Source organism: Lethenteron reissneri, chromosome 36 (assembly GCF_015708825.2).
Source record: "Lethenteron reissneri isolate LAM-NWPU_2019-01 chromosome 36, ASM1570882v1, whole genome shotgun sequence".
NCBI classification, from domain to species: Eukaryota; Metazoa; Chordata; class Hyperoartia; order Petromyzontiformes; family Petromyzontidae; genus Lethenteron; species Lethenteron reissneri.
The window spans coordinates 3,514,476-3,586,564 of NC_083814.1; the positions used below are offsets into that span (position 1 = coordinate 3,514,476).

At 41.6% G+C, this 72,089-nt stretch overlaps 1 protein-coding gene across 1 annotated transcript; it reads right to left on the reverse strand.

Moving 5' to 3' along the window:
- Positions 1-5,625: 5,625 nt before the first annotated feature.
- Positions 5,626-44,693, reverse strand: LOC133351249 (serine-rich adhesin for platelets-like). The gene is made up of 14 exons (XM_061566344.1): positions 43,873-44,693; positions 42,579-42,664; positions 41,288-41,503; positions 30,698-40,531; positions 29,598-29,717; positions 27,129-27,244; positions 25,359-25,417; positions 22,657-22,811; positions 19,963-20,031; positions 18,892-19,057; positions 17,935-18,111; positions 14,697-14,809; positions 10,812-10,873; positions 5,626-8,249 (listed from the first exon to the last, which is right to left on the reverse strand). Exons 1-14 carry the CDS (start codon positions 44,691-44,693, stop codon positions 8,205-8,207), a joined length of 12,039 nt encoding a protein of 4,012 aa, XP_061422328.1. The 3' UTR covers positions 5,626-8,204.
- Positions 44,694-72,089: the final 27,396 nt, after the last annotated feature.

Below are 72,089 nucleotides of genomic sequence, written 5' to 3' on the forward strand. Positions count from 1 at the left end.
ACAAATTATTATTGTTGCGCGTAGTGAAAATGATTTCGTTGGACGCATTGATGTTTACGCTAATTGTAATTGCGGTGCCGCTTAAAATAATAGTACTACACTCTGAATGACGACCATGGGTCGAATTTTGTTGATCATGGAACTGAATGACGACGAGAAAGATAATGTGTCTATGAATTACAAAGATGATTTCATAGAGATAGCATGGCACAGTGAAGCCTTTAACAACACCTCAACTTCACCCCAAGTAGGGTCACAGTGGAGTCCCAGTACCTTCAGAAAAACATCATTATCAGACTTCAACATGGTGGCATTCCTGATGGGTCTCCAAGGCGGTTTCACCAAATTTTATTCTTAGGTGTTTTCGGTAAAGTCACGTAGGTAAAACATCAAAATTAATAAAAATAAAAATAAAGATCACGACGTTTCGGAGGCAACACAAGTCTCCGTCATCAGGTGGGACAGTCACAGCCAGATCAGCTGCATCAAGTGAGGCAATGATTCAAGATGTAATCCCTTAAAAGCGAGTTGAAGGGGGAAGGAGAGGGGGGGGGGGGGGCTCATCAGAATGTGGTAGCCAATGAATGGAAAGTATCGGGAGAGAAGGGCCCTTCTCTCCCGATACTTTCCATTCATTGGCTACCACATTCTGATGAGCCCCTCCCCCCCCCTCTCCTCCCCCCCTCAACTCGCTTTTAAGGGATTACATCTTGAATCATTGCCTCACTTGATGCAGCTGATCTGGCTGTGACTGTCCCACCTGATGACGGAGACTTGTGTTGCCTCCGAAACGTCGTGATCTTTATTTTTATTTTTATTAATTTTGATGTTTTACCTACGTGACTTTACCGAAAACACCTAAGAATATGATTCCTTGCAGTCACGAAAGCTTCAAGTCTAGAATTCACCAAATTTCCCTGCTATCTTTGCCTTTGGGACAGCAGGGACACCATGGTGCACTACCACAGGCGGGACTGGCCACAGCGGACCGAGTTCTGTGTGGGGAGGAACACCGTCAAGTGGGACCCACTGGTGGACCCCCGGAAGGTGCTGATGCCACCACTGCTCATCAAATTGGGCCTCATCAAACAATTTGTCAATCTCTGGCCCCGACCCTCTCGCCCGATGCGGCGCCCCCCCACCCTCCCCCTCCCGGATCTATTTAATGCCTCGTTGCTGCCTGTTTGTTTCTTTCTCTAACCTGAAGACGATTGCTTGTTTTGTTGCGATTGAAACGTCGTGATTTTTCCCAATACAATGGCTACCTTCAGAGCCTCAGCGCGTCCTCCGTTCTCACAATACATTGACATGCTAATCTCTCTCATTACAATGGCCACCCCCACAGCCTCAGGGTGCCCTCCGATCTTACATTTACATGCAAATACCATCTCTAACCCCGCCCACTTACCCTTGGGCTGCACCCATCTCAGGCCTATATAACATCCTGTTTCAGCAGCTCTCTCGCTGTATTTTTTCATCTGAAGACGATTGCGTGTGTTGCGATCGAAACGTCGTGATATATTATTTTTTCTATCTACGTGACTTTACCGAAATAACCAAAGAGTATGTAGATAAGGAGTCGACAGTCTTCTTCCCTAATCTGTCTGAGGCAAAGGTCAAAGCCGGTGTCTTCATCGGACCACAGATAAAGAAAATCCTGGAGTGCAATGAATTACCCAAGAAGCTCAAAGGTAACGAGAAAGCGGCTTGGAATAGCTTTGTCGCAGTGGTTCGTGGCTTCCTGGGCAATCACAAGGTCGAAAACTATGTGGAGCTGGTTGAGACTCTGATGAAGAACTATGGCACAATGGGCTGTAGGATGTCCTTCAAAGTCCATATCCTTGATGCTCATCTTGATAAATTCAAGGAGAACATGGGAGCGTACTTGGAGGAGCAAGGCGAGCGCTTCCACCAGATAAAATACTGGACTTTAAACGCCACTACCAAGGACAGTATAACGAGAACATGATGGGAGACTACATTTGGGGGCTGATTCGTGAAAGTGATTTACAGTATAATCGTAAATCTCGAAAAACTATTCACCTCTAAATCTTTTGTAGCGATTTTTGTATAACTTTAGTATAAATACATGTTTATTTTGATTCATATGTTGTTTTTTTCTGACTTTATGTGAACGAAAAGACACAAATTCGCCCGTTTTCTCATTGAAAATAGGTACATTTCAAATATCACTGTCCTGGTCACAAAAGCAAAGTTTGTGGGGAATAATAGCCATTTTCTATACTTTTTAGGCATAAGCAATTGAGAAATAACACTTACTACCCAGGAACAGAAATTGTGTTACATCAGGAGATATCTCATCATCGCCGTTCCCATCATCATTAGACCCATGGTTTTCATCTTGATCATCAGTGCCAACATCAATACACCCAACAAAATAATTTTCATCTATCCACACAATAATTAATCCCATCATTATTTGTTCCCTCATTATCATAATTCGACTCATTAATTAGACCCAAAATCGTAAATTATATCATTAACCTGTCTCATATTTTACCTTGAGTAATGCAGAGAGCAATATCGTACACAAATGTATTATTTTTGTATTTGTTGATATGCTTTTTATAGTCAGGAAATCCCCATTGAGTCTCAAGATTATTTTTCAGGAGGGTCCTTGCTAAGTTTTCGCAGTCGGGACGATGTTTCTGCCGTATGTAATCCCAATCAAATAATTGGCAGGGTTTTTCAGCATTGGAATGTTTTGGCCAATACCAGTTACTTTGTTTTTCAGCTATCGGAGAAAACCGGAGAACCCTGAGAGGAAACCCATGCAGAAACGGGGGGAGAACACAAACTCACCACAGAAAGGCTCCATGTAGGAAATCGGGCCCAGGAGCTTCTTGCAGTGAGGTACCAGTGAGGTACAAGTGTTACCACTGTGCCGCCCTGCCATGCCCCCCCTCCCCAAATAATTATTACCAGAAACTGCCTCTGTTAATGAGACCCATGAGGACCAGAGTTTCCTTGCTTAATTAAACAACTGCTGCTTGATAATATTTATATTTACACGGACGAACCTAGTAAACCTCTGTTCTAGGTTTGAAGTTTTCGTGACTGCAAGGGTCCATACTCTTTGGTTTTTTCGGTAAAGTCACGTAGGTAAAAAATAAAATAAAAATTAATTAAATCACCTGAAGAAGGAAGCTTGTGTTGCCTCCGAAACGTCGTGATTGAATTTATTTTTATTTTATTTTTTACCTACGTGACTTTACCGAAAAAACCAAAGAGTATAAACCTCTATTGTTTATAATATTGTTCTTGAAATCCAATTGGCCGATGGACTAAAACTTGTTAATTGTCATCTCGCCATGGTGGTGAGATGTTAACTACCTTGCTGAATATGGAGAATGTCGTGGGTTAGATCCCAACCTGATGCCTGTATATTTGGAGTTTGCATGTTCTCCCCGTGGTCGCGTGGATTTTTCTCCGGGACCTCCGGTTTTTACTTCCACATTAAAAAACATGCTTTTAGATTATTTGGTTGCCATAACTTTGTGGCCAGGTCAATTCTAAAAAAAAACTATATACTGTAGCTCATTGGGCCTTACCTTGTAAAACAAAAATTGTTCAGTGTTTTGAGTGCCTACATATGATGTGATAGAAGTTCAATATACTGTACATACATATGTAGAGAAACAACTGAGTGTTTGCCGACTGAAAATGTGTTCAAATGTGTGCGATATAAGAAATAATTGTTTTCAAGTCATATTATCCACAATGAGTTGTTTTTAAAGTGTGTTATGGTGCAGTGGGTGGAGCAGTGGCACGGTGATTCTCACACTCTACTATGATCTCAGCGACCCAATTTGGATTCCTGGCCATAGCTAACATCACATTTCAAGTTTAATTTGACAAACCAGGTAAGAAATCGATAGACAAGGATAGTCTCACTTGCAAGAGTGACTTGGAGCCTTAGTCTGCAAATCGGGGGGTCGATGATTGCTGTGCATGATCCCAATTTGAGTAATTTGTGGGTCATTTTCGAACTGGGAAAATGTGGACCCTCATGCTTGCACACAATGGTCTGCTTTGTAAATGACAGCACGCAATGTTACGACGATTACATCCTCGGTAATAATCAGGACAGCCACTGGATTCAAACTGTGAGCCTCTGCAACAAGCGGCGAATGCGCGACCGCTAGTCCATGTCACCCGTTCATGGCGAGTGAAATCTAGTGGCATACCATCGATGGCGAGTGGCATCTTAACCAGTCCATTTTCACGAACCTATACTGACCAGCTTTGGGAAGTATCATTCAACAGCCCCCATGACGTCTGGAAAAAACATTACCAAGCTGCAACGTGTACAAAACTCTCTGGCACGTGGTCGTGACGGGTACTTTAAGATCCGGCCATGTCCGTCCAGTGCTCGCCGAGCTGCATTGGCTCCCGGTTGCCAAAAAATACATTACGAGGTCGCACTCGTTACACACAAAGTGCTTGCCACAAATGAACCACAGGACTTTACTGATGTCGTCAAGGAGCATAAACGACCACGCGAACTCCGGTCATCCTCGCAGTGACTTTTGGCTAGCCATCGAACAAAGACGGTCACCGCATCACGCGCTTTCAGATGCATTTCTGCAACCATCTAGAAAACTCTACCTTCCGTTATTAGGAAGCCATTGGAGATACATTGAAAACTCATTTATTTCGAACTGCCTTTTATATTTAGTTCGTTGTCCTTCTGCCGCACCTCTGATGAGCACGGTTTGATACACATGATGTGAACGAAATGCAACATACCTACAGTACATACATTACCAACACGGTGTGAAGAGACTTTCATCCAATAGTGCAATGACAAAGGAGTGACATGCAGTAATAGTGTATTGCACTCTATTTCATAATGATTACAACCCACCACAGTTATTTTACTGGCTGACTACACTTAAGTGGTAACAATGGACCTATTCACCACCGGGTAAGAATGGGCATTAGATTGTATAGTTGGCTCTTTTACTACTTTTACTGAAAATAAGATGTTTCTCGCACCTTTACAAGGCAACTAAACCTAGGTTAGGCAACATCAAGTTGGAGCCATTGAAAGTAAGTACCTTTTATATGTCCGTACTGTTAGATTGTAATTGGCAACTTACCGTTACTGTCACGTGTTATTTTTGGTTATCATTATTATTTGTCCCAATTCTCTTACGCGAGTGCTTTGTACCCAGCCTTTATTTTATCTGGAAACCCTATGTGATCTGCACACACCTTCATATTATCTGTGCGCTAGATTTTTACGATTAGCCCAGCCATTGCATCGATAAGAGAGGTGGCCCTAGAAGTGTTGGCAAATCCTTTCTCGTGCCGTATGTTGAACTTATTTCGCACCGTACGTAGCCAACTGTGCTAATCAGAGGCGGTTTCTGCAGGCTTACCCGCCTGCATAATCCATATTCAAAGTGATGGGTTAGTTTGGTTTAATCTTTGGTGAAAAGGCCTAGACGATGAACTCGCTACACTTAAGAAGCCCTTTAAATACAAATCCAGGGTCTCTTGCAGTGCCAGACAAGCGGTTTGACCTTTGTAGCCACCTGGCCACATCTCCAAAGGAATGTCATTGATAATGCATGAGACCACGATGCGTGGATACCTCAACTCACAATGCATGCCTTCAAGTGAAAACCAACACCATTTCACTGCTTCCAAAAGTAAACAAAAAAAACATGGACGTCCCACACACGTGTTTTTTAATTCATATTTTTGTTTATTTATCGTGGTTACAATATTAACGCATTTTATGAAAATAAAAGTTGTATGCTTTTGCGAATGAAATGTAATTTAAGCCAGTATGAAAGGGATCATACTACACATATCACACTAAGATGTACTTTGAATACAGGGTACACACAATATGCTCTCTGATAATATATTTGATATATTTGCATCGGTTTAGACTGCTGGCAGAATTCTTGACGTTACCCCAGTCGTGGATTTACACAGTTCATCATCGCTGTCCATGAATAAATGAAATGAATACTACTCGTAGGTATATCACTATGGAGAAATGGATCCTTTCCATGTTAATAATTACCATATGAATGAGAAATTGTCACCATTGGTTCGTTTTACGTATTGTACACAGTATTGTGTATATATAAAGATGAACCAGCCGGGGAAAGGAATGTTTGCACACGTCTGACGTAATAGCTCAAGTGGGGAATGTGTGAGGGGGTCAATCGGCCATTGAGATGGAATGATCAAATAATGCATCGATTCACGTGGGTTTTTGTTTTTATTAATAAAGTTTCTGAGCAGAGGGCTCAAAGGCCCAAAATGTCAAGTGGTCAGCAACGAGTAGCAAGAACACGGTGTGGGAGCCCTGTATATCTTCGTTCGTAAGGCGATGAGTTGATCAGCATTGTCAATGTTCATGGCAATTGTTTACACGTGACTGGGGCATTGCCACCATGGTTGGTGAGTGAGCCAGTAGATGGCTTCACGAGCAGCCTGTAAATATCTCAATTGCTGCCGGTGAATTATAGAAATGGGCAGTGGTGTGATGTGTGCCATTTGAGAGGCTTGACGTAAAACCTTGTACATGTTTGTTTTAATGTTTCCTAACAACGTCAGCCTTGTCTGTTTACGTCTGATCAGATTCTGTGCATTTTTATCCATTGCCTCTACTTTATAAAACTAGTCACTTTAATTTCCAAAAGTTACGTTTTTAAGTTAAATTGCAAAAAAGTCAAATACCTATTTACTTGCCTTTATTTATATTGTACTGTATTCATTTATTGTCAAAAGGAGTCTAAATTTGTTCGAGCAAATGTTTTATAAATATTGTGTTCTTAAATTGTATCGTGATGCAACAGGCCACCCTTGCAAAATAGGTAATGCTGTTATTTAATCGCCTGGTTAAGTAAAGGTCACACACATTAGGTCTCCTTGGTCAAATATGTTTCTAAATTGACTTAATTTGTTCTCAGTGAAAGAATAATGATAAGTTACTGCACGTACACGAAGCAGCCAATATCAACATTACAGTCCCATACTGGTCATGGACAATGTAATTTATAGTGCACTTTTGAATGCATTCTAAAGTACATTTACATCTGATGGATTCAAAAGACATCCGTACTCTACTGTTTGCAATCGTCTATGTTGATAGTATACCCAATTGTATGTTTTATGCAATACATCAATCGAGATTGGTATTGATAGAAATTGTCATTGCAGTTGCATGAACATTCATTTAATTGTAGAGCACTGAAGAGGAATATTGTACAACTTTCGTTTGATTCGTGTTTTGTGTAGAGAGCTGGACGAGCTCGCAATGGAATGTTCTGCTCGAGACCCAGCGAGAGTTGACTCGACATAACTTTCATCATTTCTTCTCGTCCATATGGCAACTGCCAAGTGTTGCTGTCCCGTGAAATTGCTGGCCTCTCTCGGTCAGCACAGGCGGCAAATTGAAACGCCTCGCTCATGCTGCTGCTGGTGGAAGGGACCTCCACTGGGGAGTATTTTGTTCTGAGAGAGCTTCCTCTCGATGTGGTTTTGGCCTACTTTCCCACACTCGCTGGGCACCTTGGAAAATGTGGGAATACACACACTCCCTCCAATGGACGACTAATTGTGGTGTACCCATTTATCGTTGGATTTAAGAAACACACATCCCATTGTTTTAACTACTGCACCCAGGAGATGAAACCAGCGACCTCTGTATAGCATCCCAAAGCAATATCGGAAATGGGTTTAAAATATAGTATAGGTGGGGGGGGGGGGGGGGGAGTGCTGAAATACATTTTTTTTTACAATTAAGAGTCTCCTTTTTAAATAAAAATAAGAGTAATGTTCCAAAACGAGAGCGCAAACATGCCAAGACGAGCAGCAGGCTTGGTAGACTGAAAGGTCCACGGACCACTTTGTCACCACTCTCAGCTGTACTAAGTGCTGGCTTCAAGAGGGGGTTCCCTTCTGAGTAGGACATGTTTGAAAGAAACCTGGTAGATAGATCTCATAAGGGGGGCTAAGGCACTTTATTTTTCTTAACTCTAGACCCCCCCCCCCGCCAATGATTAGCAATAATTTTAGTAAATGTCAGTGAAGTTTAACAATGGGGGTGGGGCGACAGGGGATGAAGGTAAAATGTATCCTGTAAATCAATGTTGCATGCATATATTTGTATTATTTCCTGTGCAGGCAATACGTGATTGCAGTTAGTTGGTGGAGTGTTAAATTAGGCTTTCAGACAGAATTTTTGGCCTCTGGAATACAACCTGAAAGAAAAAAAAAGAAACAGCAAATATGGTGACATTAATACATCATGTCAATAAGCAACAAACGGTATCTCATTAAAAGCCTGAGATCTTAGCTTATTCACATAAACATACCGCACTCAAAATCCGTCCATATAAACCGCTAAGTACTACTACAACATGCACAGTCCATTGTGTTACGGGGTTAGTTCTTTGCAGGATGGATATCAGACACAATGAGCAGCAACATCACTTTAAACTTTAGTTGACACTGACGCTACACAAACACATGGATTACAACTATTGACTGTGATCTCTCTTTCCCAGAACAAAAGGAAAATGTGTGACATGTTTGAAAACTAAAATTGAATATGAAAATAGGATTTTGGTATGCCTTAGCTAAATATACTTTGCATGCGTTGTTCCATACTATTGTCAAATGCCTTGGATTTACATGTCTAAGTGAAGGCAACATACAATGACAGGTAGGGATAGAACGATCCACACACTTGACGATTTAATGAATCGTCACTATTCAGGCTTGGAATTAAATTCAATAAACAATTTATTTTATTTTACATTGTGGTGAATGGTAGTGCCTCGAGTGGCTGCAGGGGTGACGTGAGCCCATTACAACAGGTACGAATTAAAAAAACACACATTGATTCTTTACACTACGCTTGTGTTGAACTTAACGGTACAATTGAAGAAAGGATGCATCATTCCGTCCCGGGTGACAGGAACAGTTTTACGATTGTGTGGAAGGCACGTTGCAGAACTATGAATGCAGTGGATGTGTAGTGACATCAGGGATGTCACTTTATGGTGCCCGCCCGGAAGGATCGTGCCGTTCGATGTTTTACATCGTGGACATCACCGTGTGGGTGGCTGTGTGTAGCACCAGCCCTAGCGGGGCTTGGCGAGCACTGGGATAGTGCGGGCACCACGCACAACATGTGGTGGGGGCTCCCACGAGGGGGAGTGGGTGAGCGTCAGCCCAGGGGCAGGGTTGCCCCGGGCCATGGCACTCTGGTTGACCCCGTAGAAACGTGATCCGGAATATCCATACAGGTGGGCCCAGGTGGGGGGACTAGGGGGTGATCACGTGTCCGGAGAGAGCTCTTGAGAAGGATCGAGAGGGAACGTGAATGTTCGGGAAGGCGGGCGGGGCCGAGGGCGGAGCGGTCCCGACAGGGGTCGCTGCATTCTACAAGCGGGAAGCCCAACATCTACAAGCGGGAATCTCTACGTCTCAAGCTGAAGCTCTTGGTCTTACGAGGCAACCACGTGGTCGGAGACCCGAGTGAGGGATCGACCCTTCGTAGCAGTAAAGGGGCAGTTACCCTTTTGTGTTACGGAGTTACGGTGTTACAAATAAAAGTGTTGCCTCTAAAAGGAACAACAGATGGACCCACTACAGATGTATCAACCATTTTGGCCTGGTAGTCACTGAAAAAAAGAGCTTCTCATCTCAATGGGCCTGACCCGCAATGAACTTACTGTGTTCACACTGAGTCTCATCGCGTTTCCTTGCATGTTCTGCCCCATATAAACTTTACCACTCGCGGGTACTGACAGGCAAATAAGGATAGGCATATTATTCTCCGCATTTAAGATGGGTTGTTCAATCTTATCAGACCACTTGCGTCATTTCCAGTTATTTTCCTTTGTCCTGGGTACATTTACAAGCGAGTGTAAAAAAAAGTTAAAGCTTTAGGTGTGTGTGTTTTTTAAATAGCCGTCATTCCCTTTTAATGCCCTTAAAGGGTATATTCCCTTGGAAACCAAACAACTTGGGGGACAGCATAACATTGAGTGTTCATCTAAATGGGGTTCCCTTTAATATCAGTCAACAATTTTTTTTAAGTCATTCAGTTTGATAAAAAAATCATCAAGTGCAATCTTGCAACTTGAGTAAACACATTTGTGCAAAGGAATGGAAAAACAAGAACCTTGCTATCCATAGAAACACAAGATAAAGGTCCTATCATTCGTTCTAAAGTGATTGTGTCAACGGCGATGGTACGGCCAGTCACCACAGTCACAAACCAACGCCCCAGGACATTGAGTAAGTGGCATAATGTTCGATTCACTTGGCACAGCAATATGGGTAGGCAAGGAGTACCATAGTACCATCATCACCTATTATCAGTCCACTGTTCGAGGAAGGCATCTCAAAAATCCCACCATCTCTCATGACCCCACAATGCAACCATCTACCTAGAACCTAAACAGGAGCTGATTTCATTGATCCATCTCCTCATTGGACGTACTCTCAAGACGCGTTCCATACCTTGACCATAGGCCCCATCATCACTTCCAGTGACGGGTCCTGCCCAAGCCAATGTATGTTCTCTAATCTGCGTGTTCTTCTTTATGTCCTCTCAATGTTCTTCCAAGCTCTACCCCACTCAACGAATCGTATCTTTCATCAGTCACACAATGTAATTAATACTTTGCAATGTGATTTGTTGTCAAGGTTTCTGCATTTCCATTAAAATGGACTTGCGTGTTAGAGGTCGTGTTTATTTATAGTAATATAAATAGAACTGATGTTGTTTAAATTGCACGCAAAGCACTCACCACTTTTTGGCTAATATTTTCAAGGGTAGGGTTGAATACTCCAGGAGGTATAGTGAAATTAGCTGTGGAAAACAAAGCATGAAAAACATGAGATATATATAACGTAAATACAGCTGCAACCCCTACAGAGACAGTCCCATTCTGCGTGCGTATCTTGATCTCCATTTTACCCCACTTGTACAACGGCGATTTTACCAAATCAATCAGACATGTTTCGATTTAAAGCTTTCGTGACTGCAGGGATTCATCTTCTTGGTTCTTTCGGCAAAGTCACGTAGAAGGGAAATAATAAAATAATAAAAACCAAAATAAAATAATGTTTTATAAAATAAAACATGTGTCCGACCTCATCCGATGTCGCAAGCTAAGCGGGATTTTTAGCCTGGGTAGTGCTTGGATGGGCCACCACCGTGCACGACAGGTTCCAAGTAAACATGGAAAGTTGCGCCAACGTTGAGCCAACGTTAGTCCAACGGTTTCAAACACATGCTATCGTCGTACCAACGTCGTGCGTTCACTGTGTTGTTACAGGCGCAGAGCTATGCTGTAGGGCAGCAGCTGACGGCTCAGCAAGTTCAAGTTCAAGTTAATTTATTAGGTATAGCCCTGTGAGCCATTCGGCTCTTGAATCGGGTGCAACCGCAATAAACAAAAAACAAAAACATGAACAAGAAAACATCTTAAAGTGACTATGTGACTATTTGCAAACTGAAAATCCAGGAAAAAAACCAGCAAAGATTCCCAAAAAAAAGCACCGTACACCAACGCTGTGCAAAAATCCCAGTGGGATGCAAGTCAAACAACAACAACAACAACCACAAGACAACTTAGATTAAGGCCATCATTCTAACTCCGTACTACAACAAACAAACATGGCCAAACCAAAACACTTTTCGAAATCACCAAAATAAAGCCATAAAAGCAATGTATCAGTGATCATAGGAACTGTGACCGAATTTTCACAATAAACGACATAAACAACAATCATTGTTGTACTGTACTACTTTGCTCACACTCGTCTATGTTCCCAAGCTTCAATCTCCACGAATGAATTTGGTGAAGTATGGCTAATTAACCCTCATGACCCTCACCGTGTAGGTAATCGTCGTAAAACTAGCTACAGCGTCAGGGTGTGTCTGGACGCTATGCAGTATGAATAATACATATGTCAATGATAATAGCATGTCCAACAGCACATAGCACAATACAGTTAAAGCCTCTCCTTAATAGAGGTTTTGTGGGTGAGATCGCGTGAATAAAAATGTTGTCGTGAAACCCGCCACCACCCGACACAAGGTTTGTCACGTAAATGAAAACATGCCAATGAGTTACCAGTTCAGTTACTAGCCCTCACGTGAATCAAACAGAACAACCGCGTAAGACGATGAAGAATTACTGACTCCCGATGCAAGAGAGGGGTCATCGTCCTTGACGGACTGCATGATTGATGACGACGATGAGTTCAGCACACCGGTTGTGTGTCGGAGAGTAACAGCATCGGCCGCCAATTACCAAGCTCTGTGTCTGCAACAGCTTGTGTAAATGCTATGCACTGTGTTGCATAAATACAACAGCTGATAAAAGCACTGCACATTGTCAACAAAACTCGGTTATTACGGCAGGTTTCACCTCAAAGATGAAAGGCGAATGTGAGAGCCTTATGGGTTTCGCAATGTGATAGTGTGTGAAATGAGATAATATTGTCATATGTAAAGACACCAAATGTCGATGTCAGAACAATTATTTTGTCGTACATTAAACAGTACAGTAGTTGTTTCGGATGCTCATTGGCTGGAGAATAACTTGAGTGTATGTGTGTTAATAGGGATTGTGTCTCTTCCGTTATGATCTAGGGCAGAGCAGCAGCAGTGGTTGTGCTGTGTTATGAACCTGGTGGCCAACTGAGTTCCATTGACTACCAATATTCTGTGGTTGAGTAATATTTGACTGTCCCAGGGGGCCCACCCTATCACCAACTACAACACCACCGGCATGGTTAGGCAAGATCAAACAAACACCTGTGACTGAATAGCACGGGGAGTTGGTTTGACAGAGGGCTGAGGTTATTGCAAACCGTGACGAGTCGTACAAGACGTGGAAGTTTGTTTTGAATGAATTGGGATAAAAACAACAACTGGGCAGGGACACGCGATTGTACGTCAACATGTTGGTCAACGCGAGTTTACTCCCCAGCTCAAACTATCACACTGACAATCACATAAACATTTATTTCCCTTTTATGATGTGTCCAGACAACCGTTACCAGATACTGAATGTATTACAATTTGTTTACAGTCTGTCATATGTTTTTATTATGTACGCTTGGGCTTACGCGAACGTCATACTTTTAGCTTAAAAAAAAAACATATTCGTTGTATTGTGTGAAGCATGCGGACCCCATATATTGTGAATTAAACATTTAAAGGGTTTTTAAACACCGGAAAGGTACAGACCATCGGCCTAGGGGAGGCCCAGGACCAGTTAAAATATTCGTCATTCTTATTGAAAATGCCCATTAAATGATAAACAAAGACAGCATACATACATGTACATAATTACATATGCTACGTTGAAATTTTAATGCAGTTTATTAATGATTTCCACCTTTCTGTCATATGAACAATCTTACGACGACGAATTGGGATTGAACCGCCCTTCCATTTAACAATAGAGATACCTCAACTACAGCAAGGAGATCTTCTGCGGAAAGCGGTGGGTCCCTGGATCAGATTGCGCATTGAGACTGTGCACAACACCGTCCATCCCATTACCCTCCTTCTCCTCGATAGTTTCTGTGCCCACTCAGGCCTACAGAGGACGCTGACTAAACGCCAGACTAATGATGACGATCTTGCTCTCCTTGCTGTTTTTTAAACGTCTTGCTTAAAGAACAAAACAAAACTCGCGCGCCCAAAGCTGTCAGGGGTATAGTAGAATCTGAATACAAGCACACCCATTGCGAACAAGATCGGGTGTGCTTATATCCGAAGTAGTGTGCGTCAGAAGTTGCCCTTTATCCTTTCCCCACAAGTGCAATGTAAGGATGTGTTGTGTATATAAAAAAATATGCTCATATTAGGCGAGCTTATATCAAGGCCGTAATTATAATATATATATTGGGGGGGGGGACACATCCCCCCCCCCCAATATTCAAATATGCTCAAAATGTCTCCCCTCAATATATCGCTATAAAATAGATTTCTGTTTATATGATCGTGGTTATGGTTGTACTTTATTAATCCCTAATCTCTGCCATTACATACAATGAAACAAGAAAAGGTAAAAAAGAAAAACAGAGCAATGTAATACAACACACTATTAGACATTATTGTAAAAAAGAAATAAAAAGTCCATCCCATGGGTTAGTGATTTTTAAAAATATTTTTTAGGCATGAAATGTCAGGAAATTAGTTTTCAAATTTAGATTTTTTTTTCTGGGGGGGGGGGGGACTCCCAGACCCCCTGGAAGATTTGCCCCCCCCCCCAATGTTGACTCCATGGCTACGGCCTTGGCTTATATCCAGCTTCTACTGTGGTCGTATCCCTGCTACCATGCGTGCATTGGGTGGCAAGGGTGGGGCAACACTTGTGCCTCACAACAAGAAGCACCAGGGTTCAATTCCCGATATATATAATACAATGTAACTGGTATTGGCCAAAGTATCCCAATACTGAAACATTACACTCAATATTACTCAATTAGGACGCCACACAGCAGTATTGCATCCGCCTACTGCAAAAATAAATCTTGGCAGGACCCCTGCTAAAAAAAAGTCTTGAGACTCAGTGAGGCTTTCCTAGCTAAAATTAATAAATATAATAAAAGAGATACATTTCACTCTGTCAGTGTCCACAAACAATTGCAGCTCGCCATGTGCGATGTACCTTCTTCATGAACATCCTCGATGTGACCATCATAGTTCGGGTTGTCTTGCCATTCAGGCAAGGTCTTAAAGCTTCCAAAACTTAAGTTTGAGTTTCTACTGAAGGAAGAACAGCTGAAAATATACAAATCATATGTTAATACATTGTATTTCGGTATACATGACGCCCATGTTATTGCTTATGTTCTAATAATCTTTCCGGAAAACAAAGATGGTAAGTTTGCTGCTGGAAAGTTGTGAGTAAAATTTAGTGCCAACAAGATAACCTGGTGGCACCATTGCAATAAAGCAGAACCTGTGATTAACAGACCATAGAAACATATACATAACGTCGAAGAAAGTCTTCTATTGCAGCCCCATGCTTAACTCTATATCAGTGTTAAATATTCAATGTTAAATATACATATACTGTATCTACTAAACTCACTGAAATAATTCGTTTTGGCATTGGGGCTCATACGTCACGTGGCATTTATGGCTTTCATGACTCGCCATAACTATAAAATGTAACACCCTTTTTATGATCAGCGACTTGAATTGTGTGATCATAAATAACATACCGCTGAAGCAGAGCGACGTAAGCCAACAGTATTATCACTTTCAGAGGCATTCTTTTATTTTATTATGCATGGATTTATATTGCTTGTACAAGCTCATGGCAACATGCGCACCGAGTCGTCATTGGGAAGAAGCAGTGTTTTTAATCCGTATACGTTGCACGTAAATGGGTTCACAATGACCACTGGCCGCAATACTCGCGGCCGCTACTTTTCACCACAATAAGAATTCGTCTCATCTTGACTGAATCGTGACGATCCATTGAATCGCCATCATATAAACCACGGAATTATGACCGACAGTGCATCCATGACAATGAACATATTTCGAACAAAGTAATGTACTTTCTTTTAAAATGTACATTACTACTCAAAACAGTTCCTATCTCTACTCTTTGGTTCTTTCGGTAAAGTCACGTAGGTAGAAATAAAATAAAATAAATCACGACGTTTCGATCGCAACACAAGCGTCCGCCATCAGTTGTCCTGCTGTATCGGTTCCGCCTAATGACGGTCGCTTGTGTTGCGATCGAAACGTCGTGATTTATTTTATTTCTACCTACGTGACTTTACCGAAAGAACCAAAGAAAGTTAAAATCAAGATTAGTTCCTATTTCGTTTGGCAGTTTGCCTTTTTTATGTGAAACAGCACCTTTCTTGGCAGTACACGTGTGTGGTAAAAACTGCAGTGGATGAAGAGCATTTTTATTTCCAGAAGCATATGAGAGTTATTGGCAAATTATTGTCTTAAATGACTTTGTACTGACACCTACGAGTAGCGTTCACCGGTTTAGTCAAATCTAATTTGAGCCCTACTGTGTTAAAATAAGCAGCCCTAAACGATGAACATTGATATTTAGAGAGTGATATTATTCATGAAGCTGATAGTACCCTTTTAAATATTTGTACTTAAAATATATCAATGAGCATCAATGTTTAACAATTTGAAACAATATGCAGTTAGCAGCAGAAGAATCCAACAGGATGGGATGTCGTACGTAGCCTGTAGTTTCTCTAAAAGTGATGCCGACTCGTACCAAAGTTGCAAGTGGGAGTGTTCCATCATCGATTCAGTTTCAATTGAAAATGTTTATATACAAAAGCCAGTTTGCTTTGCTTGTAGCTTACATTCCAATGCCAAGGTTTATTCCAATACCAAGATAAATCAATGCCATTCGCTTCATAAAATATACTCATGTCAAAAGTAGCCACAAAAACACCCACGCACATTTTTCTCGTATTTTTATCACTCCAATGCCTTTTATAATCACCACCACTACCGGATGCGGTTTATTACAATCGCTATCTTTTAACAGTCGAACGTCCGAAAGAGTCTGAAAGTAATTATTGTCTCCAGTGTGCAACAGTTAATGCATTTTATGATGGCGTGTGGTCAAAACGGTGAAGGGTGATTGCAGGGCTGGGTGTGTAAGAAGAAGTGAGACCAGTCGTTGGTACAGAGTTCCTTTTGTTTTACACATAAATGAAATACTTCAATCGTGGAATGATGTCTTACTCATTTTATTTTGATTATTATTTAAAGAGGCCAATAAGACTGACTTGGTGTGTAGGGGGTGTACAAGTACTGTATACCTCGACTTGCGAAAGGGAATTGGTCCTCAAAAAACATGCATAGAACGAAATTTTAGTAAATCAGAATGGCTTAATTTAATACATAAACAAATTTTGGAATGTTTTTCAGAGAGTCATTCCAACTCTACTCCTAACCTAAGAATATATACCCCCTATATCCCTTTCACACAAACATTAAAGAGCATAATTACTAAAGTGATTGAATAGTAATTGATAATAAAAAAATGCAATGAACTCAATCAAAAGATCTTGCTGCATTTTAGAATGACTGGTAAGGTGATGTGAAGGCGTTACTGTTGCACTGCAGGGTCACGTGACACTGCCAAGGGTGGATGATGCAACCTCCGATAGTTGTTCTTGTTTGATATCGCGGTGCGTGTCGAAATAAAATTGATCGTTGTCGTGGAAATTCGATTTTGTAAGTCGAAAAGTGTAAACTTTTCATCATTAGACCTCCTTTGCCAGTACCAAAATATAATAAAAGGGGTTTTCCCCTGTTGGCAACAAAACTGATTCCTTGTAAAAAGGTTTCAGTTTTGTTACCAGAAAAAAGGGGAAAAACCCTATTATTGTACACTTTTCGTCAAATGCGTCAACGCGACATTTCGTGAAAAAAACGAACGTTCGCAAATTGAGAGACAACTGCGCTACAAATTTGTACCGTATTTTAGATCGGTGCTAACTTTAGCAGTATTCACTATCTTCTCTTTCTGATTGAAGAGACGTATTGCCAAATCGTAACCTTTACTTCGTGGTTTTATTACATGCATCACGTGACATCAACGGAAAAAGGTGTGAGAATCGGGTGTGCTTTTACAGTTTTGCAGTTCCAGCAATTCAAGTGACGATTGCCTCCAGTGTCTCATTTGGAATGCTTGTTATTGATTCTCAATGTGGCGTGATCTTTCAACGTGGACATTAAATACGGTATGGATGTGATGAAACAACCAATCAGAGGAATGAATCGGTGAAGTTCGCAGGAACGAAACCACGGTGTTATCTGTAGACGAGAGTGAGATCAGGAGGTGACTATTGGTGAGCCAGTGGACTGATGTGAAACCGGTGAGTGAATGGGTGCAACCCTCCTACCTGGATTCGACTGAAAACGTTTTCGTGCTCGCTCGCCTCATGAGCACCAAGACCACAACAATGACGATGACGATAGGCAGTAAGACGAGCGGTACCGTGAGTCCTGCAATTGCCACTGCATTGGCGAGCAAGTTGCACTGACTATCTCTGTGCCAGAAAATCGAGGTCGGCAGGCAACTGCAAACAAATTGACGAGTGACAAAAATGCAAAACATATGATTGTTTAAGCAAATTGATCGAAACACAAAATAATGGACAAACCTTAATTACGAAATCACTTTTGATTTAAAGCTTTCGTGACTGCAGGGATTCATATTCTTGGTTCTTTCGGTAAAGTCACGTAGAAGGGAAACAATAAAATAATTAAATACAAATTTATCACGGCGTTTCGACTTTACCGAAAGAACCAAGAATACAAAATAACTTTTAAGAATGTTGCTAACATCTACACAGTATTACGAATTTATATGAAAAATAAATGATGTGGCAACTAACTAGGCCTATTCTATGGATTATCAAGATGGGCGTCACAATTGCATTCAACAATTATTATTTTCATGAAATTTTTTTAAGCATTGTGTGTATCTATAAGTGTTTTTTTTGTAAAAAACACGTAGTTTTTCATTTAAAAAAGGTGTGTATACATGCAGGCATTCCCTTCATTAGCCTAAGTGCAACATTGGCGTGTCGTTTCACTAAAATAATTATAAAATCTGAAATACTTCTGTGACCATTTACAGAATTGAGCAAATACCAAGACTGATGACATTAGTCCCAAACCTATATTCTAGTATAATGACTTTATCTCAGCCACATAACGATGTCTACTGATGCCAGAGAGATGCACATAGCCTCAGCATGTTGGGTAAAGGGAAGTGGAAACAAGTGACACACATTTGCAGTGGACGCCGACGGACTTTCTGCCCGCGGAGTTTGATGAAGATGAAGTTTACTTACACACACTCCGGGGTTACAACAGTTGCGTTACATTTCCCACCGTTGGCGCAATAAGGTTTTGTAGAGTCGGCATCGCACCTATGTATGCAGGAAATTTGCGAATCATTTATAATCGATATTGTGTAATACTCAGATATTTCAGAGTCGGAGCAGAAGTCATTCAAATCTGGAAAAAAAGGATAAATATTAGAAGCTGCAACATGAGTAATTGTCATAAAAAAAATCAACTGCATCGATAGGTAATCGCACAATGCAGCTTTATATTTACACGAGGAATGCTCCGGGGACGTTACAGTCGTACCTGTGTAATAATACTGTACAGTACATATATACAAAATTCAATCTTTTTCCGTTCAAATAAGCATTGAGGTGGTGGTCATCCCCTGTTCTCAGCCCTGGGTGGTGGGATTTTCCACACCTTCTACGGTGAGGGCGCATCTACCCATACGACAACCAGCTGTTAATTTCCCCGATAAATTGGTCTCTATTTTATTGACCCCAACATGATAATGGGCTGAGTCAAGCCCCCGACTCGGATTTTAACTCTCAACCTTCCAAATGCAAGCAGCTCACTCTACCGACCGCAAAGCCACCTGACAGATTTCCTCCACATTTAAAAACACGCATTTAGATTATTTCAATTATTTTGCTGATATAAATGTCCACATGATAAGCCACTTTGTTGAGCTATCATATGTAGCCTAGTCGCTTGTGTAAACGAAGTGAATAGCTCAGTGGACTTTACATGGTAAGATAAATAGTTTAGTTTTATTTGTATATATATAAAGTCATTTTTTACCTTTCCTATTCTTAGCATTTTTATCGTTTTTTTGTTTGTTTGTTGTTATAACGTTCACACTCGCCCTGACTGGACATTTGTGAAAAATAGCTTTATAGCTCATCGGATTTCTCCAGCAATAAATCAATATTCTGATTCTTTACATATCATCAATAATGGAGTGATATTAAACGCATCATTAATACGTTTTAAGTAGTGGAGAAATGTTTTACACGTTTAATTGTCTCTTGTATTATGTCATTGAAGATACCGAATCTGTTTTCAATACGTACCGTTGATTGTTGTATTATCGGCAACCACTGTAACGTTTTCTACGTCCAATAGGAAACCTGTACAATTGTCTGTTACACACGTTCAGGATGGAGACGAAACATGGTGTTATCATCGTGATTTTTTTACGTCTAATTCGACAATGGTGAACTCTATCGTTGCGTACAAAAACAATGAAAGTTTTATAATCCCAGACACTTTTTTATCCCTTATACTAAAATAGTAAGGTGCGCATTGCATTGTATACCAATTGAATCGATGTAGGTATGGTACAAATAATTCATTTAATAGATGAAAACCAATTCGTATGCTCGCAATACGTGCACAGATGCATGGTAATGTATGCACATTGTTCATCTGCAAGAAGGAATGAAACAGGCGAAGCCCGACAGCACAGCCAACACAGCACAAACGAGACAGACAAAGATACTGGAGTATAACCCAATATGGTATAAATGAGAAGGGCAGTACAGATGGGACAGCACTGATGAGATCAATAATTGATTCTTGAATGCAGTCATGACCCCCGGAACGGTGCAAATGTATTTAATTGCGAAGGTGCGGGTGGGAAGGAGGGGAGTGGGATTTTTTTTTTTTAATGATAAAAATGTGTCAACATGATAACGTAATCCTATTGTGATGCTGCATAGCAGGTACTATACCTGCAATGCACTGTGGTGTGACTGATGTTTTACTGAACCCCATGACCTTCGTGCCATTTATAATACGTTACCCCTAACTAGCTTAACACGTAGGCTTTCGCAACCAATTTGAACCATAATAGAGGTGTTTCGGGTTAGGTCGCGTGAATATAAATGTATTGTTAAACCCATCACCACCTGACACAGCCAATTATTACTGGCAAAACGTCGTACTCAAATTGGAAATGTTGTGGGTTTACTCTCCAACACACCGGTGTGCTGAAATAGAAATGAATTGGCATGTTTTGTTTACATGACAAACCGTACTAATTGGCTGTGTCGGGTGGTGATGGGTTTAACGACACATTTATACTGGTAGGAACCACCTGGTTCCACCAGCCCACAGGAGATTATTGTGTCCGTCCGTCCGTCGTGCATCCAAAAATGGGAGGGGTGGGGCTGGGTGGAGAGGGGAGGGTGGGGAGGGGCTAGGTGGGGAGGGTGAAGCTGGGTGGGGGGTGGGAGGGGTGGGGCTGGGTGGGGAGGGGCTGGTCACTCCGTGGTGCCCTTATAAAATTCAACGTTTAACCTACTCACGCCGGCTTGTGCCCGCCCTCACAGTCAGCCATATTTGTGGAATACACCATGCCGCCGTTGACCCTGGCCATTGACCGAGCAACCCAACGTTCCTACCAGCTCCCTCCGCAGGAATGTGTTATTTATGCAATCTAACCCAAAAAATTCTTATAGATCCTAACTAGATATTTTTAATCTTCGTCCAAAAGTAGCCGTTTTACATCACAACGACGAAGTGATTGTTGCCAAGAATTCTGCTCTGCTCTCACTATATAAACTGGGAAGCTCGCAAAAACACCTTTGCTGGCGTGTGGATGTGCCATTCCTCTTCGTGCGTAGTGTTGCCGATATTTCAAAAGAGGTGTGACTTTTCTGTGATAACTGTGATGACCAATCTGTGATTTCTTGTGTAACAAACTAGGGCCCATTGCTTAAATAAAGGGCCCTTGCTTATAAACGTCATGCATTGATTGGTTCAAGACTCTGCTGATGAGAGACAATGACTGTCAAACTGCTCTAGAGCTTGCTTTTATTGAACCAATGCTGCTGATAAGATGCACTCCCAGAAGGATGTGTGGCTTATGAGTTGTTTAAAACTATACAAAAAAACAAAAAAAATGTATTTTAGCAGGTAAGGCTCACTGAGCTTTATATAGCTATTTTTCAGAAGCAACCTGGCCACAAATGATAGCTCAACCAAGTAGCTTATCATGTGGAAATGTATGGCAGCCAAATAGTGTAAACTCACATTTATAAATGTAGAGGGAAAAAGCGGAGGACCCTGAGGAAAATCCACGCAACCACGAGGAGAGAGAGACATGGAAACTCCAAACATACAGCAGGCGTCAGGGTCGGGATCAAGCCCACGACCTCCTACGTACCAGGCGAGGGAGTTGACATCTCGGCAAATATGGGGAAAAAATGATGATTATTGTGTTACATTCAGCCTAATGGCCTTCTTCCAGCCATTGTTCATTCTACCTTGATACCATCTCACAACAAGTTATTAGTGATCTTTCTGTAGTGGCCTGACACTCCTCTATGTTTAATTGAGGCACGTTGAGAGACATCTTAGACATCTCGAGTGAAGCTTTGGTTTTGAAGGTTCAACGGACCTTGTCTCCAAACTTTTTTGTGGTTACACTGCTGTTAGCTTTAGGAATGTATAATTTCGTATCGGTGTGTACTGAAACAAATACCAATAGGACTGACTGTCTCTAGAGTTTGCATGACCTCAACAATGAACTATTTCCAATTAAATACTGAACGGCAACATAAATATGTAACCTTAAAATAAACACATGAAATCTTACCATAATGTTGTTAGTGCATTCAAGTTGTGCCCAAGTAGGTAAATGTACTTCAGCAATATATATAATGTCTATTTTAGGGCAATAAAGTCTTTTTTCAATAGTTCTGACCACACAGCGGTTACAGACGCATTGACCCATAATGCTTAGGGGTTGCTGATGCTCTTACCTGCTGTAAGTCTCTCGTTGGTGTTGTTATTCACACATTCACTGTCCATCAAAAGGCCTTGAAGTTGTTGTTGCAAATCGTTAAGTATGTCAATTACTGTCTGATTAGTGCTGTATGTGTACGTGACAATATGATCCACTATTATACTTCCTTCCCTGTAAATAATGAAAAAAACATATTTGCGTATGCATTGCACCCATACAATTGCAACAATAATAACTCGATACACTTTATTAATAACAGTCACACCATTATGGTAATTAGAATCATACTGCTCTCTCAACGAGTGGCTACAGTCGTCGCTGTTCCGTTTTTGCCAATTAATAAGAAAAACCTAGCAAACATATACCGCAGTCAAAAAAGTTACAATTACTTCCTGCTCATATGAGAATCATCTCCTGTGTATAATCATGAGCCATTTAGTGGAAATTCCACATTCCTATGGAGAAGGTGACTATCCATAACATAACCACTTTTATTTTCCCTATGAAATAGTACTTATTTTCATCGACCCCAGGGACATGATGGGCTGAATCAACTCCCAACCACGACTTGAACTTACAACTTTCCAATGGCGAGCCACTCGCTCTGCAGCTGAGACACCTGGCAGGTCAATGAAGGTTATTGTGCAATCCTGATATTCCGTGCTCATGTCACTTCTGGCTGAAGGGCCTAAACTTGTAGGAACTCTAGGCAAGCCATCTTGAGGGTATTTTGGCCTATTCCTCCACGCTGGCCAAACACCTTGGCAGAAGTTTGAGTACCCAGAATCAGAATCTTTATTATCCTGGAGGAATCTGATGAGCAATGAAGCTCTTTTTCACATATTTTTTAAAGCTATGTTTTATTTTACCAAGTGAGGCCCGCTGAGCTATACAACACTTTTTCAGAAGTGACCTGGCCACACACGATAGCTCAACAGTGTGGATTATCGTGTGTAAATTTATAACAGCCAAATACTCTAAACGCATGTTTCTAAATGTGGAGCGAAAAACCGGAAGACCTGGAGAAAAATTCACGTACCCACAGGGAGAACATGCAAATTCCAAATATACAGGCGTCAGGGTGGGGATAGAACCCACAACCTCTTGTATACGAAGCGAGGTAGCTAACATCTCACGACTCTTGCACCCTCTATCAGGGGCGGGTCAGAAAGTTATACCAACAAAGAATGCAAAAAACGATAAGGAGTGCAAAGTAGAAAAGAGGTAAGCTAGTCACTGAAATAAATAAATATTAAGTGCGTGAGAACAAATTGCGTAAGGACACTTCACCTAAACACACACCACATGCCTTTTGACTGACTTTGGTGCACTCATTTATGCTGCCGGGTGGATAGAGGTTGCGGATATTTATCTGGCGACCTTTGGATTGCAAAGTCATACGCACAGGCAATTGAGGAGAGCTTCCCATTCTAAGGACGCTGTTATCTCAGTGGACTGTCGCATGCTTCTAAAGGTTAAACAGATCATCCCAAAGGTGTTCTTGTTCGACTGTAATTACCCTACCATTGGCAGCAACTCAGTAATATGCGGTATGTATTACACTGTATCCTGTAATATTGCGGGAAGCAGTAGTGTGGAGGTTAGCGCTCTGTTCTACAAACCCAGGCACCGGAGTTCAGTTCCCGCTCACGGCCAACACCAGTAACGATGATATGAACCGGTCCTGGGCCTCCCTCTAGGTCGACTCAAACACAAATGAGTACCTGGTACGGTGTCTAAAAACATCGCCATTAGGGGAGACAAAGGCGGCCGGGCGTGGTTCTGGCCAGCCACCCCCTCATGTGCCGTGCCGGCCTTCATAGGTGCTCGCTAACAGCACTTGCCCCAACAGTATGTTAAGGCTACATGGGGGATCTTTGTCTTTGCTGTAATATTAACAAACTGCTGTGAATGCACACATGCATGGTGTTGTCTGCTGTGTCTTCAGATGAAAATTAATACATTCCCATTGTTTATTTTCATTGCTTATTGTTTTCTTAAAATAAAAATTTTGCAATAAAATTAATATTTTAACAATCGATATTGGATGTTTACTTCTTCAAATAAAAGTGTACATTATTACATAATACATGTGAATTTTATATTTATTTAAAAAATGAAAGACATTTTTAATCAAAGATTTTATTGTAACAATGTAAATATACAGAAATGTTGGCATTCCACTGCTGGATATGGGTCTCTCCATGTGGTCGGTGCGGGTTAGTGTAGGTTTGAGAGCGAAAGCACGGGAGCATAGAAGTACAGTGCAATAATGGATTTTGCTGCCCTGTCCTCTGCTGACCACCACGTAGAAGAGCTCTGACAAAATTGATGTGCATAGTGGTGATTCAATCTTAGTACTATCCAGGCTCATTCCTGCGTAGCTTCTGAGTTCTGATGAGATTGATATATTATGATGTACTGTCATGTATTGTCTATCAAACAATAAATCTTCACATTTCATTGAATAACCTATGATATGCATTTAAATTATATCTGAATAAGCAATGAAGCATTTCATCACGTACTGAATGATACCTTTATAAGTTATTTATTTTGCATAACCACAAATACAACACAACAATGTTTAGATGTATTACCCTGTAGTTAGTCTAGCATAAAATGTAATCCATAGATATCGCATTTCTGGGTAATTGTAGAATTGTATAAACATAACTAGCTGTATTGTGGTAAATGAAAGCAAAAACAAGACCTTACCTTATAGATAAAATACGTATATCTTTAAACCCAGGGATTTGTTCATAAGTGGGCTTCATCTGAAAGTGAATGACACGAAATTAGGAATGAGCATTTCTCTCACACACATTTGAAACACACAGTACCGTAACTTGAAAAAGTGCTAACGGACACTAATGTTGAAACTAACAACCTGTATTGCGAGAGATTAAACCATATATGACGCTTATGATCTCTACCTATTTATAAATCTAGATGCAGGACCCCTGGCTGTTAATTTAACCAAGGTTACGTTGTTTCCATGTTGTTTCTCGTCACGGTACATTTTAATGGCACTTTATATGGCAGCCGTGTTCCATTAAAACCTCTGAGGTAAACCAAAAGATTTTAGTGGCATGTCATTACCCTGCCAACCTCTCACCTCGTTGTGTAAAATTTACAGTCCAGTAGTTTGTATTATTCAAGAACAACATATACGCACACAGAATGGGAGCTACACCCATTTTATTGCCAAAGTCATAGCAGTTATATTGTTTCAAAGATTTCTGAAGGATGTATGTGTAAGGTGATTCTTTTTTGTCTTGTGCGAATACGTACCTATCTGACTAAATGGTCACAGTTATCTTGCAAAAGTGTCGTATGGGTGGACAAAGTGGGAAAGATGCAAACACACGATTGGTTGATGGAGTGCATTTTTATGTTAGTAATATTTTAACATTTGGCCATTATAATGAACAATTCAATCCCCAAGACAATCATTTTGGCAAATTTTACATTCTTTGACAAGATTGTGGATGAAAATTCCACTTGCCTAAAGTAGATTTGAAGCGTTCGTGACTGCAGAAATCCATACTCTTTGGTTCTTTCGGTAAAGTCACGTAGGTATAAGATAAAAAAAATCACGACGTTTCGGGCGCAACACAAGCGTCCTGATGCCTTTACTGAAGGAACCAAAGAGTATTTTTGCCTAAAGTTATTGAATTTCGGCCCTGAAACATTACAGATTTGATTTATTTCTTTGCAAAGCTAAAGTTAAGTGCGAAGTCACATCAGAACTTTTTTTAAACGACTGCATTTGTTTCTTCTCTGCAACAAAAATAACAGCTCACTGTGTGCATTTTAAGAAAACCATCTCAGTGTCCTCACAGCCAGACACAGACACGAGTAAGGAGTTTTTCATTATGCGTTGTCTACGCAACTCCTTCAATTTGCTCAAATGATAGGTCACGCCTTTGCGCTGATCTACTGAAAAGCCCACAATGTCAAATGTATGTTTGTACGTTGAACTTCTTTCGCACCATACGTAGCCAAACGTGCTAATCAGATGTGTGGAAATGGCTATATACCACACGTAAGGCATGCTACATCGTAATTTACATGAGTCTGAGTAAAACGTGAGTCATACAAATTCCGCCACCCAACACAGTGAATTAATAAAATTGGCACATGCCAACGTATTGCTGCTTCATTACGCCGGTATGCTGGACAGAAATACACAGCATTTAAACAATTGGGTTCGATTGTGAAGTGCTCTCCAACACCCCGGTGTGCTGATGCAGTCATAAACTGGCACGTTTGTTAATCACGTAACAATTTTATTAATTGGCTGGGCCATGTGGAGGAAGGGTTGTACAACACACATTTTATCCACGCGGTCTGACCCAAACATCTATTGTGTATCATTATATTGATCACGAAAGCCTATATGCTAAAAAGGCATACTACTGTTTGTTGGTGGAATGCCGTGCGATAAACATGGCTAAAATGATGACACCAAAGTTGAATACTTACAGTGCCTTGAAATCTTTTCTCAAAGTCTTTGAATTTTGATGACAAATTATTGGCATAGTCTCTGTCATAAAGTTCATTTAATATCCGAATTTTAACTTCAGCTGCCTTTGCGGCATCTGGAGTATGACAAAAACAACAAAACATACCGTAGTTATTTCATGCAAACTCTTATGTTATTTAACAAAATGCAGTTAAATAAGTTTTACTGTAATGCCTCAAATGTATACAGTACAGTATCGTATGATGTACTGTAATTATAGTAACACATTTACACATACAGTACTCTTCACCATATTCCATACCACAGTATTAAATAACGATGCATAATTACTGTATCTAAGCAGAATTAACTGACAGAGACAGAAATGTAAAACAATACTCAGTAAACCAGTAAAAAATACCAATGTTGGGCCAACGTTTCCATGTGGTTGGAACCGTAAGACCAACTTTGGCTCAATGTCGGCCCAAAGTGCCATGTTTACCTGGAATGTATCTATGTGTAGTGGGATTTACGGAGGCACACTTGAACTCGGAGGCAACACGTTTATTCTAACACCCCAACAGGGTAACTGCATAAATGTACTGGATAACGACATAGGTGGTGACTACCACGAGTAACTCAGATTACAATGGGTAACTACATCACCGGGCCAGTCAGTAACGCACTGCCTGACCCACGAAGCCGAGCGTAACGACCGAATACCGAAGAGCAAAGACCGAAGAGACGTAGCACGGCAGGTTGATTCCAGAAGATAGCCACGATTGCTCTCGGGAACTCCCTTTTATGCTCCCGAGCGTGACCTCGCTCTGCCTTCGGTCACGCCCCCTTCTGGATCTCACCAGAAGGTTCTCGACTGAGCATCACGTGTCCCTCAAGCCACCCTTTGGGCCCCCTCGCTACCCTGTCCCGGTCATGTGCCCTCTCGGGTTCATCCAGACTGTTACGTCCTTACTTGCCCTCTCTCTGACCGTCACCAGAACCATGCCCCCTAGGGCCCGCTTCCATGCCATAGCTACTCTGGTGCCAGAGAGAGGCTCAAGACGCATAGTTCCACTCTTGTAACAGTAGCTGGTGCTAAACCCCATTGTGACTCCATTTACGTCACTACATATGTATAAGATTACAGGTGTCCAGAGTGATAGTAACACATATTGCAATTATAGAACATATATATCTTGTCATGGGCATCAACAATGCATGCAGGGATTAAGCTGCATTAACACTGCAATGCTCCACATGCACACAGAAACAAAATTTGATATTTAGATAAAGGATAATCACCTCCGAGGGACAAAAAACTGAGACGTATTATGGGAATAAGAATGGAGAACTATGTGTACATGCATTGTCTTGCGTGGGGTATTACAGTGTCTGGCAATTGACAAAAACTATTTCTAGGCCTCAAAAAGAGAATAATCCTGGACAAACCAGGGCAGGCGGCGGACCCTATTTAGACATACGATATGTCTCACCATTTTTGTTTCACCAGACACCGTAATCACTGTCCATCGTTGAGATTAATCGACACAGGTTCAGCTTTGTCTGTACCATGTGAGCAATACCCAAGCTATGGTAAAACAATATACACGATAAATGACAATGAAAATCGAATTGGGTAGTGACACGGCCCAGAGGTAGCAGGTTCACCACTTCTTGCATAGGTTCCAATCCAGCAGCTGCCCTGATTATCACTGTGAGTGTAATAAACATATTCATACTACACGCCATCTGCCTTACAGTTGGCGTTAAAGATCTTGAACTCTATAAAACGTTTATTTTATTTTAAAAAGGTAAGGTCCACTGAGCTATACAGGTCTTTTTAAAAAGCGGCCTGGCCACAAATGATACCTCAACGAAATAGCCTATCACGTGGACATTTCTAGTAGCCAATTACTCTAAATGCATATTGATTCTAAATGTGGGGGGAAAAACCGGAGGATCCAGAGAAAAATGCACGCGACCACGGGGAGAGAGACACACAAACTCCAAATATACAGCAGGGCCGGGGATCGGGATCAAATCCGTGTCCTCTTGTATACCAGGTGAGGTAGTTAACATCTCGTCACCACGGCGCCCCTGATGCCATTTACAAGAGTAGGCCATTGTGTGCTGGCGTCTGGGTCCCATTTTACCGGACATCTGTGAAAAAGAGCTTTATAGCTCATCAGATTCCTTTAGTATAAATAACGATTCTGATTATGATAATTAGCTACATTTTAATAGTAGGATTTTACTGTACATATCAATCATCACACCTACTGGCAGACTAATGCCCAAGGTCACTCTTGTAAATGTGACTTTACTGATCTCTTGAGTTGTTACCTCGTTAAAAAAAACGAAATCTAATTTGAAATACCGTATATACATTATTGCACGTAAAGAAATGCTGTTGTATCAACATCTCCTTGAGAAGTGTAACTGTATGTTATGCATTTCCGACAAGAATCCATGTGCAATACTGTACTTACTGTTTGGGATGAACACAGGTTGAATCGACTCACAATGCATTCCGGTAAAGGGGAGATTGCATGTGCACATATTAGAATTGCAATTTGGTTTTCCTCCATTTTGACAAACGATGCATGACGCTGAAGAAAAAAAATCATGAAAACATTATGTGGTGAATACATATCTAATGCTGGTGTTTTTTGTCACTATACGATTGGACATCAGCGCAGATTCTTATAGTGATTTGCAATTTATACTTATGGCTATTAAAATAACATAACTAATATCCCATTGAGCAGCAGTTCTCAACGTTTCTGTAAACTAAAAATTATAAACTATTTTAAATTTTACCAGGTAAGACCCACTGAGCTTTCTAGCTATTTTTTAGAAGCGACCTGGACACAAGTGATAGATGAACAATGTGGCTGATCTTGTGGAAATTTATATCAGCCAAATACTCTAAACGCATGTTTCCAAATGTGGAGGGAAAAGCCGGAGGACCCGGAGAAAAATCCACTTCACCACGGGGAGAACATGCAAATTCCAAATATACATCAGAACCGACAACCTCCTGCATACCAGGCGAGGTTGTTAACATTTCGCCACCGTGACACCCACTGTACCCAGGGAATCACTGTACAACCCTCACATGTTTTTTCCTTCGTAATCTGAAACAGTTCTGTGGACAACTTCCCAACAGCATTGCAGACCGCTGCCATAAGACTATCCACAATGATGCAATGATAAAATGGTATTTTCTTTTCAGGAAGCGGGCAATTTTGGAATCGAGTGGACAATTGTTGGGGTTTCATGTGTGCAGTTATTGGCTGGTTTTGGCCAAAACATAAAAAGAATCAACTTAATGTCTGTCGGTAACTTACTGCATTTTCGCATGAAAGCCAAATGTAACCCAAGTGAGTTATACCAAAATAGGCCTTTCCCATACAAAGGTGGATTGATGCTGTGGGATTTGTAATGCGTGACACAGGGGATGATGTTGTATCTTCTGTGCAATTATGATGAACGTTGAAGCTATAAATATGGCTAATAAACAATGTTGTCTCTTAACATTGTGTGGGCTATTGGGATAGAATTGGAGTGGGTGAGATTATTACTGTACCTGGTAAAGTGGTTGTTGTAATTTTGGGAGTTGACCTTAAAGTAGATGTTGATGTAGTAAGTGTAGAACTTTGGGACTCAGAAACAGCCGTAGTTGAAGTAGCTTGAGATCCAGTGGATAAGGTAGTGATCGTACCATTCGATGATGTCGATGTTAAGGAAGAAGATAGTCCTGATATTGTTGTTGATGAAGTAGACATTGGTTGTGATGTTGATACTGATGATGGAGATGATGTGCTGTGTGAAACGGTTGATGCTGTTGATGGTCCAAGTGCAATAGATGTTGTATGGGATATTGGTGATATCGTTGAGGTTGTTGCTGTTACACCATGTGAAGCTGTTGATGACACCACTGTTGAGGATGTAGACATAGTAAGCGTGGTTCCTTGGGAGCCTGTGAATGCGGTTGAAGTATTTGATGATACTGTTGAGCCTGTTGATGTTACACCATGTGATGCTGTTGGTGACACCTCTGTTGAGGATGTCGACAGAGTAAGCGTGGTTCCTTGGGAGCCTGTGAATGCGGTTGTAGTATCTGATGATACTGTTGAGCCTGTTGATGTTACACCATGTGATGCTGTTGGTGACACCTCTGTTGAGGATGTCGACAGAGTAAGCGTAGTTCCTTGGGAACCTGTGAATGCGGTTGTGGTGTCTGTTGAGTCTGTCGATCCGGTTGTGGTTGTACCTTGTGATAAAGTTGTCAAGGATGAAAGAGTTGACGTTGACTCATTTGGAACTGTTGTTAAAGTCTCTTGTGGCAATGTCAAAGGCAATGATGATGACGCTTGTGAAGATGTCGATGCTGTCCACGGTGATGTTGATGGTCTGGTTGCACTTGATGTTTGGGATATTGGTGATACTGTTGAGCCTGTTGATGTTACACCCTGTGATGCTGTTGGTGACACTTCTGTGGAGGATGTCGACAGAGTAAGCGTGGTTCCTTGGGAGCCTGTGAATGCGGTTGTGGTGGATGGTGATTCTGTCGATCCGGTTGTTGTCGTACCTTGCGATAAAGTTGTCAAGGATGAAAGAGTTGGCGTTGACTCATATGGAACTGACGTTGTTAAACTCTCTTGTGGCAACGTGAAAGGCAATGATGATGACGCTTGTGAAGATGTGAATGCTGTCAACGGTGATGTTGATGGTCTGGTTGCACTTGATGTTTGGGATATTGCTGATATTGTTGAGGTTGTTGCTGTTACACCATGTGAAGCTGTTGGTGATACTTCTGTTGAAGATGTCGACAGAGTAACTGTGGTTCCTTGGGAGCCTGTGAATGCGGTTGTAGTATCTGATGATACTGTTGAGCCTGTTGATGTTACACCATGTGATGCTGTTGGTGACACCTCTGTTGAGGATGTCGACAGAGTAAGCGTGGTTCCTTGGGAACCTGTGAATGCGGTTGTGGTGTCTGTTGATTCTGTCGATCCGGTTGTGGTTGTACCTTGTGATAAAGTTGTCAAGGATGAAAGAGTTGACGTTGACTCATTGGGAACTGTTGTTAAAGTCTCTTGTGGCAATGTCAAAGGCAATGATGATGACGCTTGTGAAGATGTCGATGCTGTCCACGGTGATGTTGATGGTCTGGTTGCACTTGATGTTTGGGATATTGGTGATACTGTTGAGCCTGTTGATGTTACACCCTGTGATGCTGTTGGTGACACCTCTGTTGAGGATGTTGACAGAGTAAGCGTGGTTCCTTGGGAACCTGTGAATGCGGTTGTGGTGTCTGTTGATTCTGTCGATCCGGTTGTGGTTGTACCTTGTGATAAAGTTGTCAAGGATGAAAGAGTTGACGTTGACTCATTTGGAACTGTTGTTAAAGTCTCTTGTGGCAATGTCAAAGGCAATGATGATGACGCTTGTGAAGATGTCGATGCTGTCCACGGTGATGTTGATGGTCTGGTTGCACTTGATGTTTGGGATATTGGTGATACTGTTGCACCTGTTGATGTTACACCCTGTGATGCTGTTGGTGACACCTCTGTTGAGGATGTATACAGAGTAAGCGTGGTTCCTTGGGAACCGGTGAATGGGGTTGAAGTATCTGATGATACGGTTGAGCCTGTCGATGTTACACCTTGTGATGCTGTTGGTGACACTTCTGTTGAGAATGTCGACAGAGTAAATGTGGTTCCTTGGGAGCCTGTGAATGCGGTTGTGGTATCTAATGATAATGTTGAGCCTGTTGATGTTACACCCTGTGATGCTGTTGGTGACACTTCTGTGGAGGATGTCGACAGAGTAAGCATGGTTCCTTGGGAGCCTGTGAATGCGGTTGTGGTGGATGGTGATTCTGTCGATCCGGTTGTTGTCGTACCTTGCGATAAAGTTGTCAAGGATGAAAGAGTTGGCGTTGACTCATATGGAACTGACGTTGTTAAACTCTCTTGTGGCAACGTGAAAGGCAATGATGATGACGCTTGTGAAGATGTGAATGCTGTCAACGGTGATGTTGATGGTCTGGTTGCACTTGATGTTTGGGATATTGCTGATATTGTTGAGGTTGTTGCTGTTACACCATGTGAAGCTGTTGGTGATACTTCTGTTGAAGATGTCGACAGAGTAACTGTGGTTCCTTGGGAGCCTGTGAATGCGGTTGTAGTATCTGATGATACTGTTGAGCCTGTTGATGTTACACCATGTGATGCTGTTGGTGACACCTCTGTTGAGGATGTCGACAGAGTAAGCGTGGTTCCTTGGGAACCTGTGAATGCGGTTGTGGTGTCTGTTGATTCTGTCGATCCGGTTGTGGTTGTACCTTGTGATAAAGTTGTCAATAATGAAAGAGTTGACGTTGACTCAGTGGGAACTGTTGTTAAAGTCTCTTGTGGCAATGTCAAAGGCAATGATGATGACGCTTGTGAAGATGTCGATGCTGTCCACGGTGATGTTGATGGTCTTGTTGCACTTGATGTTTGAGATATTGGTGATACTGTTGCGCCTGTTGATGTTACACCCTGTGATGTTGTTGGTGACACTTCTGTTGAGAATGTCGACAGAGTAAGCGTGGTTCCTTGGGAGCCTGTGAATGCGGTTGTGGTATCTGATGATACTGTTGAGCCTGTTGATGTTACACCCTGTGATGCTGTTGGTGACACTTCTGTGGAGTATGTCGACAGAGTAAGCGTGGTTCCTTGGGAGCCTGTGAATACGGTTGTGGTGGATTGTGATTCTGTCGATCCGGTTGTTGTTGTATCTTGCGATAAAGTTGTCAAGGATGAAAGAGTTGACGTTGACTCATTTGGAACTGTTGTTAAAGTCTCTTGTGGCAATGTCAAAGGCAATGATGATGACGCTTGTGAAGATGTCGATGCTGTCCACGGTGATGTTGATGGTCTGGTTGCACTTGATGTTTGGGATATTGGTGATACTGTTGAGCCTGTTGATGTTACACCCTGTGATGCTGTTGGTGACACCTCTGTTGAGGATGTTGACAGAGTAAGCGTGGTTCCTTGGGAACCTGTGAATGCGGTTGTGGTGTCTGTTGATTCTGTCGATCCGGTTGTGGTTGTACCTTGTGATAAAGTTGTCAAGGATGAAAAAGTTGACGTTGACTCATTTGGAACTGTTGTTAAAGTCTCTTGTGGCAATGTCAAAGGCAATGATGATGACGCTTGTGAAGATGTCGATGCTGTCCACGGTGATGTTGATGGTCTTGTTGCACTTGATGTTTGAGATATTGGTGATACTGTTGCGCCTGTTGATGTTACACCCTGTGATGCTGTTGGTGACACTTCTGTTGAGAATGTCGACAGAGTAAGCGTGGTTCCTTGGGAGCCTGTGAATGCGGTTGTGGTATCTGATGATACTGTTGAGCCTGTTGATGTTACACCCTGTGATGCTGTTGGTGACACTTCTGTGGAGGATGTCGACAGAGTAAGCGTGGTTCCTTGGGAGCCTGTGAATGCGGTTGTGGTGTCTGTTGATTCTGTCGATCCGGTTGTGGTTGTACCTTGTGATAAAGTTGTCAAGGATGAAAGAGTTGACGTTGACTCATTGGGAACTGTTGTTAAAGTCTCTTGTGGCAATGTCAAAGGCAATGATGATGACGCTAGTGAAGATGTCGATGCTGTCCACGGTGATGTTGATGGTCTGGTTGCACTTGATGTTTGGGATATTGGTGATACTGTTGAGCCTGTTGATGTTACACCCTGTGATGCTGTTGGTGACACCTCTGTTGAGGATGTTGACAGAGTAAGCGTGGTTCCTTGGGAGCCTGTGAATGCAGTTTTGGTGTCTGTTGATTCTGTCGATCCGGTTGTTGTTGTACCTTGTGTTAAAGTTGTCATGTATGAAAGAGTTGGCGTTGACTCATATGGAACTGTTGTTGTTAAAGTCTCTTGTGGCAATGTCAAAGGTAATGATGATGACACTTGTGAAGATGTGAATGCTGTCAAGGGTGATGTTGATGGTACGGTTGCACTTGAGGTTTGGGATATTGGTGATAATGTTGCGCCTGTTGATGTTACACCCTGTGATGTTGTTGGTGACACTTCTGTGGAGGATGTCGACAGAGTAAGCGTGGTTCCTTGGGAACCTGTGAATGCGGTTGTGGTGTCTGTTGATTCTGTCGATCCGGTTGTGGTTGTACCTTGTGATAAAGTTGTCAAAGATGAAAGAGTTGACGTTGACTCATTTGGAACTGTTGTTAAAGTCTCTTGTGGCAATGTCAAAGGCAATGATGATGACGCTTGTGAAGATGTCGATTCTGTCCACGGTGATGTTGATGGTCTGGTTGCACTTGATGTTTGGGATATTGGTGATAATGTTGCGCCTGTTGATGTTACACCCTGTGATGTTGTTGGTGACACTTCTGTGGAGGATGTCGACAGAGTAAGCGTGGTTCCTTGGGAGCCTGTGAATGCGGTTGTGGTGGATGGTGATTGTGTCGATCCGGTTGTTGTTGTACCTTGCGATAAAGTTGTCAAGGATGAAAGAGATGGTGTTGACTCATATGGAACTGACGTTGTTAAACTCTCTTGTGGCAATGTCAAAGGCAATGATGATGACGCTTGTGAAGATGTCGATGCTGTCCACGGTGATGTTGATGGTCTGGTTGCACTTGATGTTTGAGATATTGGTGATACTGTTGCGCCTGTTGATGTTACACCCTGTGATGCTGTTGGTGACACCTCTGTTGAGGATGTTGACAGAGTAAGCGTGGTTCCTTGGGAGCCTGTGAATGCAGTTGTGGTGTCTGTTGATTCTGTCGATCCGGTTGTTGTTGTACCTTGTGTTAAAGTTGTCATGTATGAAAGAGTTGGCGTTGACTCATATGGAACTGTTGTTGTTAAAGTCTCTTGTGGCAATGTCAAAGGTAATGATGATGACACTTGTGAAGATGTGAATGCTGTCAAGGGTGATGTTGATGGTACGGTTGCACTTGAGGTTTGGGATATTGGTGATAATGTTGCGCCTGTTGATGTTACACCCTGTGATGTTGTTGGTGACACTTCTGTGGAGGATGTCGACAGAGTAAGCGTGGTTCCTTGGGAACCTGTGAATGCGGTTGTGGTGTCTGTTGATTCTGTCGATCCGGTTGTGGTTGTACCTTGTGATAAAGTTGTCAAAGATGAAAGAGTTGACGTTGACTCATTTGGAACTGTTGTTAAAGTCTCTTGTGGCAATGTCAAAGGCAATGATGATGACGCTTGTGAAGATGTCGATGCTGTCCACGGTGATGTTGATGGTCTGGTTGCACTTGATGTTTGGGATATTGGTGATAATGTTGCGCCTGTTGATGTTACACCCTGTGATGTTGTTGGTGACACTTCTGTGGAGGATGTCGACAGAGTAAGCGTGGTTCCTTGGGAGCCTGTGAATGCGGTTGTGGTGGATGGTGATTGTGTCGATCCGGTTGTTGTTGTACCTTGCGATAAAGTTGTCAAGGATGAAAGAGATGGTGTTGACTCATATGGAACTGACGTTGTTAAACTCTCTTGTGGCAATGTCAAAGGCAATGATGATGACGCTTGTGAAGATGTCGATGCTGTCCACGGTGATGTTGATGGTCTTGTTGCACTTGATGTTTGAGATATTGGTGATACTGTTGCGCCTGTTGATGTTACACCCTGTGATGCTGTTGGTGACACTTCTGTTGAGAATGTCGACAGAGTAAGCGTGGTTCCTTGGGAGCCTGTGAATGCGGTTGTGGTATCTGATGATACTGTTGAGCCTGTTGATGTTACACCCTGTGATGCTGTTGGTGACACTTCTGTAGAGGATGTCGACAGAGTAAGCGTGGTTCCTTGGGAGCCTGTGAATACGGTTGTGGTGGATTGTGATTCTGTCGATCCGGTTGTTGATGTATCTTGCGATAAAGTTGTCAAGGATGAAAGAATTGGCGTTGACTCATAAATGACTGTTGTTGTTAAAGTCTCTTGTGGCAATGCTGTTGGTGACACTTCTGTTGAAGATGTCGACAGAATTAGTGTGGTTCCTTGGGAGCCTGTGAATGTGGTTGTGGTGTCTGGTGATTCTGTCGATCCGGTTGTGGTTGTACCTTGCGACAAAGTTGCCAAGGATGAAAGAGTTGGTGTTGACTCATATGGAACTGAGGTTGTTGAAGTCTCTTGTGGCAATGTCAACGGTAATGATGATGACGCTTGTGAAGATGTGAATGCTGTCAACGGTGATGTTGATGGTTCGGTTACACTTGAGGTTTGGGATATTGGTGATACTGTTGCGCCTGTTGATGTTACACCCTGTGATGCTGTTGGTGATACCTCTGTTGAGGATGTATACAGAGTAAGCGTGGTTCCTTGGGAACCAGTGAATGGGGTTGAAGTATCTGATGATACGGTTGAGGCTGTCGATGTTACACCCTGTGATGCTGTTGGTGACCCCTCTGTTGAGGATGTTGACTGGGTAAGTGTGGTTGCCTGGGAGCCTGTGAATGTGGTTGTAGCATCTGGTGAAACTGTTGTCTCTGAAGATGTGGATGGAATATTTGACTGAGTCGTTTCCAGTGGTGTTGTTATGAACAATGTTGTACTTTCAGTTGCCAATGTGGACACTATTGAAGTTGTTTCAGCAGCTGTGGACGGAACAGAAGTCCATAGAAATGTAGTAGATTCCGTTTGAATTACCGTTGTGGATTCCAATGAAGTTGTGGTTGGTATAACTTCTGAGGAGGACGGAATATCAGATTTAGACGTAATTTGTGTCGTGTCTCCTAATGTGGACCCAACAGGAGCAGAGGAAGTAATTTCTGTAGTTTCTGATGATGGTGTGGAAGGGATATTTGATGCCGTAGAAGATGCAATTGGTGTTGATTCAGCGGAAGTAGTCGATGCAACTTCTGAGGTTGAGGAAAACTGTGTTGTCTCAGAAGATGTGGATGGAATATTTGACTGAGTTGTTTCCAGTGGTGTTGTGACGAACAATGTTGTACTTTCAGTTGCCAATGTGGACACTATTGAAGTTGTTTCAGTAGCTGTGGAAGGAACAGAAGTCCATGGAGATGCAGTAGATTCCGTTTGAGTTTCTGTTGTGGATTCCAATGAAGTTGTGGTTGGTATAGCTTGTGAGGAGGACGGAATATCAGATGTAGACGTAATTTGTGTCGTGTCTCCTAATGTGGACCCAACAGGAGTAGAGGAAGTCATTTCTGTAGTTTCCGATGATGGTGTGGAAGGGATATTTGATGCGGTAGAAGATGCAATTGGTTTTGATTCAGCGGAAGTAGTCGATGCAACTTTTGAGGTTGAGGAAAACTGTGTTGTCTCAGAAGATGTGGATGGAATATTTGAATGAGTTGTTTCCAGTGGTGTTGTGATGAACAATGTTGTATTTTCAGTTGCCAATGTGGACACTATTGAAGTTGTTTCAGTAGCTGTGGAAGGAACAGAAGTCCATGGAGATGCAGTAGATTCCGTTTGAGTTTCTGTTGTGGATTCCAATGAAGTTGTGGTTGGTATAGCTTGTGAGGAAGACGGAATATCAGATGTAGACGTAATTTGTGTCGTGTCTCCTAATGTGGACCCAACAGGAGTAGAGGAAGTCATTTCTGTAGTTTCCGATGATGGTGTGGAAGGGATATTTGATGCGGTAGACGATGCAATTGGTGTTGATTCAGCTGAAGTAGTCGATGCAACTTCTGAGGTTGAGGAAAACTGTGTTGTCTCAGAAGATGTGGATGGAATATTTGACTGAGTTGTTTCCAGTGGTGTTGTGACGAACAATGTTGTACTTTCGGTTGCCAATGTGGACTGTATTGAAGTTTTTTCCGCAGCTGTGGACGGAACAGAAGTCGATAGAGATGTAGTAGATTCCGTTTGAATTACCGTTGTGGATTCCAATGAAGTTGTGGTTGGTATAACTTCTGAGGAGGACGGAATATCCGATGTAGACGTAATTTGTGTCGTGTCTCCTAATGTGGACCCAACAGGAGTAGAGGAAGTCATTTCTGTAGTTTCTGATGATGGTGTGTTAGGGATATTTGATGCGGTAGAAGATGCAATTGGTGTTGATTCAGCAGAAGTAGTCGATGGAACTTCTGAGGTTGAGGAAAACTGTGTTGTCTCAGAAGATGTAGATGGAATATTTGTATGAGTTGTTTCCAGTGGTGTTGTGACGAACAATGTTGTACTTTCAGTTGCCAATGTCGACACTTTTGAAGTTGTTTCACTAACTGTGGAAGGAACAGAAGTCCATGGAGATGCAGTAGGTTCCGTTTGAGTTTCTGTTGTGGATTTCAATGAAGTTGTGGTTGGTATAGCTTGTGAGGAGGACGGAATATCAGATGTAGACGTAATTTGTGTCGTGTCTCCTAATGTGGACCCAACAGGAGTAGAGGAAGTCATTTCTGTAGTTTCCGATGATGGTGTGGAAGGGATGTTTGATGCGGTAGACGATGCAATTGGTGTTGATTCAGCGGAAGTAGTCGATGCAACTTCTGAGGTTGAGGAAAACTGTGTTGTCTCAGAAGATGTGGATGGAATATTTGACTGAGTTGTTTCCAGTGGTGTTGTGACAAACAATGTTGTACTTTCAGTTGCCAATGTGGACACAATTGAAGTTGTTTCAGTAGTTGTGGACGGAACAGAAGTCGATAGAGATGTAGTAGATTCCGTTTGAATTACCGTTGTGGATTCCAATGAAGTTGTGGTTGGTATAACTTCTGAGGAGGACGGAATATCCGATGTAGACATAATTTGTGTCGTGTCTCCTAATGTGGACCCAACAGGAGTAGAGGAAGTAATTTCTGTAGTTTCTGATGATGGTGTGGAAGGGATATTTGATGCAGTAGAAGATGCAATTGGTGTTGATTCAGCGGAAGTAGTCGATGCAACTTCTGAGGTTGAGGAAAACTGTGTTGTCTCAGAAGATGTGGATGGAATGTTTGACTGAGTTGTTTCCAGTGGTGTTGTGACGAACAATGTTGTACTTTCAGTTGCCAATGTGGACACTATTGAAGTTGTTTCAGTAGCTGTGGAAGGAACAGAAGTCCATGGAGATGCAGTAGATTCCATTTGAGTTTCTGTTGTGGATTCCAATGAAGTTGTGGTTGGTATAGCTTGTGAGGAGGACGGAATATCAGATGTAGACGTAATTTGTGTCGTGTCTCCTAATGTGGACCCAACAGGAGTAGAGGAAGTCATTTCTGTAGTTTCCGATGATGGGGTGGAAGGGATATTTGATGCGGTAGAAGATGCAATTGGTTTTGATTCAGCGGAAGTAGTCGATGCAACTTTTGAGGTTGAGGAAAACTGTGTTGTCTCAGAAGATGTGGATGGAATATTTGACTGAGTTGTTTCCAGTGGTGTTGTGACGAACAATGTTGTACTTTCAGTTGCCAATGTGGACACTATTGAAGTTGTTTCAGTAGCTGTGGAAGGAACAGAAGTCCATGGAGATGCAGTAGATTCCGTTTGAGTTTCTGTTGTGGATTCCAATGAAGTTGTGGTTGGTATAGCTTGTGAGGAGGACGGAATATCAGATGTAGACGTAATTTGTGTCGTGTCTCCTAATGTGGACCCAACAGGAGTAGAGGAAGTCATTTCTGTAGTTTCGGATGATGGGGTGGAAGGGATATTTGATGCGGTAGAAGATGCAATTGGTGTTGATTCAGCGGAAGTAGTCGATGCAACTTCTGAGGTTGAGGAAAACTGTGTTGTCTCAGAAGATGTGGATGGAATATTTGACTGAGTCGTTTCCAGTGGTGTTGTGACGGACAATGTTGTACTTTCAGTTGCCAATGTGGACTCAATTGAAGTTGTTTCAGCAGCTGTAGACGGAACAGAAGTCCATAGAGATGTAGTAGATTCCGTTTGAATTACCGTTGTGGATTCCAATGAAGTTGTGGTTGGTATAACTTGTGAGGAGGACGGAATATCAGATGTAGACGGAATTTGTGTCGTGTCTCCTAATGTGGACCCAACAGGAGTAGAGGAAGCAATTTCTGTAGTTTCCGATGATGGTGTGGAAGGGATATTTAATGTGGTAGAAGATGCAATTGGTGTTGATTCATCAGATGTAGTCAATTTAACTTCTGAGGTTGAGGAAAATTGTGTTGTCTCAGAAGATGTGGATGGAAAATTTGACTGAGTTGTTTCCAGTGGTGTTGTGACGAACAATGTTGTACTTTCAGTTGCCAATGTGGACACTATTGAAGTTGTTTCAGTAGCTGTGGAAGGAACAGAAGTCCATGGAGATGCAGTAGATTCCGTTTGAGTTTCTGTTGTGGATTCCAATGAAGTTGTGGTTGGTATAGCTTGTGAGGAGGACGGAATATCAGATGTAGACGTAATTTGTGTCGTGTCTCCTAATGTGGACCCAACAGGAGTAGAGGAAGTCATTTCTGTAGTTTCCGATGATGGGGTGGAAGGGATATTTGATGCGGTAGAAGATGCAATTGGTGTTGATTCAGCGGAAGTAGTCGATGCAACTTCTGAGGTTGAGGAAAACTGTGTTGTCTGAGAAGATGTGGATGGAATATTTGACTGAGTTGTTTCCAGTGGTGTTGTGACGAACAATGTTGTACTTTCAGTTGCCAATGTGGACACTATTGAAGTTGTTTCAGTAGCTGTGGAAGGAACAACAGTCCATGGAGATGCAGTAGATTCCGTTTGAGTTTCTGTTGTGGATTCCAATGAAGTTGTGGTTGGTATAACTTGTGAGGAGGACGGAATATCAGATGTAGAGGTAATTTGTGTCGTGTCTCCTAATGTGGAACCAACAGGAGCAGAGGAAGTCATTTCTGTAGTTTCCGATGATGGTGTGGAAGGGATATTTGATGTGGTAGAAGATGCAATTGGTGTTGATACATCAGATGTAGTCAATGGAACTTCTAAGGTTGAGGAAAATTGTGTTGTCTCTGAAGATGTGGATGGAATATTTGACTGAGTCGTTTCCAGTGGTGTTGTGATGAACAATGTTGTACTTTCGGTTGACAATGTGGAACCTATTGAAGTTGTTTCAGCAGCTGTGGATGGAACAGAAGTCCATAGAGATGTAGTAGATTCCGTTTGAATTACCGTTGTGGATTCCAATGAAGTTGTGGTTGGTATAACTTCTGAGGAGGACGGAATATCAGATGTAGACGTAATTTGTGTCGTGTCTCCTAATGTGGACCCAACAGGAGTAGAGGAAGTCATTTCTGTAGTTTCCGATGATGGTGTGGAAGGATTATTTGATGCGGTAGAAGATGCAATTGGTGTTGATACATCAGATGTAGTCAATGGAACTTCTGAGGTTGAGGAAAATTGTGTTGTCTCTGAAGATGTGGATGGAATATTTGACTGAGTCGTTTCCAGTGGTGTTGTGATGAACAATGTTGTACTTTCGGTTGACAATGTGGACTCAATTGAAGTTGTTTCAGCAGCTGTAGACGGAACAGAAGTCCATAGAGATGTAGTAGATTCCGTTTGAATTACCGTTGTGGATTCCAATGAAGTTGTGGTTGGTATAACTTGTGAGGAGGACGGAATATCCGATGTAGACGGAATTTGTGTCGTGTCTCCTAATGTGGACCCAACAGGAGTAGAGGAAGCATTTTCTGTAGTTTCCGATGATGGTGTGGAAGGGATATTTGATGTGGTAGAAGATGCAATTGGTGTTGATTCATCAGATGTAGTCAATTTAACTTCTGAGGTTGAGGAAAATTGTGTTGTCTCTGAAGATGTGGATGGAATATTTGACTGAGTCGTTTCCAGTGGTGTTGTGATGAACAATGTTGTACTTTCGGTTGACAATGTGGAACCTATTGGAGTTGTTTCAGCAGCTGTGGAAGGAACAGAAGTCCATGGAGTTGCAGTAGATTCTGTTTGAGTTACTGTTGTGGATTCCAATGAAGTTGTGGTTGGTATAACTTCTGAGGAGGACGGAATATCCGATGTAGACATAATTTGTGTCGTGTCTCCTAATGTGGACCCAACAGGAGTAGAGGAAGTCATTTCTGTAGTTTCCGATGATGGGGTGGAAGGGATATTTGATGCGGTAGAAGATGCAATTGGTGTTGATTCAGCGGAAGTAGTCGATGCAACTTCTGAGGTTGAAGAAAACTGTGTTGTCTCAGAAGATGTGGATGGAATATTTGACTGAGTCGTTTCCAGTGGTGTTGTGACGGACAATGTTGTACTTTCAGTTGCCAATGTGGACTCAATTGAAGTTGTTTCAGCAGCTGTAGACGGAACAGAAGTCCATAGAGATGTAGTAGATTCCGTTTGAATTACCGTTGTGGATTCCAATGAAGTTGTGGTTGGTATAACTTGTGAGGAGGACGGAATATCAGATGTAGACGGAATTTGTGTCGTGTCTCCTAATGTGGACCCAACAGGAGTAGAGGAAGCAATTTCTGTAGTTTCCGATGATGGTGTGGAAGGGATATTTAATGTGGTAGAAGATGCAATTGGTGTTGATTCATCAGATGTAGTCAATTTAACTTCTGAGGTTGAGGAAAATTGTGTTGTCTCAGAAGATGTGGATGGAAAATTTGACTGAGTTGTTTCCAGTGGTGTTGTGACGAACAATGTTGTACTTTCAGTTGCCAATGTGGACACTATTGAAGTTGTTTCAGTAGCTGTGGAAGGAACAGAAGTCCATGGAGATGCAGTAGATTCCGTTTGAGTTTCTGTTGTGGATTCCAATGAAGTTGTGGTTGGTATAGCTTGTGAGGAGGACGGAATATCAGATGTAGACGTAATTTGTGTCGTGTCTCCTAATGTGGACCCAACAGGAGTAGAGGAAGTCATTTCTGTAGTTTCCGATGATGGGGTGGAAGGGATATTTAATGCGGTAGAAGATGCAATTGGTGTTGATTCAGCGGAAGTAGTCGATGCAACTTCTGAGGTTGAGGAAAACTGTGTTGTCTGAGAAGATGTGGATGGAATATTTGACTGAGTTGTTTCCAGTGGTGTTGTGACGAACAATGTTGTACTTTCAGTTGCCAATGTGGACACTATTGAAGTTGTTTCAGTAGCTGTGGAAGGAACAACAGTCCATGGAGATGCAGTAGATTCCGTTTGAGTTTCTGTTGTGGATTCCAATGAAGTTGTGGTTGGTATAACTTGTGAGGAGGACGGAATATCAGATGTAGAGGTAATTTGTGTCGTGTCTCCTAATGTGGAACCAACAGGAGCAGAGGAAGTCATTTCTGTAGTTTCCGATGATGGTGTGGAAGGGATATTTGATGTGGTAGAAGATGCAATTGGTGTTGATACATCAGATGTAGTCAATGGAACTTCTAAGGTTGAGGAAAATTGTGTTGTCTCTGAAGATGTGGATGGAATATTTGACTGAGTCGTTTCCAGTGGTGTTGTGATGAACAATGTTGTACTTTCGGTTGACAATGTGGAACCTATTGAAGTTGTTTCAGCAGCTGTGGATGGAACAGAAGTCCATAGAGATGTAGTAGATTCCGTTTGAATTACCGTTGTGGATTCCAATGAAGTTGTGGTTGGTATAACTTCTGAGGAGGACGGAATATCAGATGTAGACGTAATTTGTGTCGTGTCTCCTAATGTGGACCCAACAGGAGTAGAGGAAGTCATTTCTGTAGTTTCCGATGATGGTGTGGAAGGATTATTTGATGCGGTAGAAGATGCAATTGGTGTTGATACATCAGATGTAGTCAATGGAACTTCTGAGGTTGAGGAAAATTGTGTTGTCTCTGAAGATGTGGATGGAATATTTGACTGAGTCGTTTCCAGTGGTGTTGTGATGAACAATGTTGTACTTTCAGTTGCCAATGTGGACACTATTGAAGTTGTTTCAGCAGCTGTGGAAGGAACAGAAGTCCATAGAAATGTAGTAGATTCCGTTTGAATTACCGTTGTGGATTCCAATGAAGTTGTGGTTGGTATAACTTCTGAGGAGGACGGAATATCAGATTTAGACGTAATTTGTGTCGTGTCTCCTAATGTGGACCCAACAGGAGCAGAGGAAGTAATTTCTGTAGTTTCTGATGATGGTGTGGAAGGGATATTTGATGCAGTAGAAGATGCAATTGGTGTTGATTCAGCGGAAGTAGTCGATGCAACTTCTGAGGTTGAGGAAAACTGTGTTGTCTCAGAAGATGTGGATGGAATATTTGACTGAGTTGTTTCCAGTGGTGTTGTGACGAACAATGTTGTACTTTCAGTTGCCAATGTGGACACTATTGAAGTTGTTTCAGTAGCTGTGGACGGAACAGAAGTCCATAGAGATGTAGTAGATTCCGTTTGAATTACCGTTGTGGATTCCAATGAAGTTGCGGTTGGTATAACTTCTGAGGAGGACGGAATATTAGATGTAGACGTAATTTGTGTCATGTCTCCTAATGTGGACCCAACAGGAGTAGAGGAAGCAATTTCTGTAGTTTCTGATGATGGTGTGGAAGGGATATTTGATGTGGTTGAAGATGCAATTGGTGTTGATTCATCAGATGTAGTCGTTGGAACTTCTGAGGTTGAGGAAAATTGTGTTGTCTCAGAAGATGTAGATGGAATATTTGACTGAGTCGTTTCCAGTGGTGTTGTGATGAACAATGTTGTACTTTCAGTTGCCAATGTGGAACCTATTGAAGTTGTTTCAGCAGCTGTGGAAGGAACAGAAGTCCATGGAGTTGCAGTAGATTCTGTTTGAGTTACTGTTGTGGATTCCAATGAAGTTGTGGTTGGTATAACTTGTGAGGAGGACGGAATATCAGATGTAGACGTAATTTGTGTCGTGTCTCCTAATGTGGACCCAACAGGAGTAGAGGAAGTCATTTCTGTAGTTTCCGATGATGGTGTGGAAGGAATATTTGATGCGGTAGAAGGTGCAATTGGTGTTGATTCAGCAGAAGTAGTCAATGGAACTTCTGAGGTTGAGGAAAATTGTGTTGTCTCTGAAGATGTGGATGGAATATTTGACTGAGTCGTTTCCAGTGGTGTTGTGATGAACAATGTTGTACTTTCGGTTGACAATGTGGAACCTATTGAAGTTGTTTCAGCAGCTGTGGATGGAACAGAAGTCCATAGAGATGTAGTAGATTCCGTTTGAATTACCGTTGTGGATTCCAATGAAGTTGTGGTTGGTATAACTTCTGAGGAGGACGGAATATCAGATGTAGACGTAATTTGTGTCGTGTCTCCTAATGTGGATCCAACAGGAGTAGAGGAAGTCATTTCTGTAGTTTCTGATGATGGTGTGGAAGGATTATTTGATGCGGTAGAAGATGCAATTGGTGTTGATTCAGCAGAAGTAGTTGATGGAACTTCTGAGGTTGAGGAAAACTGTGTTGTCTCAGAAGATGTGGATGGAATATTTGACTGAGTTGTTTCCAGTGGTGTTGTGACGAACAACGTTGTACTTTCAGTTGCCAATGTGGACACTATTGAAGTTGTTTCAGTAGCTGTGGAAGGAACAACAGTCCATGGAGATGCAGTAGATTCCGTTTGAGTTTCTGTTGTGGATTCCAATGAAGTTGTTGTTGGTATAACTTGTGAGGAGGACGGAATATCAGATGTAGAGGTAATTTGTGTCGTGTCTCCTAATGTGGAACCAACAGGAGCAGAGGAAGTCATTTCTGTAGTTTCCGATGATGGTGTGGAAGGGATATTTGATGTGGTAGAAGATGCAATTGGTGTTGATACATCAGATGTAGTCAATGGAACTTCTGAGGTTGAGGAAAATTGTGTTGTCTCTGAAGATGTGGATGGAATATTTGACTGAGTCGTTTCCAGTGGTGTTGTGATGAACAATGTTGTACTTTCGGTTGACAATGTGGAACCTATTGAAGTTGTTTCAGCAGCTGTGGAAGGAACAGAAGTCCATGGAGTTGCAGTAGATTCTGTTTGAGTTACTGTTGTGGATTCCAATGAAGTTGTGGTTGGTATAACTTGTGAGGAGGACGGAATATCAGATGTAGACGTAATTTGTGTCGTGTCTCCTAATGTGGACCCAACAGGAGTAGAGGAAGCAATTTCTGTAGTTTCCGATGATGGTGTGGAAGGGATATTTGATGTGGTAGAAGATGCAATTGGTGTTGATTCATCAGATGTAGTCGTTGGAACTTCTGAGGTTGAGGAAGATTGTGTTGTCTCAAAAGATGTGGATGGAATATTCGACTGAGTCGTTTCCAGTGGTGTTGTGATGAACAATGTTGTACTTTCAGTTGCCAATGTGGACACTATTGAAGTTGTTTCAGCAGCTGTGGAAGGAACAGAAGTCCATAGAAATGTAGTAGATTCCGTTTGAATTACCGTTGTGGATTCCAATGAAGTTGTGGTTGGTATAACTTCTGAGGAGGACGGAATATCAGATTTAGACGTAATTTGTGTCGTGTCTCCTAATGTGGACCCAACAGGAGCAGAGGAAGTAATTTCTGTAGTTTCTGATGATGGTGTGGAAGGGATATTTGATGCAGTAGAAGATGCAATTGGTGTTGATTCAGCGGAAGTAGTCGATGCAACTTCTGAGGTTGAGGAAAACTGTGTTGTCTCAGAAGATGTGGATGGAATATTTGACTGAGTTGTTTCCAGTGGTGTTGTGACGAACAATGTTGTACTTTCAGTTGCCAATGTGGACACTATTGAAGTTGTTTCAGTAGCTGTGGAAGGAACAGAAGTCCATGGAGATGCAGTAGATTCCGTTTGAGTTTCTGTTGTGGAATCCAATGAAGTTGTGGTTGGTATAGCTTGTGAGGAGGACGGAATATCAGATGTAGACGTAATTTGTGTCGTGTCTCCTAATGTGGACCCAACAGGAGTAGAGGAAGTCATTTCTGTAGTTTCCGATGATGGTGTGGAAGGAATATTTGATGCGGTAGAAGATGCAATTGGTGTTGATTCAGCGGAAGTAGTTGATGCAACTTCTGAGGTTGAGGAAAACTGTGTTGTCTCAGAAGATGTGGATGGAATATTTGACTGAGTTGTTTCCAGTGGTGTTGTGACGAACAATGTTGTACTTTCAGTTGCCAATGTGGACACTATTGAAGTTGTTTCAGTAGCTGTGGACGGAACAGAAGTCCATAGAGATGTAGTAGATTCCGTTTGAATTACCGTTGTGGATTCCAATGAAGTTGCGGTTGGTATAACTTTTGAGGAGGACGGAATATTAGATGTAGACGTAATTTGTGTCATGTCTCCTAATGTGGACCCAACAGGAGTAGAGGAAGCAATTTCTGTAGTTTCTGATGATGGTGTGGAAGGGATATTTGATGTGGTTGAAGATGCAATTGGTCTTGATTCATCAGATGTAGTCGTTGGAACTTCTGAGGTTGAGGAAAATTGTGTTGTCTCAGAAGATGTAGATGGAATATTTGACTGAGTCGTTTCCAGTGGTGTTGTGATGAACAATGTTGTACTTTCAGTTGCCAATGTGGAACCTATTGAAGTTGTTTCAGCAGCTGTGGAAGGAACAGAAGTCCATGGAGTTGCAGTAGATTCTGTTTGAGTTACTGTTGTGGATTCCAATGAAGTTGTGGTTGGTATAACTTGTGAGGAGGACGGAATATCAGATGTAGACGTAATTTGTGTCGTGTCTCCTAATGTGGACCCAACAGGAGTAGAGGAAGTCATTTCTGTAGTTTCCGATGATGGTGTGGAAGGAATATTTGATGCGGTAGAAGATGCAATTGGTGTTGATTCAGCAGAAGTAGTCAATGGAACTTCTGAGGTTGAGGAAAATTGTGTTGTCTCTGAAGATGTGGATGGAATATTTGACTGAGTCGTTTCCAGTGGTGTTGTGATGAACAATGTTGTACTTTCGGTTGACAATGTGGAACCTATTGAAGTTGTTTCAGCAGCTGTGGATGGAACAGAAGTCCATAGAGATGTAGTAGATTCCGTTTGAATTACCGTTGTGGATTCCAATGAAGTTGTGGTTGGTATAACTTCTGAGGAGGACGGAATATCAGATGTAGACGTAATTTGTGTCGTGTCTCCTAATGTGGACCCAACAGGAGTAGAGGAAGTCATTTCTGTAGTTTCCGATGATGGTGTGGAAGGAATATTTGATGCGGTAGAAGATGCAATTGGTGTTGATTCAGCAGAAGTAGTCGATGGAACTTCTGAGGTTGAGGAAAACTGTGTTGTCTCAGAAGATGTGGATGGAATATTTGACTGAGTTGTTTCCAGTGGTGTTGTGACGAACAATGTTGTACTTTCAGTTGCCAATGTGGACACTATTGAAGTTGTTTCAGTAGCTGTGGAAGGAACAACAGTCCATGGAGATGCAGTAGATTCCGTTTGAGTTTCTGTTGTGGATTCCAATGAAGTTGTGGTTGGTATAACTTGTGAGGAGGACGGAATATCAGATGTAGACGTAATTTGTGTCGTGTCTCCTAATGTGGACCCAACAGGAGTAGAGGAAGTCATTTCTGTAGTTTCCGATGATGGTGTGGAAGGAATATTTGATGCGGTAGAAGATGCAATTGGTGTTGATTCAGCAGAAGTAGTCAATGGAACTTCTGAGGTTGAGGAAAATTGTGTTGTCTCTGAAGATGTGGATGGAATATTTGACTGAGTCGTTTCCAGTGGTGTTGTGATGAACAATGTTGTACTTTCGGTTGACAATGTGGAACCTATTGAAGTTGTTTCAGCAGCTGTGGATGGAACAGAAGTCCATAGAGATGTAGTAGATTCCGTTTGAATTACCGTTGTGGATTCCAATGAAGTTGTGGTTGGTATAACTTCTGAGGAGGACGGAATATCAGATGTAGACGTAATTTGTGTCGTGTCTCCTAATGTGGACCCAACAGGAGTAGAGGAAGTCATTTCTGTAGTTTCCGATGATGGTGTGGAAGGATTATTTGATGCGGTAGAAGATGCAATTGGTGTTGATTCAGCAGAAGTAGTCGATGGAACTTCTGAGGTTGAGGAAAACTGTGTTGTCTCAGAAGATGTGGATGGAATATTTGACTGAGTTGTTTCCAGTGGTGTTGTGACGAACAACGTTGTACTTTCAGTTGCCAATGTGGACACTATTGAAGTTGTTTCAGTAGCTGTGGAAGGAACAACAGTCCATTGAGATGCAGTAGATTCCGTTTGAGTTTCTGTTGTGGATTCCAATGAAGTTGTTGTTGGTATAACTTGTGAGGAGGACGGAATATCAGATGTAGAGGTAATTTGTGTCGTGTCTCCTAATGTGGAACCAACAGGAGCAGAGGAAGTCATTTCTGTAGTTTCCGATGATGGTGTGGAAGGGATATTTGATGTGGTAGAAGATGCAATTGGTGTTGATACATCAGATGTAGTCAATGGAACTTCTGAGGTTGAGGAAAATTGTGTTGTCTCTGAAGATGTGGATGGAATATTTGACTGAGTCGTTTCCAGTGGTGTTGTGATGAACAATGTTGTACTTTCGGTTGACAATGTGGAACCTATTGAAGTTGTTTCAGCAGCTGTGGAAGGAACAGAAGTCCATAGAAATGTAGTAGATTCCGTTTGAATTACCGTTGTGGATTCCAATGAAGTTGTGGTTGGTATAACTTCTGAGGAGGACGGAATATCAGATTTAGACGTAATTTGTGTCGTGTCTCCTAATGTGGACCCAACAGGAGCAGAGGAAGTAATTTCTGTAGTTTCTGATGATGGTGTGGAAGGGATATTTGATGCAGTAGAAGATGCAATTGGTGTTGATTCAGCGGAAGTAGTCGATGCAACTTCTGAGGTTGAGGAAAACTGTGTTGTCTCAGAAGATGTGGATGGAATATTTGACTGAGTTGTTTCCAGTGGTGTTGTGACGAACAATGTTGTACTTTCAGTTGCCAATGTGGACACTATTGAAGTTGTTTCAGTAGCTGTGGAAGGAACAGAAGTCCATGGAGATGCAGTAGATTCCGTTTGAGTTTCTGTTGTGGATTCCAATGAAGTTGTGGTTGATATAGCTTGTGAGGAGGACGGAATATCAGATGTAGACGTAATTTGTGTCGTGTCTCCTAATGTGGACCCAACAGGAGTAGAGGAAGTCATTTCTGTAGTTTCCGATGATGGTGTGGAAGGGATATTTGATGCGGTAGAATATGCAATTGGTGTTGATTCAGCGGAAGTAGTCGATGCAACTTCTGAGGTTGAGGAAAACTGTGTTGTCTCAGAAGATGTGGATGGAATATTTGACTGAGTTGTTTCCAGTGGTGTTGTGACGAACAATGTTGTACTTTCAGTTGCCAATGTGGACACTATTGAAGTTGTTTCAGTAGCTGTGGAAGGAACAGAAGTCCATGGAGATGCAGTAGATTCCGTTTGAGTTTCTGTTGTGGAATCCAATGAAGTTGTGGTTGGTATAACTTGTGAGGAGGACGGAATATCAGATGTAGAGGTAATTTGTGTCGTGTCTCCTAATGTGGAACCAACAGGAGCAGAGGAAGTCATTTCTGTAGTTTCCGATGATGGTGTGGAAGGGATATTTGATGTGGTAGAAGATGCAATTGGTGTTGATACATCAGATGTAGTCAATGGAACTTCTGAGGTTGAGGAAAATTGTGTTGTCTCTGAAGATGTGGATGGAATATTTGACTGAGTCGTTTCCAGTGGTGTTGTGATGAACAATGTTGTACTTTCGGTTGACAATGTGGAACCTATTGAAGTTGTTTCAGCAGCTGTGGAAGGAACAGAAGTCCATAGAAATGTAGTAGATTCCGTTTGAATTACCGTTGTGGATTCCAATGAAGTTGTGGTTGGTATAACTTCTGAGGAGGACGGAATATCAGATTTAGACGTAATTTGTGTCGTGTCTCCTAATGTGGACCCAACAGGAGCAGAGGAAGTAATTTCTGTAGTTTCTGATGATGGTGTGGAAGGGATATTTGATGCAGTAGAAGATGCAATTGGTGTTGATTCAGCGGAAGTAGTCGATGCAACTTCTGAGGTTGAGGAAAACTGTGTTGTCTCAGAAGATGTGGATGGAATATTTGACTGAGTTGTTTCCAGTGGTGTTGTGACGAACAATGTTGTACTTTCAGTTGCCAATGTGGACACTATTGAAGTTGTTTCAGTAGCTGTGGAAGGAACAGAAGTCCATGGAGATGCAGTAGATTCCGTTTGAGTTTCTGTTGTGGATTCCAATGAAGTTGTGGTTGATATAGCTTGTGAGGAGGACGGAATATCAGATGTAGACGTAATTTGTGTCGTGTCTCCTAATGTGGACCCAACAGGAGTAGAGGAAGTCATTTCTGTAGTTTCCGATGATGGTGTGGAAGGGATATTTGATGCGGTAGAATATGCAATTGGTGTTGATTCAGCGGAAGTAGTCGATGCAACTTCTGAGGTTGAGGAAAACTGTGTTGTCTCAGAAGATGTGGATGGAATATTTGACTGAGTTGTTTCCAGTGGTGTTGTGACGAACAATGTTGTACTTTCAGTTGCCAATGTGGACACTATTGAAGTTGTTTCAGTAGCTGTGGAAGGAACAGAAGTCCATGGAGATGCAGTAGATTCCGTTTGAGTTTCTGTTGTGGAATCCAATGAAGTTGTGGTTGGTATAGCTTGTGAGGAGGACGGAATATCAGATGTAGACGTAATTTGTATCGTGTCTCCTAATGTGGACCCAACAGGAGTAGAGGAAGTCATTTCTGTAGTTTCCGATGATGGTGTGGAAGGAATATTTGATGCGGTAGAAGATGCAATTGGTGTTGATTCAGCGGAAGTAGTCGATGCAACTTCTGAGGTTGAGGAAAACTGTGTTGTCTCAGAAGATGTGGATGGAATATTTGACTGAGTTGTTTCCAGTGGTGTTGTGACGAACAATGTTGTACTTTCAGTTGCCAATGTGGACACTATTGAAGTTGTTTCAGTAGCTGTGGACGGAACCGAAGTCCATAGAGATGTAGTAGATTCCGTTTGAATTACCGTTGTGGATTCCAATGAAGTTGCGGTTGGTATAACTTCTGAGGAGGACGGAATATTAGATGTAGACGTAATTTGTGTCATGTCTCCTAATGTGGACCCAACAGGAGTAGAGGAAGCAATTTCTGTAGTTTCTGATGATGGTGTGGAAGGGATATTTGATGTGGTTGAAGATGCAATTGGTGTTGATTCATCAGATGTAGTCGTTGGAACTTCTGAGGTTGAGGAAAATTGTGTTGTCTCAGAAGATGTAGATGGAATATTTGACTGAGTCGTTTCCAGTGGTGTTGTGATGAACAATGTTGTACTTTCAGTTGCCAATGTGGAACCTATTGAAGTTGTTTCAGCAGCTGTGGAAGGAACAGAAGTCCATGGAGTTGCAGTAGATTCTGTTTGAGTTACTGTTGTGGATTCCAATGAAGTTGTGGTTGGTATAACTTGTGAGGAGGACGGAATATCAGATGTAGACGTAATTTGTGTCGTGTCTCCTAATGTGGACCCAACAGGAGTAGAGGAAGTCATTTCTGTAGTTTCCGATGATGGTGTGGAAGGAATATTTGATGCGGTAGAAGATGCAATTGGTGTTGATTCAGCAGAAGTAGTCAATGGAACTTCTGAGGTTGAGGAAAATTGTGTTGTCTCTGAAGATGTGGATGGAATATTTGACTGAGTCGTTTCCAGTGGTGTTGTGATGAACAATGTTGTACTTTCGGTTGACAATGTGGAACCTATTGAAGTTGTTTCAGCAGCTGTGGATGGAACAGAAGTCCATAGAGATGTAGTAGATTCCGTTTGAATTACCGTTGTGGATTCCAATGAAGTTGTGGTTGGTATAACTTGTGAGGAGGACGGAATATCAGATGTAGACGTAATTTGTGTCGTGTCTCCTAATGTGGACCCAACAGGAGTAGAGGAAGCAATTTCTGTAGTTTCCGATGATGGTGTGGAAGGGATATTTGATGTGGTAGAAGATGCAATTGGTGTTGATTCATCAGATGTAGTCGTTGGAACTTCTGAGGTTGAGGAAAACTGTGTTGTCTCAAAAGATGTGGATGGAATATTCGACTGAGTCGTTTCCAGTGGTGTTGTGATGAACAATGTTGTACTTTCAGTTGCCAATGTGGACACTATTGAAGTTGTTTCAGCAGCTGTGGAAGGAACAGAAGTCCGTAGAAATGTAGTAGATTCCGTTTGAATTACCGTTGTGGATTCCAATGAAGTTGTGGTTGGTATAACTTCTGAGGAGGACGGAATATCAGATTTAGACGTAATTTGTGTCGTGTCTCCTAATGTGGACCCAACAGGAGCAGAGGAAGTAATTTCTGTAGTTTCTGATGATGGTGTGGAAGGGATATTTGATGCAGTAGAAGATGCAATTGGTGTTGATTCAGCGGAAGTAGTCGATGCAACTTCTGAGGTTGAGGAAAACTGTGTTGTCTCAGAAGATGTGGATGGAATATTTGACTGAGTTGTTTCCAGTGGTGTTGTGACGAACAATGTTGTACTTTCAGTTGCCAATGTGGACACTATTGAAGTTGTTTCAGTAGCTGTGGAAGGAACAGAAGTCCATGGAGATGCAGTAGATTCCGTTTGAGTTTCTGTTGTGGAATCCAATGAAGTTGTGGTTGGTATAGCTTGTGAGGAGGACGGAATATCAGATGTAGACGTAATTTGTGTCGTGTCTCCTATTGTGGACCCAACAGGAGTAGAGGAAGTCATTTCTGTAGTTTCCGATGATGGTGTGGATGGAATATTTGATGCGGTAGAAGATGCAATTGGTGTTGATTCAGCGGAAGTAGTCGATGCAACTTCTGAGGTTGAGGAAAACTGTGTTGTCTCAGAAGATGTGGATGGAATATTTGACTGAGTTGTTTCCAGTGGTGTTGTGACGAACAATGTTGTACTTTCAGTTGCCAATGTGGACACTATTGAAGTTGTTTCAGTAGCTGTGGACGGAACAGAAGTCCATAGAGATGTAGTAGATTCCGTTTGAATTACCGTTGTGGATTCCAATGAAGTTGCGGTTGGTATAACTTCTGAGGAGGACGGAATATTAGATGTAGACGTAATTTGTGTCGTGTCTCCTAATGTGGACCCAACAGGAGTAGAGGAAGCAATTTCTGTAGTTTCTGATGATGGTGTGGAAGGGATATTTGATGTGGTTGAAGATGCAATTGGTGTTGATTCATCAGATGTAGTCGTTGGAACTTCTGAGGTTGAGGAAAATTGTGTTGTCTCAGAAGATGTGGATGGAATATTTGACTGAGTCGTTTCCAGTGGTGTTGTGATGAACAATGTTGTACTTTCAGTTGCCAATGTGGAACTATTGAAGTTGTTTCAGCAGCTGTGGAAGGAACAGAAGTCCATAGAGATGTAGTAGATTCCGTTTGAATTACCGTTGTGGATTCCAATGAAGTTGTGGTTGGTATAGCTTTTGAGGAGGACGGATTATCAGATGTAGACGTAATTTGTGTCGTGTCTCCTAATGTGGACCCAACAGAAGTAGAGGAAGTCATTTCTGTAGTTTGCGATGATGGTGAGGAAGTTATATTTGACAGGGTAGAAGATGCAATTGTTGTTGATTCAGCAGATATAGTTGATGGATCTTTTGAAGTTGAAGAAAATTGTGTTGTCTTAGATTGTGACGTTGTTATAGTTGAATCTGTTGATTAGAAATACGTTTCAAATAATATTTTCACACTGTGTTAATCCTGAACCTTTTAAAGCTAATATTACTTGAAAACAGTTGATAAAAAAGTGAGTTCTGAACATAACTTTAATTTAATTGTCCCTCATAAATTACCATTTCTGCTCATAGTTATTTAATGACCCCACATAACTTTTGTTATTCACATAAAACATTTAGATTACAACGACCCAACAGTTATTCCATGATATTCAGGTTAATGACAATAAAAAATATACTTAATTCTGGAATATCTTGTTCGAAAAACAACATCATTATTCGTAATGTTTTTTCTGAGCCAGCTGCTTTTCAAATTGAGCCTTTTTCTACTTTGTTTTTTCCAATTTTTCGTGTGCTCCACAGAATTTATCAATGGCTCTTGCCCATAATGTAACATTGCTTTAAGTGATCGCAACCTGCTAATGAGACTAAGCGAAGTCTAAATTGATCCAGATTATGACATTTATATTTACAATTTATTTTTTGCAGTGGCCTACACTAATCTAGAAGGACTATTTATTCAAAGATTAGTTGCTATTTCATTTCACCCATTCGTTGTTTTAGAAAATAACCTCTAATTTCAGTTTACTGTGGCCTTTACTTTAAACAAATTCTGATTATATGTGGATAACAATTTACTGACATGGCATATCATTAATTTAAATAATACAGAAAGTGTTACGAAATCAGAAGACTCAGAGATTGCCCATGTGTCTTTGTAAAGCTGAATTACTGAATTAAAAAGAAACATTTTTTTTTGCTGAAATTAAACTATTCGTATACACAGACCAAAGCCACCGTCATAAAATCTAAATAAATATGTTTTACAGCCACCAATTTACAATGTTTATTGTAAAAGAAAAGAACAGATATTAGACACTGAAATTTGTTGTTTAAGTTCTGTCCCAAATGCAGACTCATCTTTGAGGATTGTATCTCATTTTTATTTCACAAATATTGAAGTTCAATAAAAGTTTTAAAAAATGCACATATGCGCAATGTGATTTCAATGAAAAAAATTCACGTAATTATAAGCTAAGCAGCATATTAAAGTAACCTTCATCACAATCTCTTGTTTTATGCAATACAAATTTAAGAAACCTCTGCTCAGTCATTGCCTGGCCAGGTCTTGATCACGTTTAAGCGTTATGGCTTGAGCAGTGACATCATAACAACATCCGTATGAGCAGTAAACATTCAGTGGTGTTCAATAAATGTACGCTATATTATATTAAAGAGTGAAGATGTAATACTAAATTGAGTGAAATTGATTCTTCGTTATCAGCTTGTGTGCAAGTGCTAAGAGGATTGTTACATCATAGAATTGGAAGAGATTGTGATAACTTAGGGCCGAGGATGATGATAATGGAAGTGGAGTATATGATCCTTACGGCGGTACCCCGGGGTACCAAATAATACAAAATGGGCCGAAGCAATTAAATATTTTATTTCTGGGACACTATTTTTTCCAGGGGTGTACTTAACTCCGCGACTGGGGTATCAATCAATTCGAAATCAGTGCTACTCCGCGATGTCGAAACGCCAAACATTAGCATAAAAAAATCAGTTATCGGAAAATTAAACTTTGAATAGCGAGATGAGTCGATTGCCGCATCGCCGACCATCAACAGACTAAAAATGACTGCATCAGGGACATGATGCGAGAGCCAGGGTACGATGGTACCCCCCGGGGTACCGCCATAAGGTTCATATGACCTGGCTGAATGGAAGCGTTTTAGAGTTGTTACAGTTCGTTTTTTACAACTCCGCATTGTATATCCAACTCCAAATATTAACATTGTAGACTTAAAACTTTCGTGGCTGCAGGAATTCTTATTCTTGGTTCTTTCGGTAAAGTCATGTAGATAGAAAACAAAAATCTAAATTAAAGGCAAAAAACCCCACGACGTTTCGATCGCAACACAAGCGGTTTTCTCTAAAGGGCCATGAAAGTTCGTTCTCACTATATATTCAGTTATGTGTTAAAGACATTGGTGGTAATACCGTTTTTAAACTCTACATAACATTTGCATGACCATGAATGATGAATATGCAGATATATACTTGACAATGACACTGAGATTCATAAATACACTCATAGCGTAGCTCTGAATAGCTTAGACCCTGTTTTCCATTATGCCTTGCTGTTCTGTTCTAATCAAGGGTTGCTTTGTTTTATCATTGTGAGTCTACTCTAAAGCAGGTAACCTCTATCCCAGTGGGTAATCCTACATTGATCTACGTTTGTCTTCAAATAAATCACGAACAATATAGCGCAACAAACATCTTCCTGGCTTCCATCATCCACGACAACAATGAGCAGCACTTAACCATTGAAGATGCATATACCTAATGTACTAGTGGAAAATAAAATACTTTACCGTGTGCAACTGCGGCTATGGACACTAAATGATGAACCAAAACTTCGCACCTCCCCCCCAAATTTTTTTTGAAGGCAATGCACCGACTCTCAAAGCAACTGATGGCCAAATCACTCAGAACTGAATCTATAATCGTTGCTCTGCATTGGCCATACACGATTCCTTTGTTTGGTCTACCACTAAGCTCATGGTCCACCATAAATCGCATCCACTGCACAAACCATGGCAAATGCGGATACCTGATGCACAAATGGAAATGTCAAAACTCTCTGGCAGTGTGCGACTGTGGTCATCCAGAACAGACCGCATACAATGTATCACGACGTAATGCCCCAATTCACAAATACGAAGGAGACATCACAGCGATATACACTCCGCTGCTCCTGATGCGGTTATCTGGTTTGATCGCCTGCAAGTTAAATTGTAGTTGTTGCTCTCCATCTACATTAGCCATGCGAAAGAAGAAGAAGGCCATACAAAATGATCATCTGTAAAATATGCATGGTCTAAATGTGACTGCATTTCAAGATGTAGAAAACCGTGAGCACTGTCTTATATTTTATCGTTTTTCTTATACTAAATGTCTATGCTTGTCATTTTAGATTTACTAAAATTCGATTTCCAGTGCGCAAACATTTTACACCAGGTTCGGGAAAAAACATCTGGTGTCCCTTTTGCAGTTCACTTCAGTTCCCACTAAAAATCGATCTCGTGTAAAAAACTAAAAGTACTTATTTTTTTAAGTTTGAGTGCACTGTTTAATCACGTCTATCTCATATAAGTTGTGTGTGCACCTTGTTTCATGATTGCATTTTATAAGCATTATTTAATATATTACGTGAATGTATTTTTAATGTTTCTGATATGTATTCCATAGTTTTACTCTTAAATTTAAATAAAACTTATCCTTGATATGAAATTCTGGTTTAGCTCTAAATGTCAGAACTACATTGTACTGCTGCTATTTTTTGACCCAGGCCACTTGTTGCCTCATCTTATGAAATAAAGTCGCTGATGATGGGATTATTGTTGATATAGGTTATCTACACAAATGTACATATACGCAGCATTTACAATTATCAACCTAATCATTTGTGATTAGTCCACTGCTGGATAAAGGCCTCCCTAAGCCGTTGCCACCCCTCACAATCATCCAATCTAACGATTTATCTCACACCCACTCACACGCGGAATTCTTTACTCCATCTCTTCTGTGTGTCCTCTCCTTTAGATGATAATCCATCATTAGTCTCGACCACCAGCCATCATCCATTTTTAGCACATGTCCCTGCTCAAGCCAACTTACTTATATGATATTGACCGTAATTTTTTAAATACTTTTTTTCTTACTCTTGCAGAGTATGAAAATACATTTAAGAACAGATTACATGTGGGCGCATATGCCAAATGGTACGTGACTACATATCGCTTCCCGCTCCAACCCCTAAGATTCCTCATGGCGAGCCGCATGTCCAGCTCCCTTCCCAGCCCCTGTTCATAGGCTTCTCCATTCATCATTTCCCCCTTCTTTCTCTCCGAGTAATGAATTACAAGCTGACCAGTTTCTTCAGTAATTTTATAAAGAAATAAATCAAGGCTAACCCATCTCGCCATTAAATCTCTGTTCCCACTCCAATTATTTATCATATCTCTATTTCCAGAACTTTACTTGTCTGCATCTCCAACGAGCACGATTCGCACCTCCGATTAGCACGTTTGGCGATGCGCGGTTCGAAAGAAGTTCAACATATGTACACACATACGTCTGAGGTTTCATCACTGGTAGCTAGATCCCGGCCCAATTACTGGCCTCTGGATTATTTTCTTTTGAAGATCATCCGTGCCAACCTTCCATCTCTTGCTGTGCTCATCACTAATCTTCTTCACAATTCTCCCCATTCCAGGTACTGTCCCCATCGCTCTTCAAATGTCCTGCTGTTACCCCGCTGCTTAAGAAGCCCTGGCCTTGGTCCGGAGGTCATCAGTCCATATCGTCTCATCTCAAATCTGCCTTATCTCTTCAAGGTCCTAGAGTGTGCAGTCGTCATGCAGCTCCAACACTACTTGCTTGTCAGTGATCTAATAAATCCTTTCAGTCTGGTTTCATGCCTCGTTGGAGTGCGGAAGCAGCCCTGGTGAAGGTCATGAATTATGTGTTAGTTGCTGTAAATACAGGCCTATCTAGCATTCTTGTCCATTTGGACTTGAGTGCTTCGACACTGTCCCCGTCCTGCTCGAGCGATCGGGAGGCTGCATGGGGATTTCTGGCATTGTCTTCCACTGGTTCACTTTCCTACCTTTTCGATCGAAATCAGTTTGTCAGCCTTGGAGGGCAATGATCTGTAACACGTTCTGTTCCCTTTGGTGTGCCTCAGGACTTCGTCCTCGGCCCACTGCTGTTTAGTGTAATTATATGACCCCACTTGGCGATGTGTTACTGCAAACTCGGTCTGAGCTTCCATTGTCATGCTGATGACATTCAAATTTACATCCCCAATCTGAAGACACTAAAAAAATAAAATGTCTCTTCACCTCGGAAAGTGTCTCTGAGTTTCAAGAAACGTTTGCCGGGGGTCTTGCTACATTTGGGTGTTTGGCCAATTACATGAACGAGAGTGTGGGCCTGTGGCAAGCAACCAGCGTGCCCGGGAGAAAACCCATACACATGCAAGCGCCGCTTAACATGCAAAGCTCCACACAGTGCGATCCAATCGGTAAAGTCACGTAGAAGGGAAATAATAAAATAATAAAAATAAAACATAATCAAATACAATTATCACGACGTTTCGGCCACAACGCAAGGCGACAGAGTCTGAGACTGAGACTCCTCGACGGACCTGGTTCTCACCTGAGGACGGGTGCTTGCGTTGTGGCCGAAACGTCGTGAGAATAATTTTATTATGTTTTATTTTTATTATTTTATTACTTCCCTTCTACGTAACTTGACCGAAAGAACCAAGAAGATAATAAAATACAATTCTCACGACGTTTCGGCCACAACGCAAGCAGCCGTCCTCAGGTAAGAATAGTGCTGTCATTCAGATGCTGTCTTTCCGACAGCCCTGTTCTTCACCTGAGGATGGCTGCTTGCGTTGTGGCCGAAACGTCGTGAGAATTGTATTTAATAATGTTATATTTTTATTATTTTATTATTTCCCTTCTACGTGACTTTACCGAAAGAACCAAGAAGATGAATCCCTGCAGTCACGAAAGTTTTAAATCGAAATTCAATCGATAGCTGTGCAGCCACCTCCTGGCCATCAAAGACCCCAAGCCTACAACATCTGGTAGTCGGTGGCTTTCTTTCATTCAAATGCTAACATAATAAAATTAAATCTCGTCATTCATACAATTACCTCTTTAAACTTTGTACAATATTCGCAGAAAGAAGGGACTAATCCCCGAACAAGGTTTTCTAAGGGGCCGTCCCCCCCATCGTCACACGGCGTCACAAAAAATCAGACCCCCCTCAAATATGACGTCACAAAGCTATGCCTCCCCCCCCACCCCAAATCTATAAAACATGCTTAAAATCACTTTCAACTATTGCCATTGTAGTGCATATTTAATGTGCCGCTGCACTCTGAGAAAACATTTATTAAAAAGTCTATTTAATTCAGTAGGACGTGTTGTCTATATTTATTTAAAGTTGCGCATTTTGATGTGACGTCACATTTCTCACCCCCTCCCCCCCCTCGTCACACATCGTCACAAATGTCTGACCCCCCCCCCTAGATGCGTGACGTCATTTATGGACGGCCCCTAAGTGCAGAAATATATTTAAAAAAATTTACTAAAAGGTATGCAAACAATTGCATACATACATGCAGGGTCGCAACTATGCGGGGGGGGGGGTATGTGGCGCTGTTACGCGGGTGGGGGGCACCGAATCAACAGATCAACAAGTAAACATGTTAAGAAAATATATAGTTAAAGTAGAACAATAACATACACAGTATAGTTAGAGCCTACATATCATTGTATACTGGTTAAAAAAACCATCCGTAGCTATTTCACTAAAAGTGAGTCAGGAGAAAGGAGAGAGGGCCCCACAGTCGTATCTTGCATGGCCCTGTTGAAATGGGTCGTTGCATAGAGGACAACATGTTTTTTTTTATCATGATGACCTGGGCGAAGTCTCAGCTCCTACACCAGCCATGAGCGTCAAATCCATTGACCGACGCCCCACGCAAGCCAAAAAAGTTCAATCTAGATTTGAAGTTTTCGTGACTGCAGAGATCCATACTCTTTGGCTCTTTCGGTAAAGTCACGTAGGTAGAATATGCAATAAAAACAAATTATGTTATAAATTATATTAATTTGATTTTATCAATTAATTTATTTTATACCTACATGACTTTACCGAAATAACCAAAGAGTATGACAAAAAAGTTAGTTTAACACGTAGGCTTTCGTGACCAATATTATCCATGATAACGTTTTTTGAGTTAGATTCTATAAATATGTCGTTAAACCCGCCACCACCCGACACAGCCAATTAGCAATGTTTGTCACGTCAGCAACATATGCCAATTCGTTACCAGTGCAGCACACTGGTGTGTTGAAGAGTAAACCCACAACATTTACTCTTATGGACGAGCCAAGGCACCTGAGCCAGTAGGGAGCTCACATGTCTGACAGTGGCAATCGACTTTGACCTCTTCAACCAAATAAAATCCCTGAAGCACTATCTTCGTGATCAAATGGATACAGGTTGAAGAGAATGTTTTAACTGAGATTGGAACTATAAAACGGAATTTATCTGACGAGTGTGTAGTGGGAGTGCATTCCGGACTGTGGGAGTTGCGAAAGTCAGCGCCCATCCACCCACGTTTTTGCACTTTATGTTGGGTGGAGTGAGCGACTCGAGGCCAGATGAAAGAAGCGGCTCGGGAAAGGGATTAGGTAGAAATAAGAGGGTAAAGATAAGCAAGGTCCAGTCTATGCAGAGTTTTGTAAACAGCAAGTGCGACTTTAAACTTGACTTGAGAGTGAATGGGAAGGACTATCAAGGGAACACAACATGGGGAGTAATGTGATGATGTTTATACTGCAGCATTTTGAACATACTGAATATGGTGGAAGGAAACTCAGGAAGACCATATACGAATGAGAATGACAGTGATGAAGTCTGGATGATATTAAGACGTGATTTATTGTTTCAGCGGCAGGGTGGGAAACAGAATTTGTAATGGGACTCAACCCTGCTGCCTTACTCCTATAATAATAATTCAAATTTATCATGCACATTCAATCCTGGGATCCCAACGTGCAATGCATGGAAAGCAGGAAACAAAAACAGAACCAGGACAACCGACCAAACTAAAGAGGGAAGGTTCAGTTTAAATAGAGAGGGGTTTCAAATCAGGATCAAATATGAGATCGGGAACATTCCAGGTGATGTGGTCTCTAAGATAAACGTTTGCCTTTGACTTGTCCGATTTGGGTATTGATATCACAGTTTAAAATGTCTCCAATTTCAAATGACCATTTTGTTGTAATACAACTCATTGTGCGTCGCCCTGGAGCATGCTGCGTTGGAGCAAATATAATCAAAACTCCATGCTGTGCCTCCCCAATTAAAATACCTTTTAATTAAAAAGGTTGGACATAGAAGAAAACCCTGACGATGATGCAGGTAGTAATGAGAAGGAAACTGGCACTTTTTGGACACATATGTAGGACGGACAACGGGAAAATTACGACTAGCTAGCAGAGAATGGCTCTACGACTACATAGGAAGAGATTGGTACCAGAAAGATGTGGCCACTACTTGAGCATATTGGCACAAGACAGAGGAAAGTGGAAACAAATGATGAAATGTGCAGGGGACACCTACGGGCTTTCTGTCCATGAATCGTGATGATGATTGGCTTTCCAGACCAACATTATCAAGCAGAATTAGTTTAACACACACAAACTCTGGACTGGTTTTGACTTTCTAGATCTCATCAGCAGTCAAGGCTTGTTAACCGACATGCTGCCTGATTATGGCCCCCTATTCAACGCTAAAGGCAATGCAATACACAAACTGAGTATGCATTGCTATGGAAAATTATGGGTAAATGCAAATATAAACAACGCTCTATGTCTACAGATAGCACAACTTTAGTCCATAAGCCTCCTGAATTTCCAGAACAATATTACCAAGCAGCATTGTTATTAAGCAAGTAAACACTGGACCGGTTTTGACATTTTGGGTCTGTATGTATGTACAGTACGACAAACATGTAGTTTAATAATGAAGGAGTATTGTAAGATGTGTTGTCTGTGCAGATTATTTAATTCGATAAAGTATGATCGGTAACGCCTTTGCACTGATTCACTACAATGCCCATAGTATCAAATGTACGTATGTAGAACTTGTTTCGCACCCTATGCAGCCAAACATGCTTAGCAGTCAGGATTAGCAGGATCGTTGCATTACCAGATGTCATTGGAAACCCTGAAGCAAGATTTATAAAGGGAAGTAACTAATACCTTCCGACAGTGGTACTGTAGTCATTGTGCCAACCCTGAAGGGATGATTGGATCATTCAATGATGGATCACGATTCGCTTTTCTGAATTTATTATTGTTAAGTTAAGGTGACCTGTCAGTCAGATTGCTGCTAAAAGTAGATTTATAATAAACGTAGTAAATTACTGATCATGTTACAAGATCCAATACCACAAATAATCCTACCTTACCAAACCATATCTATTTTCTACCAAATCAGTACTTTTTTTAACCTAAATTTGCATAACCAAACCGATTTCGATCATAACTCATATGAAGAAACACATTCATGATATCGTCCTAAATATTCTGGTTAAAGGATTTTTGTAATGACGGGGTGTATAGCGATGAATATTGCACACGTTGCATACATGCAGCTTTAAGTGCCTCAGGAATGCAAGTAACATTTGCGGTCGACTTACTTGTAGTTGCGGTTTCCATACTTACAACAAGAAGTGTCAATATGATGGCGTTCCTCATAATGGGCTGCATCATCGGTTATTTTCTGAGTATAATTTTTGCTGCTTTAAAGGGCATTCAACCCCAATTGAAGGAAGGCCGGAATCTAGTTTTTTCTTTCCTTTTGCTGAGAGGATTGAAATTCCTGAAGGTTCGGCTGGCCGGTATTCTTGAGGGGAAAAAAAAGAAACGTCATGCATTTAGACAGAATACAACAACAACAATCTACATTTAACAAAAATATACGCCAAAAGTAGCGATGGTGATATGAAAAGTTGCATTTCTGTTTCACGAAAATCACATAAAAAGCTCTCTCAATGTCCTTCTGATCACCCGTTACTTTGGCAATTATTCTACTTTGTCAATAAACATACATATTACAAAAAATACAGGATAACACCTTGCTATACATTCCCACTGTAAATATATATTCCTTCATTTTGGTTAGAGATTTATCAAGATTAACCAACATAAAATCTATCCTAGAAGTTATACTACATAAACATTACGATTTAATGAATGCAGATAATCTCGCCACGTTGGCATAGAGCGCATACTTCTAATCATCAACACCATCGATAGCTGTTGCGTTCGTTCACAAACTGACCAAACTTAACTGTTTACTCAGCAGCCTCTTCTGATAGTGATGAGGGCTGGATACAACTCGGAAAATCTTGGACCCAAGAAGCAATGGCAATGATTATTTTATCTCAGCCAACCAAAACAGAACACGGAATCGTAATGCTAAATTATACTGCAATGTATTACTTTCAAAGGAAAAAAAAACCCTTCCAAGTCGATTTATTAACATGCAGGTGGCAGCCTGTTCTTGTGTGACTAAATACTCAAGTGCAACTGCCGTAGGTATATTTAGAATCCTCCTTATATGTGTTACGTCACACTGACGTTTATTTACCACCTGCAGATTGCACTTCTGCCTACAAAGAAAATTGCAGACACTGACAGTTAAGTTATAACACATTTTAAACAAATACTCAATGTAGCAATGTCATTTTCTTTGTTAAAGTGTCCAATTTTTTTCGTTAACGATAGCAGTTCCACATATTTTACACACTTCAATAGGAATAGGATATTAAAGGCCAAAATACAACATTACATTGTCGGGTTGAGGTTACTGAGTGTAGAATTGCGCTTCGTGGACAGTCAGCATTCTCTGAAGTATTTAATAAATAAAAAACGGTTTAGGCGAAATGTTGATTTGAACAGATTAGTTATCTTGAATTAAAATGGCCTCAAATCGCTATGATCATTGCCAAAAGTTTAAAATATTTCTTAAATTGAATTAAGTCAAAAGTCTCAGGAAATGTTTAAACATGGTTTTGAACTAGGATGGGTAAGTCAATTTTATTTAAGGAGGGGTTTGCGCATGTGAGAAAATCAGAGTGCCTGAAAAAATAAAACTCAGTCAGATTACTTTGTGCTTTGAAATTGCATTCTGACTTTATTAGCAACGGAATGGAAATGTTACTGTTTTTTTAAAGCAAACATTGGTTCAAATATAATTTTATCACAACACAAATCAGACACACACACCATCGCAAAATAGAATTATAATGACGTGTGCCTTTGTTTACTTTGTTAATAATAATTTTAACTTGTCACGCACATAGTATTCGCTTAGTATTCGGAGACAGGAAACGACGCGAGGATGAACCACAGACAAGCGCCAGCACCAATGATTGCCAAAGCTCTCCGATGCTTTATGTATTAAGCTGTTATCGGCCAATGAATGAGTGCATACAGATGGGGAGGAAACCGGAACAACTAGAGAAACCCCACGTGTGCGAGGGGGATCCTGTCGGCTACAATTATTACAAACGGGGAATGCTGCAAAGATGAAAACTAAATCGGAGCACTCATCATCTCGCCACAATGGTTAAAGATTGAAATGTACGCTGTAAAGCTGTGCTGTCCTACAGTATTCGTGTTATACATGCATACAGTCGTTACTATATTCAGATTGACTTTAAGTGGAAACACGTTTTAAAAGTCAGACGAGCTCACGGGCCACTGGGATCTTTACACTTGTCGGTGATAAAAAAAAGAACAACGTGCAGCTGAAATCATACTGGTAGGAACCTGCTGGTTACACCAGCCCACAGGGGATTATTGTGTCCGTCCGTCCGTCGTGCAGGGAGGGGCTGGGTGGGGAGGGTGGGGCTGGGCGGGGAGGGGCTGGTCACCCCGTGGTGCCCTTATAAAACTCAACGTTTAAACTACTCACGCCGGCTTGTGCCCGCCCTCACAGTCGGGCATATTTGCGGAATACACCACGCCGCCGTTGACCCTGGCCATTGACCGAGCAACCCAACGTTCCTACCAGCTCCCTCCGCAGGAATGTGTTTCCTGTGAAACAGTTCCACGTAAGAACCGTGCCATCTGGTGGCCTATAAGTGCACGTCCTATCGTCACGCAACAAACAGGGTGGTTGGATGGATTTGGGAGGTGATTTCCACTGAACTCCATGCAATCCTGTGGGGAACGGTGGCGCAGTTTGGTTAGCCCCATGACCGACTCTGCGCGGGGAGGTCTTCATCCAGCAGTGGAGTGACAAAGGGCTGGAATTATTTTATTTGTATGTATAGTTACTGTATACTGAATTGAATACGGAAATCATGTGTTTAATGCAACATTACTTAGATACGTTAGCACAGTACAGTACTATGAAATACAGGACTGTAGTTGTTTGTAATCTTAACACAGTAACATGGCATGTTATAAGGACATTGAAAGTAAATTAAATAATAGCATACGACGTTTCGATTACCGAAAGAACCAAATAGTTATTCCTGCAGTCACGAAAGCTCCAAATCAAGATTGAAAGTACATAAGTGTACTGGAATTATTCGCATACGTCTGCAATTACAAGAAGTATATTACAACACTTGACACGAAACAGCTGTAACATGTAATCAAACATTCTGTTTGGCCAGGAAAGCCCGACTTAGATTAGAACTATATTTGCCCGGATGCATTTTGAGTATTTTTGGGGTTTGGAGAAGCCCACACGAAGTAAATACGAAACATTGGGCCAAAGTTGGTGGTACCGTGGTTCCAACCTAAAGCGAACGTCCGCTCAACGTTGAGCAATGTGCACACGCACGGGAGGAGGATAGCACGCTCCGCTTGTGCTGCACTGCATCTTGTTGGCACTTCGTTGCCCGGTCGGTTTGATTGAGGATCCGCACACGAAGTTAGTTGCGTCTCATTGTGAACCACCAACCTTGCCCGCCAAGTCAGGCCTGGGGATCACTGTGAGAAGTGGGCCATCTGGTGGCCGCATCTATTTCATTACAACATGTTAATTTCCCGTCATGGAGAATTTCAGTAGCAACATAAATACGAATTTATACAAATCTGATTACCCACACAGCCTTGTAAGAGTGCATAATTTCAGCAGCATTGGTTCAATACAAGCAAACGTTGCACCAGTTCAGCTGTTTGGCTTAGCTTCACTAAATCAGTTCATTGGCCAGACCTGGCACTACATTACAATTGTAATACTGGAGTGTAAATTTGTAATGTATTGTATAAAAATGTAAATGTGATTGTAATCTCAACTAAATGAAGCTGCTGTAATTATAATTGCACCCAGATTTCCGTCAAGTCAACAGATTGTGTGTGTGCACCACCATACTCATTTACATGTATGTATGTTGAACTTTTTTCGCACCGTACATATCCAAACGTGCTAATCGGAGATGTGGCAAACCCATGCGTACATAAACCAGTGAATGGCCGATCACAGCTATAAACCTTATAGTTGTGATTTAAGCCAGCTGTCATACTGAAAATGTATTCACAGCGATATGGCAGTGGGTGTTGAGGGGGTTATGATGGATTATGTCAAGTTATACATTACACATATTAATCGATTAACATACGTGCACACAAGTGTAGGGGCATAGCGCTTGCTGCTGGCAGAAAAGGGTAACTGCTGTGTACAGCAGTACTGACGTCAGCAGCCCATGATCGACACGTGATGGGGACATCTAAAGGTGAAAGGTCACAGAGGGGGGGGGGGCATCGGGAACCCGCTGGTAGGTTCCAGAAAGGGGGCGTGGCCGGGGGCGGATCGAGGCCACGCTGAGAGTATAAGAATGGCCCCTGTGAGGGATCTTATGTTTGTTGTTGGAGTGGGATCCTCGTGGTGCTGCTCAAGTCCATCGTCGCCATTCTTCTCGTCGTCGCCATCGTCGCTGTTGTCTTCACTCGATATTGCGTTGCTAGATAGTTGTTAGCTGTCTCCATTCAGCGCCGTCAGTGTTCGACGGTTAGAGTTGTGTATAGGCTAACGACTGTAGAGTGAGCACCCACATAGGGTGTGTATTATTCCGATGGTGTTAAATGAAAGTGCCCCCAAGTCTTAACGTCTCTGAGTTAGTCACTACACAAGGAATAATCAACTATTTTACAAATTGATAACTTAACTTTGGTAGCCGATGCATTAATATTAGTTTTCGGGGTTTGGCCACGTGGTCGTTTTATATCAACATTCTTGTCATTAACCCTCCACCACCTGACAAAGATTGCCACGTTAATAAAGGCATTAATTTATACATGCCAACGTATTGCTCAAATTCTGATAAATAATGTTCATCGTAGGCTTAAACCTTTTAACGTCTAAAGTTGACATCAACATGTTGCGTTTCGCTCAAAACTGATTTAACCTTCATCAGGTGGAGTGTGCACGGCAATTGACTTGGGCTAGATCGGCTATTTCTACGCTTTGGCAGTTGGTGAAAAAGCCTCGGGTGATCGATTTTTCCCAATAATCTCCTGTCGGCTCGCCGGGCAGACCATGATCCTTAGCAGTGGCTCGTCACTTCAACAGATGGGGGACCATAGCCCCAGTGACGTGTCGATTTGTGGACGTTTTCTTGATATCTGGTAGGAATCAGACCGGCATGGACAGAAGGAATACCTCTGGATTGCAAATTCAGTGTGTGCGAACCATTACGCCACAACAGCTCCCGACGTTTCTAACTTGGAAGGGGTTAAATGTAAAGTTAAATGCGAGACAGTTCTACAAGTGTATAAACCCGGTAACCGTGTTTCTCTCTGATGCTGTTACCGGTGATACAAAAAGACGATGTTAATAACCCCGATTCTACTCAGTCAACTCTGGCAATTTCCTCATCTTATCTGTTATAGCATCAATGATGTTACGCACAATATATGGAGTACATTGTAATTTGTTCATAAGAAGAGCACTAAACTGGTGCTACTCTTTGGGCCAGTGCAATTAGGGTTAGTGACAATTTAGTGAGAGTAAGCAATGCAACCGCAACTACAGTTTGACCATCCGATTATCCGGCTGCTTTCTGACGTTATCCGGTGGTCCCGGTGTAACAGGCTAAAATAACCCCTGCCCCGATTAAACCAACCCGGGTATAGTTTGGCCCAGGCTCGAGTATATCTGGGGGGATAAAGTGTCCTAGGCTAAACTATACCCGGGGGTTTAAACTCGACTGGGCCAGACCATACCCCTCCAGGCCAGAATATACCCCATGTGAAAGTTCAAAGGCAATTATCCATACAGAGAACAGCCGACAACGAACTTCAATCGATATCTAAAAAGCATATAAATGGAAGTAAGAATCTCAATTCGATCAATTGAAGCATTTTTAGAAGCAGTCGAAGCCAGTGAAGTGGAATACGCGTGCAGTTCCATTGAAGTGTCAGAAGTCACGGAATAGGGTTAGGGTTAGGAACTAAGAACTGCAGGACTACTTGGACCAAGATGTCAATGAATATGTAAACACCTGTGGCATCTCTCGTGATAGAGTCTGGGCAACAGATGCCGAGATCATGGCCACAGCGAATTAATATGTATATCGCTCAACACTATTACTATCATGGGGGTATGATTTGGCCTAGAGGGGCATAATTTGGCCTAGGCCATAATATACCCCAGAGTATAAATTGGCCTAGGCCATAAAATACCCGGGTATAATCTAACCTAGGCCGTTTTAACCCCGGGTATACTACGGCCTGTGGGTATACTACGGCCTGTTACACCGGGCCGATTCGGTGAAACCGGCGACTGCTCCAAAGGCTATGACAAAAAAGTAGATGTGTTAAATATTATATACAATACATTATACACTACATATAATTGAAACAATTAAAATAATGCACTATATACATCAGCCCATGCAGAGTCTTCGAGATTGGAGTGGTAAGCAATGTACATTAAATAAATTAACTTTTTAAAAGTAGGATATTTATTTTGTCTATTTGTATGTTTAATTATGCGGATTTCATATATTTAAACACATTTTAAACACGAAAAAAAAACACAACACCGACAAACGTAAAGTCATACAAAATGTAAACATACGCTATTTTAAATAATAATGATGGTTCGTGATTATCCAGCGTTTTTGAAAATCGAGCGCCCCCCCAACCCGAAGCCACCGAATCATCGATCATCTCCAGCAGTGGTTCTTCTCAACCTGGGGTGCATGCGCCCCTAAAGGGTGCGAGATGTCCTTTCTAGGGTTGCGAAACATGGCCAGATTTTTTTTTGAAGGTAGATAATCGAAAAACACAAACTTAGCACGGGCACGTAAGCACTCACACTTTGTTTCATCAAACCCTTTGTATTTATAAACATACATTGAGAACCTAAGGTGTTGCAAGGGTTGCAGGTTTCTCCTATGTTTTTATTGCAGCATGCATGATGAGTAACACACGGTGGCGCGCTTGTACAAAGAAGCACGAGGTGATTGCCCAATGGCACCTCAAATAATTTGTTAATGACGCTGCTGCTGCTGGCAGTGATGCACTCAGCACAATGAACAACAACAAAATGAACAAAAATATTTAATGGGTCACGTTTCGGGCAATGGACCTTCTGCATAGCACATATTAACGTACTTATATTTAATTGTTAATGGTACCACAGTATGCCGAAATATATTTTCTCAACGTATATACTGTAATAAAACATAAATAATCCAGTGACAATTGAAATAAATACTTAATTCTCAACACCATGCAGCCATATTGATAATCATTTATGGGACCATTCTACAACAGTATCATCAACCACGATCAATCCACTGCTATATGAAGGCCTCCCCAAGTCAT

Coding starts and splice junctions, on each gene's coding strand:
- LOC133351249 (XM_061566344.1), bottom strand. CDS start 44,693: ATGACTTCCTCTACTCCTGTTGGGTCCACATTAGGAGACACGACACAA. Junction 42,665..43,872: donor ACTTCCTCTACTCCTGTTGG/GTCCACATTAGG, acceptor GGTCCACATTAG/GAGACACGACACAAATTCCG. Junction 27,245..29,597: donor ACCTGTGTTCATCCCAAACA/GTAAGTACAGTA, acceptor GTCATACTCCAG/ATGCCGCAAAGGCAGCTGAA.